Source organism: Dipteris shenzhenensis, chromosome 11 (assembly GCF_047967505.1).
Source record: "Dipteris shenzhenensis isolate YYH24624 ecotype China chromosome 11, Dip_SZ_1.0, whole genome shotgun sequence".
NCBI lineage: Eukaryota > Viridiplantae > Streptophyta > Polypodiopsida > Gleicheniales > Dipteridaceae > Dipteris > Dipteris shenzhenensis.
Genome location: NC_141606.1, coordinates 51,770,166 through 51,842,254, shown reverse-complemented (window position 1 = coordinate 51,842,254; position 72,089 = coordinate 51,770,166). Strand labels below are relative to the sequence as shown.

The 72,089-nt window shown below is 42.2% G+C and overlaps 2 protein-coding genes and 1 pseudogene across 4 annotated transcripts; 1 reads left to right on the top strand and 2 right to left on the bottom strand.

The window, feature by feature from the left end:
- The first annotated feature begins 14,211 nt into the window (after window positions 1-14,211).
- LOC147897150 (thiosulfate sulfurtransferase 16, chloroplastic-like) lies at window positions 14,212-33,714 on the top strand. Of its 2 annotated transcripts, XM_087381908.1 has the most exons (6): window positions 14,212-14,316; window positions 14,441-14,533; window positions 27,965-28,038; window positions 32,982-33,052; window positions 33,205-33,258; window positions 33,364-33,709. In XM_087381908.1, the coding sequence occupies exons 1-6, from the start codon at window positions 14,306-14,308 to the stop codon at window positions 33,442-33,444; spliced, it is 384 nt and encodes a 127-aa protein (XP_087238034.1). In that variant the 5' UTR covers window positions 14,212-14,305; the 3' UTR covers window positions 33,445-33,709. The 2 variants fall into 2 exon arrangements, with proteins under 2 accessions (XP_087238034.1, XP_087238035.1); XM_087381909.1 differs by lacking the exon at window positions 14,441-14,533 and having other exon boundaries at window positions 14,215-14,316; window positions 33,364-33,714.
- A 6,705-nt stretch (window positions 33,715-40,419) lies between these two features.
- Window positions 40,420-40,812, bottom strand: LOC147897149 (pentatricopeptide repeat-containing protein At4g02750 pseudogene; annotated as a pseudogene).
- Window positions 40,813-66,659: 25,847 nt separating this feature from the next.
- Window positions 66,660-70,620, bottom strand: LOC147897148 (protein NRT1/ PTR FAMILY 2.13-like). 2 transcript variants are annotated; one of them, XM_087382010.1, is made up of 6 exons: window positions 70,256-70,620; window positions 70,026-70,131; window positions 69,595-69,812; window positions 68,698-69,272; window positions 67,130-67,752; window positions 66,660-66,957 (listed from the first exon to the last, which is right to left on the bottom strand). In XM_087382010.1, the coding sequence occupies exons 1-6, from the start codon at window positions 70,316-70,318 to the stop codon at window positions 66,935-66,937; spliced, it is 1,608 nt and encodes a 535-aa protein (XP_087238136.1). In that variant the 5' UTR covers window positions 70,319-70,620; the 3' UTR covers window positions 66,660-66,934. The 2 variants fall into 2 exon arrangements, with proteins under 2 accessions (XP_087238136.1, XP_087238135.1); XM_087382009.1 differs by having other exon boundaries at window positions 66,660-67,752.
- Window positions 70,621-72,089: the final 1,469 nt, after the last annotated feature.

The window sequence follows — 72,089 nt, the reverse complement described above, 5'->3', positions numbered from 1 at the left end:
CTTGAAATGAAGTGGACACCAAAAGCAAGCAATACTTGCCTCTACAAGTCAATACAGAGTCTCTGTCATTGAACAGAACAGGGAAAAGCTCAAAAAATGACTTTTTCTTTGAAAACACTTAACATGCTCTCAAAACCACTTCGCAAAGCCAAAGTGACTTTTCCAAAGGTTCCTCCAAGGTCTCTACACACTCGAATGCAAGTAAAGTGACCCACAAGCTTCCCACAGAGCTTCTCCTTCCTCCCACAGAGCTACTGAGCTTCCAGGCATTCACGCACGCTCAGCTAGATCCAACCTGGGCTCTGATACCAGTTGAGAGTGCTCTAAACGGAAGTAAGAACGGAAGAGGGAGAGACAATGACAGAGAGCCACACAAGTTTTGGTGGGTGCATAACCACCCTAATCTTCTTTTTCATTCATTTATATGTGTTTGAGTATTGCACATAACCGAGGTAAAGGCACAGTGACCTTTAACCCCCACAGTCATGGCATTCTTGTTTGCCTTGATGAACAACCTCATGCAGCGCCGTGTCTCTAACCCTTTGTAAAGATGGATGTGATATCATGAGGGTTGGTCCTTTTAAGATTGTCTATGTGCTATTCTATGCTGAAGATTCTTCCCGTGTAGTATTTCACAATACACCAGTCACACCCTACCCTGCCTATGTGTGCTTTGTGGAGGTATCTTCACTCGATTTTCAGTTCAAGCTTCCTCTTTCTATTGTTTGTCCATAGATAAGCCTCGTCTTGCCTCTCTCTTTTCCATCTTCCAAGCATGGCTGACATTCTCGTGTTTTGTGGACGGGTGGAAGAAAATCCAAATGAGTATCTTGTGGCCTTTAAGCGCCGTTGTGTTTCTCTCAACTTTCTTAGTGAAGACAGATGGCTGTTGGTTCTTCCCACATTTCTAGAGGGTTTAGCTCAAGCGTGGTATGAGAAGCAGTCCAAAGACGTTCGCCAAAGCTGGCCAAGGTTGACAGCAGTGATGATTGAGTATTCCGGCAAAGAAGACGAGCCAGAGAATGTGTACTTGCAGGTGGCAATCTTGAAGTAGTCAGAAGGTGAGACGGCGCATCGATATGTGGATCGAGCGGCCATGCTCCTGAACCATTTAATTGCCACGTAGGAGGAAAATGCCGGATTTTGAGCTGGAACGACTCAGCATGTGTTGGGCTACCTTGTAGCAGGAGCAAGTGACGAATTCCGCCTCAAGCTTAAATGGGAGAATCCAGAAACTATGGTGCTAGCACATGAGATTGCTCAAAAGTTTAATAAAGTTTAGTCTGACCCCGCTTCAAAGAAGACGATTGTCCCTCCGCAACCCCCTCAATTCTTGCAACAACCTAGGGGGTCTAACTCAGGGGCATACCCCCACCCCTCATCAGGGATGTATCCACCGCCTCCACCTCAAATGTATGGTCCTCCCTTAGATGCTTACCCTCAACAAGGTGATACTCTCACCCTCCACCTCAAAGATTTCCCCAGCCTCGCCCATGAGCCCCCCTCCTTTCTACTCCCTCAGCCCCTCCAGCTAAAGAGCCCCCCCTGTAACAGAACCTGGAGTCAATGACCTAGCCAAGGCCCTGAATGATCTTCGGCTTGAGATGGTGGGCATCAGAAATCAAGCCAACCGCCCTCCAAGAGACCGTGCTAATGTTGTATGCTACGAGTGCCACCAGAAGGGTCATTATCGCATGAAATGTCCCAATATTCCAAGGGTGAATCTTCTAAGTGAATTAGGCACTGAGGATTCTGACGTAGAGATCCTTGACCTTGGGAAAAGAAGTCGTACCACCTTGGACCCCTCTCCAAACCATGGACCAGGCCGCCCCAAAAGAAGGTGTCCTTCTCAGAGCCCTCAGATGCTGAGATGGCAGACCCATCAACAGAGAAGACTAAAAGATCCCGCAGGAGTAAGTGGTCGCCCTCAGATTTTCCCATCAGCTCAGGGCAAGAGGACTATTCAGTCGTTCATGACCTTGCTCATCGGTCTTTGAGCATCATGCTCCCTCAACTAATAGCATTAAGCCCTAAGGTAAGACGTGAGCTGCAACAAGGGCTCTCAACAAGGAGGAGCAAGAAAAATGAAAAGGTATGAGAGGTATCTTCTATCTTTGAAGAAATTGATCGGCACCCACATACAGTCGATGTCATCATAGATAATTGCCATGTCAAAAATGTGTGTGTTGATGGGGGAGCTGCATGTAATATCATGGTGCCTCGAATCATGAAGAAATTGAATTTGAAATGCACAAGGCGTTCCTCCATTCGAATCAAGGTAGCAGATGGTCGATGACTCGCCACCCTAGGAGTCATTGAGGATTTGCCCATCACTGTCAATGGGTTGACCACCACCACCAATTTCTATGTAGTGGACATTGAAGATACAGGTTGGAGTTACCCAGCCATACTCGGGAGACCATGGTTGAGAAAGAGTGATGCAGTCAGCTATTGGAAGATAGGACACATGTCTTTTGGTGCTTCTAACGAGAAGATCCCGATGCAACCAGGTGGAACCAGAAGAAGAAGAGGAGCAAGACAGTGATACTCTCTCATCCTCGGTGTCTGAATCAATGGAAGGATCAAACGGGGGGGAGGAGTTCTCAAATGAGGAAGTCTACATGATGGGGGTGTCTCTGACCCCGCCACGTGCAGAAAAGGTAACAGCTAGTCCTCAACAACTTGAATCTATGCTTTCCCCAGACCTCACTCCAAGTGAGAAAGATGAGTTCCTAGAAATGTTCAGAAATTTCCCTGACCTTTTCGCAACAAGCTACCGCCACCTTCACCATGTGACTGCCATAGAACACAAGATAGAGACCAGTGGTAGTCACCCCAAAGAAAAACAACAAGTGGCGGGTCTGCATCGACTATAAGAAACTCAATGCAGCCACCAAGAGGGACCATCACCCTCTTCCCTTTCAAGACCTCATTCTTGAGAAGGTAAGTGGTCATGAGATGTATACTTTCTCTGATGGTTACTCCGGGTTTTATCAAATCAAAATTGTCGAAGAAGATGTGCTTAAAACCACATTAGCCACACCATGGGGGACATTTGCATTCAAAGTAATGCCATTTGGCCTCATCAATGCTCCTGCTACCTTTCAAAGATTTATGTAGATGGTGTTCGCTCCTTATTTGGTGGATTTCTTGGAGGTGTTTTTAGATGATTTTTGTATATTCTCCTCATGGAAGGAGCACGTCATGAAGGTTAGGTTGGCCTTCCAAAGGGTCAATGATGCGAATGGCAGTCTCAACCCTGAGAAATGCACCATTGGAGCCACTCAAGGGAGGTTACTAGGACATATTGTCTCATCTGAGGGCATCAAGCCTGACCCCGAGAAGGTAGAAGCCATCCTCAAGCTCTCCCCACCAACAACCAAATGTCAGGTACGCTTATTTGTCAATCTAGCAGGATACTATCGCCGCTTCATTGATCAATATGCTGCTTTGACACGACCCATGACTATGCTATTAAAAGATGGGGTTGATTTCTCTTGGGATGAAAATTGTGATCATGGGTTTGCACAAATCAAGAATGCTCTGGCTTCAGAACTCATTCTACGCAATCCAGATTGGTCAAAGATTTTCTATATCAATCCTGGGTTTGGTGAGCACATTCTGGTAGGTATTCTTCTCCAGCAAGGGGAGGATCAGTTCATGTATCCCATTCGATTTGCTTCTCGACAATTGCTCGACATTGAGCGACGCTATTCAGAGGCTGACAAGCATGCCTTGTCTTTGGTGTTCTGCATTGAGAAATTTAGGCATTATGTGGCTAGAAAGTCCTTCATTATACTCACTAGCATTGGTCTTGCAAAGCAGGTTCTTCAATCACCAAATCCCATGGGCCGGTTGGCCAAATGGTTGGCAGTTCTACAAGAATATGATTTTTCTTTCAAAATTGTAAAAGGGGGTTGTTCCAACTTGAATAATGATTTGATTGATTTAGAGGAGTGCCTTGATGTAACTCTTGTAGCGGCCATAGAAGTTGGGGATCCATGGGATGGTGGTATCTACAGGTTTCTAACTGCTTTCTCCTTTCCTCTAGAAAGTACTAGCTATGAGAGAAAGAAGATCCGCAGAGATAGTAGTCGCTACACCCTCTTTGATGGGGTGTTGTACCATCAAGGCATGGATGGGGTACTAAGGCGGGCCATTGATGTAGATGAAGTACCTAAGGTATTGAAGCATTATCATGATGGATTTTGTGGAGGCCACTATGCCAGTGACTATACAACTAAGAAGATTTTACATGCTGGTGGGTACTATTGGCCGACCTTGTTCAAGGATGTCACTATGCATTGCAAAACTTGTGAACCATGCCAATTCTTTGGCAGGAAGGATTTGCATCCTGGGCAACATCACCCAGTGATGTCCATCCATCCATTTCAGAAGTGGAGAATAGATTTTGTCGGGCCCTTGCCCATGATTGCCCGCAAAAAGAAGTATCTTTTGGTAGCCACTCAGTATGTCACTAAGTGGGCTGAAGCTATCGCCCTCCCTGCTGCAAATGGTAAGGTAGTTTCAAATTTCATATTTGAACATATCTGCACAAGGTTTGGGCCACCCATGGAAATAGTATCTGATCATGGGAGTCCATTCTTAAATGAAGCAGTGGAATTGCTCATGGATCGCATGGGTATTGATCATTGCACTTCTAGCATCTATTATCCAGCATCCATGGGTCAAACGGAGCAGACCAATGGCCTCCTTTGTAAAACCATGGGAAAAATGGCCGCAGGGAACAGGAGCCAATGGGATCAGAAGGTCACTGAAGCGGTGTGGGCTTACAACATCACTCATAAAATGTCTACAAGTCACACTCCTTTTGAGTTGGTGTATAGTACTGAGGCAATTTTACCACTAGAGATAGAGATTCCGGCCTTGAGATTGGCATAAGAACAGAGGATGACAGAAGATGAACATGTAGAGGCCAGATTGGTATAACTTGAGAAGTTAGATGAAACCCGACGCCTTGCACTACACCAAATAGAGATCCAAAAGAATCAACAAAAGGCCCGCTTGGATGCTAAGATTTGTAAGGGATGGGAAAGATGGTTTACTGAGGGGGATGTTGTGCTATGCTTTGATAACAGATTGGACCACCAAATGGATAAGAAGTTTCTACCACTGTGGACTGGTCCATACAAAGTCATCAAGGAATGTAGCAATGGGTCTGTACAAGTTCAGGAGCTACATGAGCCATATGGCAAGAAGGTGATCAACAAGCATTACCTCAAGCCCTTATTTGTGCGTGATGGACCCAAGCATGGAAATGCTATGCATTCCTTGCCTGGGGGGGGAACTGTTATGAATAAATTTGTCTAAGGAAAAAGGCATAAATATGAGTGTGTGTTTGTATGTGTGGCAATAGTGTAATAAAATATGGTGTGCATAGGGCCCAGGGTTGAGGTGGCAGGGCATGACCATGTGCCACCCTTCCACGTAAGAGGACCCATAAGGTGTGTTGTACATAATCCATGGTAGTAATATTATAAAATGTAAGGTGGCATGGCTCCTCCATGTGCTACCCCTCCACCTGGGCTGCATTTAGTGAGATATGGCCCAAAGTAGTCCATGGGAGAAGTAATATAAAATAGGTGGAGATGGATATTATATTGGGTTATTCCCTCCATATGGGATAGGCCCATGTGGGGGAGGTATAGAAGGTCCAAGAGTATAACTTAAATAATGGGGAAAGTAGGATGAGGTGGCAAGATTCCTTGTGCCAACCCTCCACTTGTCGTCCTAGAGGTTTGAATGTACTATAAAATTGGGGAGAGACCAAGGGAGTATCATAGACTTGAGATATGGGGCTTGGTTTATGTGGAAAAATGAGGCAAAGGGTTGTCGCACACAATTGAGAGTGCGTAACCGCCTAGCCCACATGGGAGACTTTTCCACACACACGATGCATGTGGGAGGATGCATTTATTGGGAGAGAGCCCCTCTCCTTACTATAAAAGGAGGGGGCTATTCCTTGATGGGACACGCTCATTCTTGTAAAGCCACCTAGCTAATACTTTGATATTTCGCTCTCATCCTTCCTTTCAAATAAAGCATGGTCCTCTTCCCTTGATGTCACCATCTTTACATTCCTCCTCCCCTCATGTACATGCTTCTCTTCCCCCTCTCCCTTTCCCCTTGTGCCATAGTCTCCCTCTTCATTCCCTCCCCTTATAATCCCTTTTCCCCTCCCATGATAATGTTTCACCCTCATGTTCTCCTTTCCCCTATGGCCCTTGAGCGTCGCCATGCTTAGTGTCTAGCCTCTTGTCTTGATTTCTTTTCTGGCTAATAGTACACAACTTATGATCCTGTACATAACATGGATTTTCCCCTCTTAAGTTGTGGGTCATCCTTTGCCTTTGGGAATAAAACCCTAAAGGGACAAGGAAGGAAAGCCAAAAGTAAGATGCCCACCTGGATCAAAGATTGGTCGATCAAAAGATGATTGCATGAAGAATTGTGTGTATGGTGTCAAAGATGTACATGTCATAAGTCATCATGGACTGTGCAGTTGCTCTGTAAAAGAGGCATCCAAATTTGAGGCTAGTCGATGTAGTGATGGAGATGTGATCCTATAGGTTATGACAAACAATGGTGTCACCAATCTAAAGGAACAGATAGCAATGTGTGAGGTATGATGTAGAAGTATAATCTCTATCAATTGATGTGGGGTCAAAGAAGACCACATAGTTGGTGTGAACCGAGTGATCTAAGGGCCGAATGTGAAGGTATGATATGTTGCTGTGTTGAAGAATAGGCCCATACAACTTTGCTGACAAGGTAAGGCAACCTATGCTCAACTATCATGAGTTGAAGGTCATATGATGTGTGCATAGCTAAACATCCGTTCGCATGGGATGTAACATCTGTCAAAGGTTCGTCAAGAAAGATCTAACAATGTAAAGGCCTAAACACTTGAAATATCACTAAAATAGCATATGATGTCCTTGAGGCATATGAGGTGCCATGAATGCTGACGTAGGGTCTGATTTGTAATCGTGGATCCAACCACTGATTTGCATCAAGTATGGACTAAATACAACAGCCACCATAAGTGCATGTTGAAATAGTGAGTCTCCCCAGGTTGCACTATGGATGAACTTGATGATGTCTATTGCACTGAGGTAAGACCACACTGATGCATAACTATCCTCACATTGAGGAATGATCTGTTGAGATCTAAGGTGGTGATGATAACTGGATCAAAGGGCGGTGCAATGTGGCATAACTAAGCCGATGCTGAAATGTCCTGAAGATTGATGTGTTGATCTGTATTGCTCATGGAAACTATGTCTGTGATATGCTCTGTATCGAAGGTGAAAGCATCAGTGATGGATGCTGCAATGGAATCACTTGAAGAGCTGGATGTGATGTGGCATAAATCTATGCATGCGGCTGGAGATGTGAGTGCCTCGTATTGAGGACTTACTTGCTAAAAATTGTATGATCATAAGTGAACTCTTGCTAAGTATCTGCATCTGTGGCAAAAGATGGAGTTGAATCCATGCATGAATGTGATGGTTGTACATCATTAGAATCAGTCTGCACTGATGTAGATGGAACTACCTTGTGTTGAGGGCTTACAGTTAAATTTGCCTCCTGTTGAGGGTTTATTGCTAAATGTGCCTCATGCTGAGGGCTTGCTATGTGGACTAATCCATGCTAGCATGTGAAGGATGTGCATCTAATCTCTCAATCCCAATGAGGCTCAAGTCAGCATCATACACTGGTACATACCTTGTGGCAATGAATGGTCGAATTAGGTTCTCTTTCTACTCACGGATCGCGTCTGAAGTCATGACTCAAAATCATGTAACCTAGGATAGTCATGCAGGCTCCACAATGAAATCCCCCGTAACACTAGGGCTCCTTCATCGATGGGTCGTGAGATATCATACACCTTAGTGCCATGCCACAAAGCTTGAAGCTAATCCCACAATGGTGCAAGATACAGGTTCATGTTCTTCACCTTATGCTGCACTGAAAGGATCAATGTAGGTTACAAATATTACTATAGCCATGTAGACCAAGATGTGGATTGGTGTCCAAAAGGATTAGCACATCCAAATCCACTCCAAGACCTTAAATGGTAAGGCTCATCTTTCAACTCTAGCCACTTGCTTTCCCATCAGTAGGGATTCTTAACATTCCATTTGTTGAGTGATTTGGGCATGCTAGTCCAAATGTTGGGCCAATGAAGCATAACAAACTATGTGTTTTAGCCTAAATGTAATAGGCATATATTGCAACACCTTCTTTGGTATCATATCACCTTTTTATCTTTACCTATATCGAGGTGCTCCACATTTTGAACAAACTATATCATGCTCATGTGCATCCTTGTAAAGATTGCAATCATTTGGGCAAGCATGGATGGATTTGTAGCCCATGCCCAATGCTGTGAGATCTTGATTTGCCTCTTTCTTAGACTCTAGGACCATGTTACCCTTTGGAAGCAATGTATGGAGCAACCTACTCAACAATTCAAATTTCATATTGGGTGTATTTTTAAATAAGTCTCTTATTACAACCCACAAGGTTCCTTACTAAAAAGAGAGGTAACAATTAGGTTAGACCTTGCATAGGTAGCCTGTACATTCAATATAAGAAGAATTATTACGAGACGAGAGGCATTAAATCCTATGAATAACATTGTCTTTGCCTTGTATCTTAATCAAGCCTCCCCGAGACTCATGGGATGTGGTTCTAACTACTCTCCATTGCCTAGAAAATCCTCTTCTTCACGTTCATTCCTTGGATCTATGGATCAAAATATGCATGCATCATGTCTTGCACTACATCATCTTGCTCATGATCGCTCTCTTTAGTACATATTCACATTCTTGGGCTTCCCTCGTGTGTTATCCTCTTTACTTATGCTTCTTTTAGCGAAGGTTAATAGTTTTGATTTAATTGTGATTCATGGGGTTAATAATGTAATGCAAAGTGTCACCTTTTATTTGGTTCATCTTCATCGGATTGAAATAGAATTGTGACTCATGGAGTCGATATTTTGATTCAATTGTAATTCATGGGTTTGATAATGTAATGCAGACCTTTTATCTGGTTCCTCTTCACACTGGACTATAATCGAAAATCCACATATGGAAATAAATATGAAATGTCACACAAGGCTGATGATTTAGGCAAGTGACACTACTTATGCTCATAATTATCATGCTCATACATTATCATTGTTTTACACATGTTCTTGTGGTTCAAAATGCCCGAATTCTCAAATATTCTTATTGGCTATGCTAATGTATCTAGTTATGCCACCCTTATGTTGTGCACAATCACATAACATCTTCTTAGATATGCGACAAAACAACTTGGTGTTGTCGTCAAACATTTGACGTGCTCAACAACCTCATCACCCCATATTACTTAATCATTCAAAATATGCAAAATAAACAATTGTCTATCCTTGAAAATATAGTTTTTATCCAAAAAACTTAAAATGAAATATCATAAGGCCTTCACTTTTAACTATTTTAAATCAACCATTTTAAATCGGAGAGGTTTCAAAATTAGACTTTTGTTTTCAGCAACAAACACATTTACACTTACCAATGTGTTAGCTTAGACAAAGTTATTCTTCCAAAGAACCTTTCACATTTTAATAAATTAATTTATTACAAAGGCATAAGTAATTAGAGGTAGATGATCTTTGTCAACTATGACAATGCACTTTAATTAGTTATTAATTCATTTCTAATTTGTCACAAGGGAAGGAACTCACAAAATTGGTTATGGATAAGTTGGTAATATATATGAGATATCTCATAAATGAATACTTATTTTGATTTTAATTAAGTATTTGGTATTTGCAGTTACATCAAAATTTTCCACATATTAGTAGGAAAAGGAGATGACGTATGTATTAATGTTGACACTTAATTTTTTTCACTAAGTAGTGAACTAATCATCATACAAATTCATAGTATTGTGGAAAGCAAGTTGGGACCTCTTGTAAAATATAAAATTAATCCTTACAATCAGCCTTGACCATTTGCAAGTTAAGAGATAGTTTGAAATTTCCATTTGGAGGACATTGAGATAGGATGGAGCTATCAAATCATAAATGATGTTTGAGCATTAAGGGAGTTGCCAATCCCATTAGAGGACTATATAGTCATAGTTGACAACTTCACTAGGCATCAAAATGAGTAAATATTTGTATTTCATTTGATTCAAAGACGGCTAAGTTGCATAGGCAATGGGATATCTTTCCACATTGGTGCAAGAGTTGTACATCATATAGTTTTGCTCCACCCATTGGAGCTTACTTTGCTGCTTAGTATCCAACATTTGATACAATGCTTGGTTGCACCATTTTCCAAAGGAGGAGGTTGTAGTTATAGATTAAGCACACACATCCAATTTGTAGTTGGGGAAGGATGTGACGAGTGCTTGAGTCCAATAGATTTTTTACCAGTCCACCTTTGGTTGACATTGATACTTTAGACTTTTTCAATTGTGAATTCTTTTTTCATGTTTAGATTTTTAGAAACAGATACAATCATATTTGTTACTTTAAAAAAAGTCGTGCATGATTGCATGCTAGATAAATTTGTCACACATTTTTGTGTTTGAATTCACATCTACGTATTTTAATGTTTGTAGAAAGTGAAAAGAAATCTATGTGGCTTGTGTATGTATTTCTTCAATTGTAATATGAGTATGAGAACAATTGGCAATTGACATCCAGGTAATATGTCGTTATCTTATGAATCCACAATTTTTCTATCAAGACTTCTTCAAGACTAATATATACATGATGTTCTCAAACACAACACCTAAGGAAGGGGGGTGTTCCCATGGATTATAATTCTTTGGGGAAGGAAGCAAACCGCCTCCCCACCCACATTACCTGTGGTTATATCATTATGTGCATATTATTATAAAGTTATATTTAATTTCTTGTTCTTAGGAAACTTTGTTCTCTTTCCCTCTCCAAGATATATTTACTCAATCTAAATTCCTAGAACATCTACTTTTGTCTCTTTAGGTGCTTGTACGATATCGTTTTCCAAGCATGTGCCTGTCCAACTTGCTATCGTCTACTTATGCTAACACTTTATAGCTGGGGGTTTCCTCCCTGGACTTTCTTCTTAACAATAAAAATCACATTTTTCGCCATCACTCAGTCTTCTTCCTTTTGTCTCCTCTTGATTATCTTGTAGTCTTTGACTGCTTTCACCCCAATTCCCTATGCTACCTACCCACGCTGACACATTAGTTTCACCCATGCATTATGAGCAAGCAAGCCCTTTCTATCACATGGACAAAGGTGTCCTATGCATGCATTGTGAGCAAGTGAGCCATGAACTTATTGTGGCATTGTTCTTATTTTTCACCCTGTTTGCATCGATAAAAGTGGTGGTATGTGATTGACAATGACAAATGAAGTGGGCTTGTGAAGATTAAAGGTTAAAACTTCCCAACATCTAGGACAATTGTGAGTAATGAAGTCATGATAAAGCAGGAAAAAGTTGTGAGAATGGCCAAGGATTGGAGTGATATAGAACCATTAGATTTAAATGGTAGCCTGAACAAGGGAAAAAATCAAGGAATTTGTGGTTTGATTTGATCTAATGGCCTTCTTATAAGGAAAAAATTTTGGATCATCAATTTGCAGTTTCAAAAAAAGAACAGTTTTACGTAGCCTCGACCTTCATTGCCGGAGTGACCACATCTCCCTCACATGATGGATTATGATCGGTAAGGCAGGTAAGCCCATTCAAAGAGGGGTCGCATCTAAGCCAGACTCCCAGAAGATGGCGGATTCAAGCGAGTGGAATCTCTCATTAATCATCCCTAGGGACAGTTTTATGGCCAAGGATCATGATGTTCAAATGGTGCAAGAAAGATTTAACAGTTCGACAGCAGAACAATCCCAATGTCAGGAAGTGATGTCCATGCCTTAGGATGAAGAATTGCTGGAAGCAAATCACAAAAAAGAGGCTTCATGAAGAAAAACATAGCTCCGCTCAGTCAGAGGGATCGAAGGTAAGCAGCCGAGCCTACCAAATTGTAGCCTCTCAAAGAGAATCAAAGAGGTGGCATGGAGGGCTAGTGGGGGGAAAGAGAATCATTTCAATTTCTTTAAGGGTGCTTACAAAGTGTTATCCCATTAGGTCCGATAGGAGAAGAGGGCAAGAGGGTCGATGGTTGAGTTTACGATTGTTATGTGGAATGGGAGGGGAGCCAGTGATCTGGTAAAACAAAAAAGGTATCCCTCAATTATGAGAAAGTTCCCAAGTTGATTATTAGAAAGTCCCCAAGTTGTCTTGTTACAGGATTCAAGTGTGCAAAAGGAGACACATTTTGGAGTCTTGTAGGAAATTGGAGTTTAATACCTTTGTCCATTCTTCGGAGCGTGGGAGGGGGGGTTAGTCGGTTGGTCTCTAATATGTTTAAGGATAAGAAGGGGTGGGTGCTGGCTATTAGAGTGTTGGTAGAAGGTGTCGAGTTGAGTATAGCTAGTGTCTATGCCCCTCATTCTCGCCTCAAGATAGAAGGGCATGTTGGGATAATTTATGTGGGATAACCACGAAGGTTGTAGGCACTTGATGTGGAACTGTGTAGTTACTAGGTGCGTGTGGTTCAAGGTGGAGGTGGCCATTAAGCAATCGGGCTTGATGGCGAAGTTTTATTTTGGTGCGCAGTGGAAACCCGTCTTAATGGGTGATGCTTCACGTTTTCCCTCAACTTTGGCCACATGTTGGTCTTATATTTGAGTTACTGTCTACATGGCGATGTGGGATGTCCAAAATAGGATAGTCTTTCAACGGGGAGTCTCGTGCAGTTAACTAGAGAGAATCCACTATTTTAGCATTGACTAGAGCTAACCTGAGAGACCTAAGTTGGGTTACCCAAGGGAAAGATCCGCTTGTGAGTAGGTACTTATTGGTAGTCCAGTCCTGTTTGATGGTTGGATAGCGTTGCAGAGTCTGTAAGTTGCTTGCAGTTGCTTGCAGAGTGGGCCTTGGGCAAGTAGCCCTTTTCTAGGCCAATTTTCGAATCTGGGTCTTATCTTTTTGTCTAGGTTGATCACCCTATCAATACAATTGGCGCTTTTCTTTTTTCTTTTTTTGGCCCTGCAAGGGTCCTAAGGGATGACTTGGTTATTGAGTTGCTAATCAGGGCCATAGTTTTGAAGTTAGTTCATTTGGTCAATTTGACCTTGAAAATTTAGCGTTGACTAGAGCTAACTTGAGAGACCTAAGTTGGGTTACCCAAGGGAAAGTCCCGCTTGTGAGTAGGTACTTGTTGGTAGTCCGGTCCTGTTTGATGGTTGGATAGCAGTGCAGAGTCTATAAGTTGCTTGCAGAGTGGGCCTTGGGCAAGTAGCCCTTTTCTAGGCCAATTTTCGAATCTGGGTCGTATCTTTTTGTTTGGGTTGATCACCCTGTTAATACAATTGGCGCTTTTCTTTTTTCTTTTTTTGGCCATGCAAGGGTCCTAAGGGACGACTTGGTTATTGAGTTGCTAATCAGGGCCATAGTTTTGAAGTTAATTCATTTTGTCAATTTGACGTTGAAAATTATGGTTAGTATGAGGTTTAAATGTGGATTAGTAGAAGTTTAAGGACTTCTAATGTGTTTAGGGTTTAAGGTTTTTGTTTGCTTGTGGAGGTCCTAAATGCTTTTGTCTTCTATCCTAAAGCTTTTGTCTTTTGTTAGGTACTCCTCTCTAAAGATGGAGGCTCTCTTTGTCTCTTGTATGGCACCACATTTATATTACTCTTGCCAAAATAGGCACATCCCCACTTTTATTTAATGGCCCATACACCACACACACACACTCATACACCTTTTCACCTCTTTTCTCCCCTCTCTCTCACTAATATTCCTTCACCTTCACTTGCTCTTTCTCTTTTCCTTTCCTTCCAATTTACACCTATCGTTTCTTTTCATAAGTTATTCAAAATATTTATCGAGCCACCTATACTTGGACTGATAATGACACTCCAAAAGGAAGGGCCATAGTGGCCTCCAAATCTTGTTTAAAGAGCAGTTTTAAATAATATATAGCCACTCACAAGGCAAAGTATTGTGAGGGATACTTTTATTGCATGCTAAAGAATATTACGATGCACTAATAATATATGGTGGAGGACAAGGTGATTTCAAAATTATATTAGATACATTACATTATAATAGCGTGAAATTTTATCGGAGTTGAAATGCTGCAGCACGATCATTAGCTGACCTCTCCAAGCAACGGAAGCCAAGCTGCGATCTGCTGAAATAATTGAGCTTGGATTGTGTGTGTGAAATTTTTGGCCATGGCGGATACGTGAGTATCTCCTCACCAAATGGCCTCTTTAGCATTTGATTGCTGCCTGAGACACTTCTTATCGATTGTAATAAACTCGCTTAGAGCGTCCAATTCGTTTGATGTTTCTCTGTTGCAAATTCAGCTCGGGAATTGCAGAGCCAATTGCTGTGACGACTATACCGGTCCAGGTAGCTCAAGAACTGCTGAGCGTTGAATACCGATATCTGGACGTAAGGTCCGTTACAGTGCTTGTACTTCAGTATGGACTAGATCTTTAACTGTAGAGACTGGTTGAGGAGTAGGGGGCGAAGCCTTGTAAGCTTTGACTACATCAATGACAGCTTGCTTACCAGGTCCTTCAAGGAGAAAATGAGAGCTGAGGTGATTGTTGGATTGATCCTCTAGCATGGATAGACAATTTGTTAGCTCTTTCATACTTTTTCGGAGTTGCTGGTTTTCCTGTTTGAGGTCCTCAATGCGTTGTTGCGGTCTGTTGAGTCTAGTACGAGGCAATGAGGGGGAAGCCACCGCCGGAGCGAAGGACTTCACCCTCTGCTACCCATAGTTCAGAATGAGCTAAGTGAAAAACCCAAAAAGTCAAGCATGCAAGAACCTTGAGCAACCTTTCAATGTCTGCAATGTCTGTTCGTGTTGCAGTGAAGTCTGCTCAGTGCTGTTGGGCGAGCTTCAATGTTTGCTGTTGGACGAACAGTCTGCAATGTCAAACAGTCTGTTGTTGACCGACGGTCAACTATGGCGAGCTTCAAAGTCACGGTCAGTTATGGCAAGCTATGGCGTCTCCAGAGAGAGGGAGATTATATGATATGATTGTATACATCCCTATAGCAATGACTGTGATTAACTGGTTAAATGCTCCATGGCATCTATAACTCGAACCACTCGGGTTGATATTCCGTTTGTGCACCCAATACGAGAAATAGGACTCTTTTCAAGGCACTAGTTAAGGCCCAAATCATCCTTGCTTACGAATCACCTGAAAATGGAGTTGTGTTAGAAATGAAATCTTACGAGAGGTTATCCTGCAGCGGAAGACTGTTAGGGCATCCCCAGGAATTACACGCGGAAGTGTTTCACTATAATATCAAACTTCTTTACTTGTGTGTACTTCACAACCATAGACGTGTGTGCAAGCCAGTAAATAGACAGAGATTCAAGAGAGACATAGTACCAACAAGGATGAGGGACTGCTTCTAACTGAAGTGTTGTTTGCCCCCCAAGGGGCCCTTTATAGGGCGAGAAGCCCTGTCTGATGCTCATTCAGCCAACCAGATCCCACAGACTGGCCAAGTTTGGCAGTTGGTCAGCGAACCCAGTCTATAGGCAGCTAAGTCAGCCAACCTGCTGTTCCTGTTTCCTGACCTTTTTTGTTAGAAATGAACCTATACAGAGGGCATCCCGCTGCAGCAGCGGAAGACTTGCGTCCCAGAAATTACATGTGGAAGATGGAATCCAAAACTTCTTTACTTATTTGTACTTCACAACCATGTGTGTGTGTGAGCCAGTAAATAGACTGTGATCCAAGGGAGATATAGTAACAACGAAAGATACTCAAATGGACATAATACAAAAGAGAGGCTCAGAGCCCCACCAACTGTGGTCCTCTGACCTTACCAAAAGTTGTACTACTACCCACCTACTGCTCCTGTTTCCTGGCCTATTTTGTAGAAATAGACCTATACAGAGGGTATCCCGCAGCAGCGGAAGACTCACGTCCCAGGAATTACATGCAGAAGTGTTTAACTATGGAATCCAAAACTTCTTTACTTATGTGTACTTTACAACCGTGTGTGTGTGTGTGTGAGCCAGTAAATAGACTGTGATCCAAGGGAGATAGAGTAACAACAAAAGATATATTTCCGTCCTCTAATAGACAGAATACAAAAGAGAGTGTAAGAAATCCTAGATTTACTATATTTAGAAATGTGCTAAGGAACACAAAGGAGACTGAAATAGCAGAGAACAAGGAATAATTGTATTGCTTGAGTGTCTGTAGTGTATCTGTAGTGTCTCATCCATACAATTGGGCCTCTCTTATATACACTGTAAATTCTGAAAATACTGCTGTAAAATGTCAGGGTACTGTTGTAAGTCTTCATCAGATTGCCAAGTAGCGTCGGAGTCGTCCAGATCTCGCCAAAGAACAAGGAATTTTGTGATAAGTCGATGTCGAGTTTCTCGCTGTCAATGGTCCAGAATACGCTCAGGAATAAGGAGAACATAATCGTCTTCGATTTCTGGGACATAATCACCTACAGGAGGAACTGCTTCATCGCCTGGAATGTACGTCTTCAGCCAAGAAATATGAAATGTCGGATGGATTTTACCCCATGATGGTGGTAATTCCAATTTGTAACTTAAAGGTGAATTTTTCTTGATGATCCGGAAAGGTCCATAGTATCTTGGTCGCAACTTAGGAAACACAGACTTAACTGTCTTATAGCGATGTGGGGCTACAAACAATAGCACCATGTCACCAGTGTTAAATTCCAGGTGACGTCTACGTTTGTTGGCAGACCGTTGATACCGCTCTTGCGCTTTTCGCATATGATCCCTGACTTGGAGTAGAATGTCTTGCATTTCTTGAACCAGTTGATCAGCTAGGGCCACTTGATGTTGAAGTACAAAATTTGTTGGTACGATCGGAGTGTGTCCATAAGCTGCTTGAAATGGAGTCATGCTGATGGCACTATGAAAAGAGTTATTATAAGCAAACTCAAGGAGTGGTAGATACTCTTCCCAAGCTGCTAGGCGTGACTGAATATAATGTTGAAGCATTTCTTCTTTAACTTGGTTGACTCTTTTAGTCTGGCCATCTTATTCTGGGTGGTAGGCTGAACTGAATAGTAGAGTTGTACCCAAAGATTCGAACAGTGAAATCCAAAAGTGACTGGTAAACTTAGGATCTCTATTGGATATGATATTCTTGGGCAATCCATGGTGTCGGAAGATGTGTTGTATGAAGAGTTTGGCGATGTCCGGAGCCTGTGCAGCACTGCTTTTGCAAGCAACAAAGTGTGCCATTTTCGACAATCGATCAACAATTACCATAATTTGAGTGTTACCTCTGGAGGATCGTGGTAGTGTTGTAATGAAATCCATGGAAATACTTTCCCACCTTTCAATTGGAACTGGAAGAGGCTGAAGAAGTCCTGTTGGAAGTCGTCGGCTTGCTTTCATTTGTTGACAAGATAAGCAAGATGTAACCATTTTGATGACGTCGCTTTTCATCTGAGGCCAGTAGTATGTTGCACTGAGTAACCTATAAGTCTTGTTGATGCCTGGATGGGCAGCATAAGGAACTACATGATGCTCTTCTAACAAAAGACGTCGAACATCCTTGTCATGTGGTACACAGACGCGATCTTGATAGTACAGAAGGTCGTCCGTATAAAAATAGGATGAGAAAATCTTCTGTTCAGAAGTTGAAGGTTGATCTTTGGAAAGAACTTGTACTGCTGTGCCGAAGTCTTTATCATTGAAATACTTTCCTTTGAATGAATTCGGAACATCCACAGATAATGTAGAGATTACCATAGTTGATGCTAGAGTTAACCTGCTGAGAGCATCTGCAACTACATTGCGTAGTCCTGGAATGTACTCAATGGTCATGTGAAAGTTGGCAAGAAACTCAACCCAGCGTGCTTGTCGAGCGTTCATGACTGGCTGAGTTAAGATATACTTTAAAGAGTGATGGTCTATCTTGACCACCGAGTCGGCTCCCATGAGATAATGTTTCCAAGAGCGATAAGCATTTACAACGGCAAGAAACTCCTTATCATAAACCGGGTATCGGGTTTGGATATCAGAATGTTTATGGCTGTCAAAAGCAATAACTTTGCCTTCTTGCATTAAGACTGCTCCTGTAGCGATGTCGAAAGCGTCGGTCATGACCTCAAATGGAAGGTTTGGGTCAGCAATAGCCATAACTGGTGTGGTACTGAGTGCTTGCTTGAGTTGTTGGAAACTATACTCTGTTTCGGGAAGCCACTGAAAAATTGATGTGCTTTTCAATAATTCAGACATAGGAGCTGCGATTTCGGAAAACTGATAGACCTTTGTATGGTAGAAGTTTGCCAATCCAAGAAAAGAGTGGACATCATGAACATTCTTAGGAGTAGGCCAGTTTCAGATTACCTCGACCTTCTTGGGATCCACAGAGATGCCTTGAGCTGAAATAACATGTCCCAAATATTCGAGTTGGGTCTTGAAGAACTCACTCTTCTCAATGTTGATGTAGAGAGAATTTGCGCTGAGAACTTCAAAAACTTAGTGAAGATGTTGTTTGTGCTCATGTAGGGATCTACTGAAAACGAGGATGTCATCGAGGTAAACAATGACGAACTTATCGAGGAAAGGCCTGAAGATGTCGTTCATTAGTGTCATGAATGTGGCTGGGGCATTGTTTAACCCAAAAGGCATGACCAAACATTCATAGTGTCCATACTTTGTTCGAAAAGCTGTCTTGTACTCATCGCCTTCTCGTATGCGAATTTGATGATAACCTGAACGAAGATCAATCTTTGAGAATTGTGTTGCGTGTAGAAGTTGATCGAAGAGATCATCGATGCGAGGCAATGGATACTTGTTTTTGATAGTGAGCTTGTTGAGGGCTCGGTAGTTGATGCAGAGGCGCATTGACTTATTCTTTTTTTCCATAAGTAGTACAGGAGATCCGAAAGGGCTGCGACTGGGCCGAATGTGACCTTTGTCGAGTAGTTCGGTGACCTGTCTTTGGATTTGAGTGTAAGAAACCCGATAAGGAGGTTTCGACGGTGGATTACTGCCGGGAATAAGTTCGATTGGGTGATCCACTGGTCGTCGAGATAATAACTGCTTTGGCAATTCCTGCGGAAAATATCCAGGTAGGGCTGGAAAAAAGGTTGGTTGAGGTATTCAGGAGGATCCTTTGTTGGTGTCTCCTCTACTGCTGTAACCAACAGAAGTGAAGTCTTTACTTGACGTTTACGAACCCACTTCTTTACTTGTAGGGCAGAGGCAACTGGGGTTGAAGGAGAGTCCCTAGAACTAGTTAGCTCAATAAGTTTTCCTTGGTGGACAAACTGGATAGTATGGCTGTGAAAACTAATTGATGGATCATAGTCGTAGAGCCACTGTTGTCCAAGTATGACATCGTACCGAGAAAGAGGCATGATGTCGAAGTTCAACTTGTCCGTATAATGTTGGATGCGAAAAGACAAGTTTTTGATCCTGGTGTTGCACAAGAAGGTAGTTCCATTTGCGAGTTCAATCTGATAGTCCATGAGACTAGGACTGGTGGTCAACCGAAGTTTGTCGACCATAGAACTAGCTAGGAACTTATGAGAGCAGCCACTGTCGATGAGGATAGTGACCGTTGTTCCACGAATCGATCCTTGAACACAAAGTACTTGAGTGGCTAGGGAATGTTCGGGGTTGTTGGCAAGGCTCAGTGGATCGTATTTGCCATTCGAATAGCTTTGCCTTTCTTGTCTTGTGCTGGGGTAGCATCTTCTGTTTGGGAAGTGCTAGGTTCCATATTGGAATTTTGCTTTGGTCGCTTGGGACAATCGAACCATCTATGGTCGCCTGTATAGATGGCACAAAGTCCTTTTGTGCTGGAGCTGTTATTCAGTGGCCGCACCTTTATGTTGGGGATGTCGGTAATGACATTGTGAAGAAGAAGAGGCGCGATCCTTGGAGGAGTGCTTCTGTTGGAATCCAGCATATGATTTCTGAGTCTTCGAGGGATCTTGAGACTGTCGTTGATCTTGATTACTGGAGTTTTTTCGAAACCTGGTGTTATCTTGAGGGCGAGTACCTTTGGCCATAGTAGAGTTCTGTGTGCGATTAGCACTCTGCTTCCCTGTGTTTTGGAAATATGTAATGCGCTCTTGCGTAAGCAATAGCGCCAGCTGTGGTGGTGATGTTTGCTTTAAGGACATCAATGCGTAACGAGGGATTTAGGCCTGAGATGAAAGCATGAAGGCGATCATCCTCAGTTAAATCATCAATCTCCAGCACCAATGTGGTGAACTGAGAGATATACGAAGAAAGGGAGCCTGTTTGCTCCAACTGTCGGAGTTTTGATCGTGCTTGGAAGTCCGCATTGGCAGGTATGAACTGCTTACGGAGCACGTGTTCATAACGTTCCCATGTTAACACACTTTTGCCGTCCTTTAAGCGTCTTTGCCACCATAGGAAAGCTGTATCCTTGAGGAGGGAGGCTGCCAAGGCGATCTTTTTGCCTTCAGTGAGGTCAACAGTATCAAAATACATGTGCATTTTTGCGAGCCATTGGTCAACTGTTCGGCGATTGCATTGACCAATGGAGGCTTCCGGAAGTTTGATGTCAAGTCTTTTAGTTTTGGAAGCTCGAAGTAAACGGTAGAGGGCACGGAGTTCGGTGTTTTCTACCTCTGGTGGGAATGAATCTCCATAGTCGCCTGGTTGCGTCACGTCATCCTCTGTATGTGTGGTACTGCGAGAATCTTGAAGTTGTTGAACTTTCTGGACCAAGTCGGAGATGCTGTCCTGAAGCTGGGAAATTTGAAGTTGCAGTAGTGTTTCGCCTGGTACGTTGACTTCAAGGGTCTTTTTTGGACTTGAGTCTTTGATCTCTAGAGAGGCTTCACGCGAGCGTTGCGACATATCAGAGATCCGTGTGAGAAAAGCGCGAACCTAGGCTCTAGTTTGTACCATTCCTGGAAGAAGACTCGGGCTGCTCCCTGAGGTTGCTCATGTTGGAGGGGGCAGGCGAGGCAGGATGGAACCACCCGTGGAAATCTGGTAAAGGAGGTCCTGTCTGAGGTAACACTGGTGATGCCGAAATGGGTGTTACTGCTCGTGAAAGTACAGGAGTAGGTTGCAGAGTCCAAGGATCTGAGAAGGGATAAGGAGCTGCTGTCGGAAGTGGAGGATATCCAGGAGAAGGAGTGCCTTCAGAGTGTAAATACTGTCTTGGGGAAGGTACAACCTGTAAAGGAGGATATCTGGGAGCTGAAGGAGGTGGAGAGTACCCTAGAGATGCCAAAGGTGAGGGGTAAAATTCTCTCCAAAGATGGACAGCAAACTCTTGAGGAATATCGGGTCTAGGTATCTTCGTGTCTCGTGGAACACAACCTGGACTGTGCTGAGGAAGTAATGTATTTGAGGTGCCTCACGCAGAAGGTATAGGATGTGGTCCAAATCACTAGGAGGGCACGTGACACAGAAGACCCACGATGCCAAAGCTCCGAAATGGGCTGGTTGTGCAATCTGAACACGATATTGTGTGGTAGATGATGCCTGAGGTGTCCTTGAAAGGCCGGGTGAATTACCAGGGGTTTCCATGCTTTAAGGGAGCGTCTTTCATTTGCTGTAATTTGATAATGACAAGAGAATCCTTAGAAGTAGAATGGAAAGAATCCACCCGGCAATGATTTAATCTGCCAATTTGTTGCGTAGAAAAGGCTTGCAGATTTCTGTCCGGAGGTCCATGTTGCAGTGGGTTGTGAGGAGCAGATCGGGGCCTGGCTGGTCCGGATTTGAAAACAGGAAGAGGGCACATTTAACAGGCTGTCTCATCGCGATAGGAGGGCTGAACCGCTGCTGAACTGGCAGGAAAAGGTGGTGAAACAAGGGGGGGGGCAGGCTGTCAATGGCGAAACCAGGCTGTCAATGGCAAAACCAGGCTGCAGGCTGTCACTGGCGAAACCAGGCTGTCAATGGTGAAACCAGGCTACAGGTGTCCAAGGCTGATTTGCGACCGAAATGGCAGACTGATGCTGAATCTAGTGCTGCAGGCTGGCGAGGCTATCGCTGATCTGGCGCTGCAAGCAGGGAACCAGGGCGGAAAGACTGGCGAGGCTAGGGGCTGCATATGGCGAGGGGAGCAGGGCAGCAAAATGGCGAGGCTAGGGGCTGCGCAGGTAGGCAAACCTGTTTGACGAAAAAACGCTGTATGGGCGTTTGAAAGGGATCGTCCGTTTTGTCTTTTCGTTTGGGCTGCCTACGTTGGGTGGTGCCCAAAAAGAAATTTAAAAGGTGGGTTTATTTGACCCTTGGGTAACCTAGGGTAGACCTAAAGTTTGGGGCTGTTTTTTTTTTTCTTTTTAACCCCTCTAGGTACCCTTTTTATAAGTGCTTGGTGCCAAAAGGTGTGCCTATTCAAAGGGGTGTGACCCTTGGAATAGGTGCACCTTTTCATGAAGGGGTGTGTCCCTGTTTTTAAAAGGGGTGTCCCCGCATGAATAGGTGTGTCCTTTTTGCCACGATGGGGTGTGTCCCTTGGGTGAGGAGTGAAGACTCTTCATCAAAAGGTGTGCGTGATGTGTGGGAGATGGAGAGGCCATTGATGAACTTTAGGCAGGGTTGGCGCTAAAAGTTTTTACGCTCATCCTCTCCAGCTCTTCCATGCACAATGTGCACGGATATCCTTATAGCGGAGAAAGATGTATCAGATAGGCGCTAGAAGGTGGGGGGCATTTCCTACAGGCAGGAGCGAAATTTGCTCCGATACCACTATAAGAAATCCTAGATTTACTATATTTAGAAATGTGCTAAGGAATAGAAAGGAGACTGAAATAGCAAAGAACAAGGAATAATTGTATTGCTTGAGTGTCTGTAGTGTCTCATCCATACAATTGGGCCTCTCTCATATAGAGAGTGAAGAGTCACACATGAAAAGGTGTGTACTCCAAAGTGTATGTGCATGAAGAGGTGTGTACCCCTTGTGAAGGGTGTGACCCTTGATGAGAGGGTACATTACAATAGGAATGTCTCTTCAATAGAATGTCTCTTGTGAAGGGTTGTGCCTTATAGGAAGTGTCCCGTCGAAAGGGCATACCCTTCCACAAGTCTCCATTCATCAAACCATCCATAAGTCTAAGATATAGAGAAAGGAATACGTCACAAATCGTGACAGAGAGGCTTAGAGTCCCACCAAACCGTGATCCTCGGTCCTCACCTTGGCACCTCTAGATCCCTGAGCCCGCGTGGTCGTCACTGACTTTCTATAGACTTAGTCACCGTGTGCCGATCCCCGCACCTTGCTGCCCTCAATGTCAGGCTTGGTGTGCAGCCCTACCAAGCTCTTTGTCTGCAGTCCTTGAGCCCCCAGTAGACGGCCCTACACTTGCTGATCTGCTCCAATCTGCTGGGTTGATTGCTGCTCTGGTCGGTGTGGAATGAGGCACAAGTGCCTCCCTTTTATAGGGCTGAAAGCCCCTCAATATAGCCGATTGGGTAGGGGGATTTGGGCCAACCCAAACAGTCCCCCCCACCTGACTTCTTGGTCTGTGAATACCCCTGGGGGGGGCACATATGTAGAGGGTTTGCTGGCCCTGCCTGGCCGTGTGGCAGGCTGCCACTGGCCCTAGGCAGGCCTGCCCATACCCTGCGCAAACACAGCCCTGCTGTTCCGCCTCCTGTCAGGCCTCTTTCAGCCCACGATCCTGCAGTTAACAGTTTTGTACATGCTGACATGGACACCTGGACAGTTGCTGATGTCATTGCTGCTATCATTGCTTGATCCAACCTCTATTTCCTGCGCATTCAGGCCCTCTCCAGTCGTGGACAGCCTGCCAGATCTGCCCTCTAAGAGATACTCCATCTGCCAGGTAATTCTCTCTCTGAGCTGCCCACATGGCAGCCCATGTGACAGCCTGTGTTTTTCCCTATGGTTCAACCACCCACCGCCCCCCAAATGCTCTTCTCATATGGGGGCTTAGAGATGGGGAGGTGAGCAATCCTATTCCAACACCCCCTGTCACCGACACATCTTGGCCTGATGCCAACCCACCAATGAGGATGCTCTAGTAGCTCCCATGTCGTAGCCCTCTCAATCATTGCGGTGTTGATGTCTCTTTCTGGATTTTCATCTAGTGGCTCCTCCTCCACCAGGTCCGGTTCCGCATAAGCACACCTCCCTGGTACACAGGTCCATCTTTGGTAGCACTTGATGGCACCAGCTCCTTCACTCATGTAGGTGCTTTCGAATTCGTGCATTCCAGGTACCAGCATCCTCCAACTATCCCCTCATGATGGGTGAACTGCTTGAAGTCCTCCAAGGACGACACTCTCAGGGTCTTTCAACCCATCATTTGGCAAGGTCTGCAACCAAATAACATACTCAGGAAATAAAATCCCAAGTATAATGCGAGATTACTTGGACCATAAGTATCCATGTGTACTCCTATTTTGTCCCCCTCTAAGTTACAGCATCCATATGACTCTGCGTCCACATGTCCTGTCGAAGGATCCCCCTTTGTGTCAGCAATACCAGCCAAGCATCGAGATGGCTCCAGGCACTAATCACTGTCCATCACCTTCACAAAGGTTTCTGACTCTTCCGACCATCTCTCAATGTTAGAGTTCTTCACCGTAACACCGAGGTCTACGTACTTTACCTCAGCAACACCAGGAGATGTCGCCACGAAAAGCTCCTCTTTGACCACCACATTGGCTTTGGACTCCTCTAACTTTGAGCTGGCCCCCTTCTTTCGATCAGCCTTCTTCTTTCTACAATCCTTAGCAAAATGTCCTGGCTCATCACAACAGAAGCATTTCTTCTCTTTCTTCCTCCTCTTCTTTTTTTCTGCATGTGAAGAGTTCACTCCTTCATTAGATTTGTCCTTCTTGCCAAGCTTACCCTTACCCTTGCCTTTGCTCTTGGCCTAAGCTACTAGGGCTTCATCATCGGCTCCTTTACATTTCTTTTGCCGAGCTTCTTGTTACAGAAGCAATGGTACCAGCTCCTCGAACGTCACTGCTGGCAGCACCCTCTACCCTGCAATCATCATAGTTCCCGCACCACCTTCATCTTGGTGATGTGATCCTGTACTGAATCCCCCTCATCCATGCTCATGCCCTAGAGCTCCATCTCGAGGTCCAAAATCCTCGCTTCGTTGTTGAGCTCATGTCCCTCAAGATGGTCCAAGCCTTGAAGCAAGAGTCCACCGTCTGTAGGTGAGGAAGTATGGCATCCTCCGTGGTGCCCACAATGATAGCCAATGCCTCCACATCTCGTATCTGCCAGGCTCTCTGATCTACCGGTACCATCATACTTATGTAGTCGCCGTCACTGGTGTCAATGTGGCCTGAGGTATTAACTCCTGCCTGTTGCAATCTCCCACGGCACTCTCAACATTAAATTGCTATTGACCTTCATCTTCCACAATTGGTAATTAGTCCCATCAAGCTTGCGCGTGCCACCAAAATTAAGGATAAGATATTTGTTGGCCATTGACAATGAAGTGAAAAGAGATAAAGTAAGATTGTCGTACACTTGTCTGAACCTGAGCCTCCCTCCTTCTCGCAAGGGTACAATCCTTCAGATGTCGAAGTAGATTCCCCCGAGCAATGAATGAAGGTCGTCCTTTAGCAAAGTCCTTGCCTTCAAGCTTCATTTCCCATGAACTTCCAATCAGGGCTTTGATACCATGTTAGAAATGAACTTATATAGAGGGTATCCCGCAACAGAAGACTTAAGGGCATCCCAGCAATTACAAGCATGTGTGTCTGTGTGTGTGTGCAAGCCAGTAAATAGAATGTGATCGAAGGGAGATATAGTACCAACAAAATATATGTTTCCGTCCTCAAATGGACACAATACAAAAGAGAGGCTCGGAGTCCCACCAAACCATGGTCCTCTCACCTTACCAAAAGTTGTACTACTATCACCTTGGCACCTCTAGATCCCTGAGCCCACATGATCCTCACTGACCTTTTGTAGACTTAGTCACCATGTGCCGATCCTTGCACCTTGCTGCCCTTAATGTCAGGCTAGGTGTGCAGCCCTACCAAGCTCTTTCTCTGCAGTCCTTCAGCTTCCTGTAGACCTCCAAAAGTAGACCCTACTCTTGCTGATCTACTGCTCCAATCTGCTGGGATGATTTAGAATGAGGCCCAAGTGCCTCCCTTTTATAGGGCTGAAAGCCCCTCAATATAGCTGACTGGGTAGGGGGGTTCTGGCCGACACAAACAGTCCCCCCCAACCCGACTTCTTGGTCTGTGAATACCCCCGTGGTGGGGGCACATATTTAGAGGGTTGGCTGGCCCTGCCTGACCACGTGGCAGGCTGCCACTGGCCCTAGGCAGGCCTGCCCATACCGGACCAGATCCAGGGTCTTTTGGCCCCTCAATCCTGCCCCAAACCCTGCAAAACACAGCCCTGCTGTTCTGCCTCCTGTCAGGCCTCTTCCAGCCCACGATCCTGCCGTAAACAGTTCCGTACATGTTGACATGGACTTGTGGACAGTTGCTGACATCATCGCTGCTGTCATCGCTTGATTCCACGTTCTATTCTCTGTGCAACCAGGCCCTCTCTAGTCATGGATAGCCTCGTAGCATAGCCGTGCCAGATCTGCCCTCCAGGAGATGCTCCATCTGCCAGGTACTTCTCTCTTTGAGCTGCCCACATGACAGCCCATGTGCTACCATTGTTCTGTGTTTTGCTGTATGGTTCACCCCCCCATGCTCTCCTCATATGGGGGCTTACAAATGGGAGGTGACCAACCCTATTCCAACATATTTAAGCCCTCCTCTGCAGGTACCTTGCTGGCTATTTGCCGAGCCAACAGGCTGTTCTTTGCAGGCCCTGCTCCAGCCTTTGTGCTGTGCTGTCCTTTCCTAGTCCTTTGACTCTCTCCATGAACTCTTATATGCAGCCCCAAACACTGCCCATACAATGGCCTGTATGTCAGCCCTAATGCAGGGTTATAAGACCACCACTTCAGGTGGGTTTGGTGGCCTGCCCTAAAACTAAGTGAAGAAGGATGGACTGTTGCTGCCCATGTAACAGCCTCCTTCAATCCCCGTACAGGTGCCAAGATGACACCATCTACCCTCTTACATAGAATGGTGTCAAGCCCCTTTGCACGCCTCATTTGGGGGCTAACAGGGTGACCTTATATTCCAACATTTATAGTCCCCTCCTATTTGGCACTCTCTTTCTTGAATGCTAGCTCCACTGACTTCTATATTTTCCCTTCATTACATAGGGAAATGGTGGGTGAAAAATGCGTAATAATTGCAATTGGCTAGTTTTTCTATATTTTCGCAGGCTTACACATCAAATAGGGACCTTATCCTTGGGGTTGTGGAGATATCCAGATTCAATACTATTTAATGAAAATAGCAATTAAGTCTCTTAAAGATTGCAAGGATTTATCTCACTCTGAATGACAATGAAGCTTCTATGCCAAAGATATGCCAAGTTTCCATGACAATGCAAATTGAATGTAATGCAACTCTTTCAAATCTTGCATATCAAAATATAAATATTACAGATTTGGAAGACGGCTTTCTACGACCAAGACATCCTAGACATCATCACAAGGGCAAATCTATGTTTTAGTTTGATAATTAAATTTTTAACCAGATGAAAATCTACATTCTCTTAGATATTATTCATAGTTATGTGGCTAGCATTGCTATCAAACTAGCTAGCAGTGTAGTTAGATATCTAGCAGTGAAATCTTGACTTCATTCTCAAAGAAATTTGTCTCTTTTAGTTGCCTTATTGTATTGCAAGACATGGTAATTGTGACATTTTCTTGGTTTTTCAAATGATCATGCATGGACCTTCTTAATTTATTTTTTAATCTATGGACAAAAGTTAGCTCATTCCCTTACCTTCCAAGTTTGACTCTCCCTGTTTCATTGATGGATTATGAGATCTTTCTTTCAGGACTCATGAGGAATTTGTGAAAGGGCATGTGGAAAGTGCTGTGAACATTCCTTACATGTACAAGGATGAATCTGGTATTTTTTAATCTTAATTATATTATTGTTCAGAGTTGCTTAATATGCTGCCTAATGTTAGCAACGATTTTGTTGAGTGATATGAATATAACGAAAAGCAAAAGAGTAATCTTTTATCATGAGAAATAAAAGCGCATTAGTGGGGTATAAACCTTGTTTTGTTCAGATAATTCTTGTCAATCAGTCCTTCAAGCATGATTTCCATACCTACCTCATTGTCCAGGCCTTTAGGCTTTGTCTATCAATGTTGCTTTTCTTTATGCATCTCTCAAAGGTATGAGAATTGGAAAGTTAATACTTTCTTCCGAAGGTATGAAAACTGCTTTTGTTAGAGCTGCTCATCTGCTTAGCATCGCAAGTATTGCCTTCTGAGTTAGCATCCCAAATACTGCCTTCTGAGTTAGTCTTGTACCAATCTACTGCTTATCATCACAAATTGGCGTGTTCAGCAAACATGTTCAAGTCTACAAAGGACAAAGTTTATTTGCCATAGCATTATGTGAAACCTCCTTTCACATCATGAGTGTTCATTAGTGAACAATTGTGCCACTTGTATGCCACCGCCTTCACGAAATCTGCACCTACTATCGCCACAGTCGGCACGCTCCACAGTTGGCACGCTTGGTGTCTGAGAAATCTGTTATAACCATGCTGAACGATTCGACATAATATACACATTAGATGATCCAAAAATGTTACAATTTTAAATTTACATTATTATTTTCAAGTCTATTGTGAACGGGAGAAGACTGTTACATTGATGCAATTGTTCTATTGGAGATAAATTGGGAAAGTGTACCGACCAACTTATATGGTGTGCGTGTTTATATAGACACACTTTTTTTTTGGGTACACACACACACACCACGCACGCAGTCACATATTAAATATAAAGCTTTACACACACACACTCTTTTTTTTTTGTACACACGCGCGCACACATGAATCACATATATAAATATAAAGCTTTGACCTCGTCTCTACCTCCGTTCTCTACCTCCGTGCTAGCCTACCTCACCCTATTTCCGCTCCTCTTCCTCTTCCTCGCCACTCCTTCCTTTTGCCTCCCCTCCTCTGTTCTATCCTTGATTAGGCCTTGAATGGGGTGTTTGCCTCCTCTACTACTCTTGATTCTCTTTGGGCTTTGGCCATCTTTCTGAGGCTCTTTTTGCCACCTTTGACTTACTCACGATCCCCTCCAATACCCTTGGGTCCTACTACATTGCCCTTTGGAAGCCTTGAGGTGCCTTGTGGTGCCCAAAGGCCCTAGGAACTTTCTTCTCCTTCTCTTTCCCCTTTCCCTTCTTTCGCCCTTCACTTTCCAAATTTGGTGCTGCGAGAGGACACACATGGCAGCACCCTTGACACCCACAGCAATCCAGATTTCCCTCTCCCTTGAGGAAAAACAGTAGGTACAGAAAGCTGTCCAAGACTTGCAGAATAGGGTAGTCGTGAGGCACATTGTTGGACTCCCTCCCACAAGACAAGTATGGGATTGAAATTTTGAGATTAAAAAGGAAGATAACAAAGGAGAAGAAGAAGATAACAAAGCAAAAAAGAAGAAGAAAAGAGAGAGAGAGATGATATGATATGATCCTATTAAAGGGTTCTTGGGACCCTATAGGATCTATGGGACTAGAAGCCACTATCATAATGATAATGGCTCTTTTATATCTGACTAGTACATTTTTTGGTAAATCCTATGTGGTTGCTATGTGCTTGGCCAACCTATTGGCCATATCCAAAAACGAGAGTTCTCTCAAGGTATGCACCTAGTTGCTTGGCTGGGTCATTAATAAGGATTGTTAGGATGAGGTCATTGCTGTTGTACCTTTACTTGTACTCATGCATGGCCCTGGTACATCCGCAAAACTCAAAGATAAGAATGTTTGTTGTAAAACACACAGACTTTGACGTGGCCCGACAAGCTATGAATGACTTGAGATCTGGTCGTGTTGGAGCATTGCTCCATGGGAATTGGCGTCCCCAATGAATGCACAGTCTGTAGTCCACTTGGATCCTCATCATGTGTTGTAAGGGAGGGCAGGTTTTGTAGCCTAAGTTCTCTATGGGAGCCAATGGTTTGTCCAAAGGGAGACCGTGAGTGGCACATGATTGAATGCATTTATGGCACATTGCAGTTTGAAGCTGAAGAAGAAGACATTCAATGTCCAAATGAAATAAGGGAAGACAACCACGTTGCTCTAAAATGGAGGAGATTTAAAAATGTCAAAAGGATCTGATAAAAAGAGATGGCTAATGTCATATAAGAGCACCTAGCCAAGGGAGCACCTAGCCAAGGGAGCAGGTCACATGGTTCAATCCATCCCAAAATATGTGCTATGCTTTGTAGTGGAAGAAGTGTTGTACCTATCTCTCGTGTTGGGGAGATTTTACGGATTCTTGCCTCCTTGGGGATTCTTGGTCTGGCCCATCTACCTTTTTCTACGTCTAAATCGTGGGAGTTGGTTCTCATTCTGCAGATTATGTGCCTTTTGAACATTGGGATATCCTCCTTGAGGTATTGCTGCATTTCATCTTCTCCATGGGTTTACATTTTTGTTCCCAGTTCTTGCTGTAATTTCTGTAGCATTTTCTGCATGGCTAGCTATCTGATTTCCCCTTCTTCCTTTGGGATATCTACAGCATGTAGCCACCGTCTCTCCATCCATTTGACTCCCTCTCTATGCCAACCTGAAATTTTTGTTGCCTCCATGGATCTGTACAGGAGTTTGCTTGTTTCCATCTTCGTTACCTTGCAACAAAGCTTCCCCTTCAAGTGGTATCATCCCTATCTCTGCTAACATGACGGGATAGGGGGTTTGCACTTTCCAAGAGAGAGAGAGATTTATGTCTTTGGGAGGCCTGGCGGGCCTATGAGACAAAGTACAATCCAAGGGTTACTCATAGAAGCCTTTGTGGGTGAGGCAAAGGGCTCGCTAGGGCCCTTACTGAGTACTATGCTAAGAAACTTTAGAAACTCCAAAACCCCAAAAACTCAAAACTAGTACTCATAATACTTAACTAGGAGCCGTGATGGCTCTACAGGTAAGATGCAAAGATATCTTGTATCTCTATCTGTCAAGTCATCTCTTGCTCTGGGGGGGAGTGGTCTCCTTGATCGTGTATCCGATGAGCCATACCAAGGGTGACACCTCGGCTCGGATGGTCCCCTATGAATACAGCCGAGATGGGCTGAACCTCCATTATACGTGCTGTGGTCAACCTCTGCATTGTGAATTGTATTTGTCTCTTTGACACCCTTCTCTGTGTTATCTCTTTTCATAGATCTATGTTGTCCTCATGTCAGCTATCTGCTCCTCTACTCCACTATGGCATAAGGCTGACTCAAATGCATAGAAATCTGTTGACATGTCGCTATGCTCGATTTGTCATTGTCTCCTCTTGCACTATCACCTTTTGGTGTCTAATTTGCTGCAATAGGGTCTCTCTATGTCGCCGCATCTCCATCAGATAGAGACCAACCCAGACATGGTCATGAAAGTGGATCAGCCAAGAGAGTGGCCTAAAATCATGCCCCTCCTAAAAGAGACGGTGATACTATCCTCGGATCTCATAATAGACTAGGCAAGTACATAGGAAGTGCTCCTCTGTCTCCACCTCCACTAGTATGTATAACCTACAAGTTTGCTTCTCTCTAGGTGTGCATGTGGCTCTCTTTGCCTCAATCCTCAGCTAATGGAACGAGACTTGCATCTGTCCAATGGCAATCCTCAATGAGTGTGATATTGTGGTCTGATAATCACTCCATCCTCTGCTATTCTCAGGAACTGGTCATGTACAATTGGATTTGGTGGGGAACTTAGTTCCCCTCCCCCCCCTCCTGACATTCCATGCTGTATAGAGCTGGAGTAGATCGAACCGAATGATACAGTTGATCTCATCTCAAAAGATCTTGGAGCATCCAAGCTGTATCGGAAGGTGGGGAGACGGTCCATTTGATTACCCTGACTGCAAATCATCTGGATATGTGTGCGTACTAGGCCATGCTATCCCTTCCCGGCTAGTCGTCTAGATGACTCATGCCAACCTCAGTAGCCTCCGACTAGGCAAAGCCCAAACCCTGTGAAGACATGTCACCATCTAGAAGATGACATCAATTTGGAGTGGTGCCATGGCGAACTGTGCCTGTATGATCTGATGAGGAACTGAGGGCTTACTCCGAATCATCCTGGACCCCGTAATCACACGTAGCCTCTCTAATCTCCACCAATCGGTCGCCAATAGTTCACTCCCCTAGAAGGGTGCTGCATACATGGTTGTCAGCCTCACAAGTGTTGAAGGTATAGGCCTGATCTCACCTTAGGTAATGGCCAAATAAGGTGCATTAAATGTGGACCAAAGAAAGGGCACATGGCCCTTGTAGTACAATCCTTGGATGACACTTGGAGAGGCCCCTCAAAATATTCCCATTTACAAAAAATATTCAATTGGAACCTAAGATATGACAGTTAGACCACGCTACGATATCCTGCCAGCACGTTGGGTCCCTTGCATACATATATGCCTAGGCCTTGTGGTGTGGGACCCTTGGTAGGCAGGACGACCCTTCAAAAAGTGTTTATAATGAATTATTCCTAATCTACAATCAGTGAAAAAGGCTAAATTCTTAGAAAGACTATTGTGGAATATGAGGTGTAAAGTTCAATCACGTGCTAACAAGAAATACAATGAGAAACTTGAAACCCAGCTTCTTGCAGTTTCTACTGTGCAGTCAAGTCTCCAAAAGGCATGTGGTTGTGTGCGTGAGTCTTGCATTGTTATAAATTCTGGGGATCTGGTTATACAAATTAAAGGGCCAATCATTTAACTCTGTTAGTCTTTCCAATATTCAACAATGTAAGAAATACAATTGTAATTTTTTTTGCATTCATTAAGTTTTCTGTTATTGAGGTGACAATGTTTTCTTATTTGCCTCACAGGAATGACTAAGAATAATAACTTTGTGGAAGAGGTTTGCAAGTTGTTCAGTAAGGATGACAATATTATTGTGGTATGATGGTGTTTTGCACACTTTCAAAACATCTAACTTCTCTTTGTTATGAATTTCATTGATCACTGAATTTGTTGTGAAGCCTCTTGTAATGTCAAGTAGCAAAGTTCTTGTGCTGTTTTTATGACTTCAGCTTTCTGCTTTGTATACAGGGATGCCAGAGTGGCAGGAGATCACTGATGGCAGCAAATGACCTGACTTCTGTGGTACATATTATACTCTTTTCACATGAGTGTCTAGATGTATGTTGAACTTTCAAAAAGGCAATAAAATGGATATGGTTTTCTTTGTATTGTTGAATGTGCTTTCAGGGTTTCAAAGGTTTAAAAGACATGGGAGGCGGTATAACAGCTTGGATACAAAGTGGTTTCAAAACAATCTCAGATGAGTGATGCAAAGAAGGACCTTGCTGTGAAGCAGTTAACGACGTTGTTAACCATGCTTTTTGTTTGACAGTAATGCAAACTTTCATAGAACACAAGTTCAATCTGAAAAGTTGAATAGTATTAAAGCACAAGTGATTTTCCATGTTTGTGTCGGGGCTCCGATCCCATGATCCTTGCTGGCTGTAAAATTTTGTAAGACTTTACTTTATGGATAATGTGACAGTTACAATGTTCATAAAATGTCTTCAAGAAATTCAACACTTGGATTGTTTGCAGATTCAAATAGTCTGTGTTCAGTTGCATTCATGTGCTGTTAAAAAGAGTGTAAAATTGTGTGATGTGCGTGACATTAACATGTTTTTCTGCTTTTCTAGAAGTAATCATTTTGTGGTTTGTTATGTGAAAAGAGTGGGAGAGAAGGAAGGAGTCTCACTTGCAGCTTTCTTATATACACAATGGGAGAATATATACAAAGGTGGACGCTAAAAACAGTTTTCCTTTTCTTAGTTGTGAAAGCCAAAAGAACTCTAAGTACAAAAAAATAGGTGAATTCTATATGTGGGTCTGAAATCAAACTCAACTAACTAAGGTGACATACTAATTGAGCCACTAACTAGAGTACATAAAGATAGCTGTCATCCAGCTATTATTCATGGACAGTGTACCAATCGCATTTGCAGCTAACACATCGGTGACATAAATGCACAACGGTCACCTTGGCATATCATGAGTGGAGCTCAATATCTCAACACTCTCTCTCCAGCTCAATCCCAGTTCCTGCACACCAAGCAGGTCTCTGAACTTGCGCAGTTTCTCTTTACCCAATGTCTTCGTGAATGTGTCGGCTACATGATCCTTTGTGCTGACATAAGCTAGATCAATAAAACCTACTAGAACCTTCTCCCGCACATAGTGATAATGCACCTCAATGTGCTTTGTTCTAACATGATAGACTCGGTTATTTGTCAAGTGTATATTGCTCATGTTATCACAATAAATGATAACTGGTCCATCTGTAGATTAATGCATAATATAAAGTAGCTTATGCAACCATGTTACCTCACATACAACCATTGTTGCACCCCTGTACTCAGCCTCTGTGCTCGACAAGGCAACTATAGGTTGTTTCTTGTTGCTCCAAGTGACTACAACACTCTCAAAAGAGAACATATATCCACTTGTAGATCGTCTATTAGAAATACTACTAGTCCAATCAGCATCAGTGTATCCATGCAACTGTATCTGAATTTCAATCTCATAAAATAGTCCATACTCCAATGTGGACTTCACATACCTCAGTATGCGTCTACTCGCATCCAAATGCGGTTTCCTTGGAGCTTGCATAAATTGACTTATCAATCTAATATTATAGCTCAAATCTGGCCTAGTAATAGTCATATAAATTAAACTTCCTACTATGCGTCTGTACATAGTAGGATCTTCGAGAAGCTTACCTGCATCTGCGCTCAATTCACATTCTCCTCTAAAGGAACTGAAATAGGCTTACATCTTATCATCCCATATTTAGACAGCATGTGCAATCCATACTACCTCTGCAAGAGCCATATCTCACTTGTGGATCTAATCACCTCAATGCCCAAGAAGTAACGCAGCTCTCTCAAATCTTTCATCTCAAACTTCTGCTTCAATAGCATTTTCACATGAAGGATATCTTTATCACTATCACCTATGATGATCAAATCATCAATATAAATGACAAGTAGCGTAATGCTTTTCTTTGTTTTTCTCACATAAAGTGAGAAATTTGCCTTGGAAATCTGAAAGCTAATAGTGACAAGATATTGTCCTATCTTATCAGACCTGCTTTGGGTACTTACTTCAAGCCATACAAGGCTTTCTTCAACTTGCAAATAAACTCATGATGAACAGCATGAACATAATTTGGTGGTTGCTTCATATAGACCTCTTCTTGTAAATCACCATGCAAGAAAGCATTCTTTACATTTATCTGATGTAAAGACCATCCCTTTGATGCAACCATAGCAATGACTGCTCTTACGGTTGTCATTCTTGTAACCGGACTGAATTTTTTTCATAATCAATGTCATATGTCTGTGCATACCCCTTGATAACTAATCTTACCTTGTGAATATTTCTTCATAATCAATGCCATATGTCTGTGCATATTCCTTGATAACTAACCTTGCCTTGTATCTATTCACAGAACCATCTGCATTGTGCTTCACCTTATAAACCCACTTGCAGCCAATTGTATTCTTGTCTTTAGGCAAGGGCACTAATTCCCATGCAGCATTTGCTTCCAAGGCATCCATTTCTTCATCCATGGCTTTCTCTCATTTTTCTTTTCCCATGGCTTGCTCAAAAGAAGTGGGTTTTGGTTCATGTATCACTTTGACCATATAGGCATAGTTAATGGCTGTAAATCCATCATATTTCAACCTATCCACAGGATACCTAGCTCTAGTAGACCTGCGCAAAATAGGCTCACTACCAGGTGCTCTCAAAACATCCCTTGTCTTCCTTACTCCAAGTGTAACAACAGAAGGAATACCCATCTGATCATTAAGGCTTTGTTGTTCTGAGCCAATGGATTCATCATCCACATAAGAGTGACCTGCATTCATATCAACCATGGGTTGATCTACTTTCTTTTTTCCTTTTCGTGATACTTGCATACCACTATCTATATTGCTTTGAGGAGATCCCTCTGATCTCAATCTATCTGTCCATGGCGAAGTATGTGAACCACTGTTAGAGGATACACTACAAGATACACTACAAGTCCACTAATATTTTGTGATTGCTACTGTGAATTCTGTGCAGCATTATCATTTTGTGCATCTATATCATCAATCACATTTACTGGTTTATACCAGCTACTCATCTCATCAAAAACATCTCTGCTCACTGTAAACTTATGAATAGAAGGGTTATAGCATCTATACCCTTTCTGCTAGAGAGAATAACCAATAAAGATGCACTTCTCAGCTTTTGGATTCAACTTGGATCTCAATTCATCTGGCACATGAACATAGGCAATGCAACAAAAAACTTTCAAATAAGAAATATCTGGTTTCCTATCAATATATCTCTCCTCTAGCCTTATGCCATGTATTGTTGCAATGGGAGTCCTGTTCATTATGTAGACTACTATAGTAACTGCTTCAATCCAATAATAATCTAGCAGGTCTTTTTCGTTGAGCATGGCACAAGATACCTCTGTAATATGCCTGTTTTTCCTTTCTGCAAGTCCATTTTGCTGTGGGGTATGACTACATGAATATTGCTACTTTATGCCATGTTCTTGTAGGAAACTTGTAAACTCATTTGAGAGATACTTTCTCCCTCCATCTGACCTTAGGCATTTTATTTGCAGACCTATTTCTTTTTCAACCATAGCTTTAAAAGCTTTGAAATGCCCAAATACTTCACTTTTCTTTTTCATAAAATACACCCAAACTTTTCTACTGTAGTCATCAATAAAAGTGACAAAATAATGACAATTTCTAATAGATGCAGCTTTAGTAGTCCACACATGAGTGGATTAATTCCAATGGCCTCTTAGTCTCTTGAACATGTCTAAGAAATGGTTTCCTTGCCTGTTTTTAAAATTAACAGGCTTCACATACTTATGCATTTCTGCAACCTTGAACTTAGGCAATCTTGCAATAATATTTTGGGCCTGCATTAATTTAAGTTACTGTACATTAACATGACCAATGCATTTATTCTAGATATCAATATCTGCAACTATACCGGTCCCATGTGCAAACATTGCTGCACTTAATTCAGGCATGTCCGCATCCAACGTAAATATCATGTCCTTCTTTCAATTTTCTATCAAGCGACCTTTATTTTTCATATCCTCAATAAAGCATCCATGAGGACCTGCAAGCCCTGCTCAACCATTTGACCAACAGAAACTAGATTCTTGGTGATATTCGGGACATGAAATACATTAAACAGGTATTTCTTTTTTAGTAGAACTGGACACCATGGACTTGTATCCATTCCTGAAGTGACTAATGGGTCGGTAGAGTCTGTGGTCTTCTTTCTTCACTGCGATAACTACAGATAGGAAATTCTTATCTCATGTTATAACATCAATAGGTCCTAGTTATAGCATTACCACAGGATGGGCTTCTCTCACCACTAGTAGGTCATTCAAATAAAATGACCCCAGTCACATCTCAGATGGCCTTACTATGCGGAATACTCAAGTAAGTAGCTCAAGCTCTTGTGTCTTATCACTATCCTGACAGCCTCGCCGCTCTATTTTAATTTTTGTACCTTAGAGGAGCATCTTGTAGGTTCACCCATGAATTTGTTCATTATGGCAAAGACCCAGATTGCCTCATTTGGTTAGAGGTCTTATAAATTATGCTATCCAGCTCTTTTTTATTAGTTGCTCTATTTTTTATCATTTTGCTCCTGGAACTTTCCTATAGTAGGGAACTTTATTTTGGGAGCTGGTCATCTCATTCTGGGATGATTTTGGAGCTAGTTTCTAGATGTTTTTGCTGGTTTTGCGAGGCATGACCTATACAACCCTTTTGGTTAGTTACATTTGAAGTAAAGATCACTGATTCAGTTTAGTTTTTTTATTGATATGAGTTGTTACTTCTGTTATGAACTAGCCACTCTCAATAAATGCATTAAAATTTCTTGTGAAAGTTGGTTTTGTTGTTGATTGACTATTTTGGACCTGGTCGCCTCAGTTTTACCTTCGTTGGTCATGTTTTAGGGACGAGTTTGGCTTTGTTAGTGCTTGCCCTATCGACTAGTCTTGGAAAGGGTGGTACTAGCTCCACCAAAGCATATTTCTTCTCTTGCCTACTAGTGAACTCACATAATATATTATGTATATCTGACCCCGCCATACCAAGTCCAAACACATCTTCATATGACCTGACATGTAAAGTAATGATGCATCTAGACTGGTAGGCTAAAGTTCTCTAGTTTTGGAGGGCTTGCTGCCCTATAAAGAGCTCCCATTGGTATATGTAGATACAAACATTGAGGAGGCTCCTATAGTATGGATGGCTGTATGAAAATAGAGCAGCAGATTTAAGGTTGCACAAGTTGTAGAATAGGCGCAGATGGGGCTTGGGTTGGTAGGCAATGGAAAAGGACAAAGATTGGGCCATCAAATTGGACCTAGAAGATGTCAAAGTTATGACAAGAGAGCTAAGGCCTGTGGCAGTCTTCCACATGGCCAAGTAGGGCTTGCAAAGCCCAAAGAAGATAGACAACTAGGTGGCTCAGCGAGCCTGCTTGGATCAGCAGCCTATTTTCCATACTACTAAGTCGGTCCATATGGACGGGACAAGGCATTTGGACCTATAAAAAGAGCCTCTCAAGGGAGCATAACTCACTACCTACAGATACACTAGAATAGCATTTGAGGAGCAGATTGGAGCAGCATGCATGTACATTAACAACAAATTTTGGTATAGGTTGAGGGCTGCATAAAGACCTTGGCTTGGACTTTTATTGGCCTAGGAAATAGCAGACCAGTTTGCCATTATTGGACAACTACTACAACAGGTAGGTCTGATCAAATTGATCAAATTGGCCCTACTTCTATTGGTTGGATTAAGGTTTCGATTGGCATGAACCTTGCCCTCCCTATCCCTATATAAATGGCCATTTCTGGCTCCTTGGTTGAGAACCTTATACTTATCTTTTGTAAGTTTAGAAATAACAAAAATCTTGCTTATGATAGGTGCTTGGATGCCTAAATTTGTAAAACTGGATGACACATGAAGAGTTCAAAGGGAGGCAACCTCCGTTATTCAGGGTAGCAAGGTGATCAAGGTTACAGCAAGCACTGGCTTACAGTTGGCTATCCACAATGAGTAGTCTGGAGGTGAGATTGCGAGCACCACGATGCCTACTAACACTTTATGAGAGCACTTACGCTGAGGGATTTAGGAGTGCCACGAAGGTAGGAGGACAGCAAATTTTTGAGAGTACAAGGATCCACATCTTGATGGAGGTATTCAGAACCTTTCCCCACAATCCGGACAACACACTAGGGGGAATAGTTCGAAGACTAATGGAAGCGAGCCCACCTAGTGGGTGGACCAGTAGGAGGGGCCACTTGGCTCCAAATGGGCTCATTACTCATCCACTGAGGGGATCAGATTTGACCTCTTTTGCAGTAGGAAGAGCACGCATCTTGTGCCTTGGACTTGGCATATTGCAGTAGGAGAAGCACACAAGGTGGAGCTTGAACTTGAGCAGATTTTGCAGCAAGGGAAGCGCACGGAATCATGAGTAGATTGAAGTTGCTTGAGCAGCACACGAAGAGTTCAAAGGAAGGTGATCACAGTTACAACAAGCACTACCTCACAGTAGGCTGTCCATGGCGAGCTGTTTGGAGGTGTGATTGAGGGCAAACCATGAGACCTACTGATGCTCTACGGGAGCACGTAGGCTGAGGGATTTAGGAGGAGGAGGAGAGCAAGTTTTTGAGAGTACAGAGGTCCCCATTCTGGTGGTACACTGGACTCATCTTTTGTATTGTGTCTATATTCATTGGATGGAAATATATTGCTGGTCCTACATCTCACTAGCTGGCATTGTCTATTTACATGCTTGCACATCTATCTGTTGTTTAAGTACACATGACGGAAGAAGTTTGATTGAAATTAACACCACCATGTGAGTGGCTAGACTACTTTTGTGTTCTCCTAGTGTGAGAAAGCTCTGTTGTATGGTAATTCTATTTTTGAACATGGAATAAGGGCCACTTTTGGAGATTTACAGGTGGTGAAGCTTGCTGAGCAGGGACCACCTTGCTTGGATGCTCCATTTGCATCATATTCAAGGCCTCTACATCTTGGCATCTTAGACAGGTGTTCCTCAGGTTTGTTGATCTCCTGAAGCAATGCATGAATCTGCTCTGCTCCAGCAATTACCTAGCATCTTTAAATGGCATGCTCATGATCAAGTCCTCTACATCTTTTAGCAGTCTTCGTCGGCCAAGAAGATCAATCATGCACCCATAGTACTCTGCTGAGTGTCCTTGTTCATATAGAGACAATGTTGTGTTGCATCAACAACCAGACCTATATGACTACATTCACTTAGAACATAGACAAAGGTTACCTCATCTGGCTTCACACCTTCAGCCTGCATTTGATCAAATAGTTGTAGGGCTTCCTTGCTGAACTCCTTCTGAGTAGATGCTGAAATTATGGTATTCCATGAGACCACATTCCGTACAGGCATCTCTGTAAACACAGCCCTTGAATCATCTAGACTCCCACATTTACCATACATATTGACAAGGGTTGTCCCTACAACAACATCAGACTCCCATTTACAGCTAACAATTCTAGCATGTAGGTGTTGGCCTTCTTCCAAGGCTGTTTCATTGGCACACATCCAAAATGCAAATGAAAGTGACCTTGTTATGGTCAGTGCTTTCAGTTTGCATTTGTCCAAATAGTTATAAAGCCTCCTCGTTGTGCCCTTCCTAGAGACAAGCTGTTATCATGGCATTCCACAGGATCGCATCCCGTAGTGCAATCTTTGCAAACACAACCCTTGAATCATGTAGGGTCCCACACTTCCTATACATATAAATGAGGGATGTTCCCACAATTGCATTCGTCTGTTGCCAACAATAATAGCATGGATCTCTCGATCCACTTCTAAGACTTCCATTATAGCACATGCATTCAAAATGTAGAGGAATGTGACCTTGTTTGGGTTAATGCCTTTGGCATGCATTGCATCAAACAGTTGCAGGGCCTCCTTACCATACCCATTTTGGGCACACACTACAATCATGGCATTCTAGGAGACTGCATTCCGAAGTATCTATGCAAACACAGCCCTTGAATCTCATCCAGACTACTGCACTTACCATACATATTGATGAGGGGTGTCCCCACCACCACATCAAACTCCCATGTGTTGCCAATAATAAGAGCATGGATCTCTCAACCTTTCTCTAAGGCTGCTACACTAGCACATGTATCTCAGTATGTATGGCGAGTGTGGTAGCTCAGATGATGCACTGCAAATGTTCAAAAAAATGCCAAAGCAAGATGTAGTTTCATGGAATGTTATGATGGTAGTGCATGCTCAAAATGGCAAATTCAAGTAGGCTCTTGAATTTGTGGATGAGATTCAGCAAAATAGTGTAATGCCAAGCAGGGTTACTTTTATTTGCATTATCAATGCATGTAGTAGCCAGGCAACTTTAGCTTAAGGAAGGTGGGTCCATGAATGCATTCTAAAGAGCATATTTGACACCAAATATTGTGGTGGGAAATGCTTTGATCCATATGTATGGGAAATGTGGTCCCTGAGGATGCGCAAAGGACCTTTGAGAGAATGAACAAACTAGATGTGGTATCCTACATTGCTATGATTTCAACTTATGCCTTCCATGAGAAGGGCCGAGAGGCCGTCCAAATGTATTTTTAGATGCAAATTAAAGGGGTAAATCTAGAGAAAGTGACTATTACTGTAGTTTTGGAGGCATGTGCAAGCAAGGCTAGATGAGAAATTAGTGATGACAAAACTAAAGGTCTTCTTAACTTTTACATAGAAATGATGATAAGATGTCAATATAGTTTTTTATCTTGAGGAATCTTATAAAGGACTTGAAGTGGAAATTTGCTATTTTTATTTTGCAATATGCTAAATTTATTTTTTTGAAAACAAAACATGTGGTTATTTAAAAAATGCAAAGTACTAATTAATTATATAATACAATAATTAATTATCTAATTTCGAGAGATTACATTTTTTGAATTCCAATCTTTGTTAAATTCTTTAACTTTAGCATATCTCATTTCTAAAATTTAAAGAAAAAATCTCAAATTTAAAATTCTTATCTTTGCAAAATATCTTGAAATTTATTTTGCAACTCTATTCAATTTGTAATCTGCAAGCTGTTCATTGGACTATGATCTGGGACAACAAAATTACAACAGGTACTTCTACGGTAGCATTTAACTAATTTCACAAACATGAAAACATCAATTAGTAGAAAAAAAAGAGCAACTTCTTATATTAGCATTCAAATAACAAAAACTCCTCATGGTAATTAATCAAAAAAGTTCTTGAACATTATAAAATCTCTTAATTCATTATATAGATCCTATTTTGTGTCTTTAATAATAAAATATATTTTAACATTATGACCTAAATGAAAAGTGCTATGTACTAAATGTAAAGTTCTGTATCCCAAACTCAAATAACTACTTGCTATATGCAAAATACTACGTGCAAAATGCAAAATGATATGAACCCAAGGAAGGGCACATTCCTTGGTCTTATAATTTTTGGAGAGGAAGTGTGCCAACTCTCCCTGCACACTATATGTGTGGTTATGTACTAAATGTGAAGTACCATGTGCAAAATACAAAGTACTATATGCAAAATTGAAATTGCTAAGTGTCAAATTCAAACTGCTTTGTGCTAATTGCAAGTTCAAAGTACTATGTGCTAAATGAAAAGTCTTGTATGCCAAAATACTATGTGCTAAATGTAAAATGATATGAACCCAAGGAAGGTCACATTCCTTGGTCTTATAATTTTTGGAGAGAAAGTGTACCAACTCTCCCCCCACACTATACATGTGGTTATGTGCAAAATGCAAAGTACCATGTGCAAAATGCAAAGTGCTATGTGCAAAATTCAAATTGCTAAGTGCCAAATTGAAACTTCCTTATGCTAATTGCAAGTTTAAAGTACTATGTGCTAAATGAAAAGTCTTATATGCTAAAATACTATGTGCTAAATACAAAATGATATGAACCTAAGGAAGGGCACGTTCCTTGGTCTTATAATTTTTGGAGACGAATGTGCCAACTCTCCCCCCACACTCGATGTGTGCTTATCTACTAAATGTGAAGTACCATGTGCAAAATGCAAAATGCTATGTATAAAATTCAAATTGCTAAGTGCTAAATTGAAACTGCTTTGTGCTAAGTGCAAGTTGAAAGTAATATGTGCTAAATGAAAATTGATATATCCCAAATTTGAAATTGCTACCAAATATATACAAAGTGCTATATCCCAAATTCAAATTGCTATGAAATATATGCAAAATGATATCTACTAAATAAAAACTCCTATGTGCAAAATGCAAAGAGCTATTTACCATGTGCTATATTCGAAATGCTATATGCTACATTCAAATTGCTATATGCTATATTCAAATTGCTATCAACATAAACTAGAGATGTTATAGATTATGTGTGTGAAATTTAAAGTGTTAAATTCGTATTGCTACATGCTATATGAAAAATGTTGTTTACTAAATACACACTGATATGAGCCCAAAGAAAAGGACATTCCTTGGTCTTATAATTTGATAGGAAGTGTCCTACTTCCTCCCACACAAACATATAATTTTATGTTAACACCTATTTTATTAATACAATCAAAGTTAGATATTGAATAATCCTCTGTTGATCTCATCCTTGTTTTTAACATACTCTTAGGACGTTTGATTGAAATTAACACCACTGTGTGAGTGGCTAGACTACTTTTGTGTTCTCCTAGTGTGAGAAATCTTTGTTGTATGATAATTCTGTTTTTGAACATGGAATAAGGGCCACTTTTGGAGATTTACAGGTGGTGAAGCTTGCTGAGTAGAGACCACCTTGCTTGGATGCTCCATCTGCATCATCCTCAAGGCCTCTACATCTTGGCAGCTTAGACAGGTGTTCCTCAGGTTTGTTGATCTCCTGAAGCAATGCATGGATCTGCTCCAACAATTACCTAGCATCTTTAAATGGCATGCTCATGATCAAGTCCTCATCTTTTAGTAGTCCTTGTCAGCCAAGAAGATCAATCATGCACCCATAATACTCTACTGAGGGTCCTTGTTCATATAGAGACAATATTGTGTTGCATCAACAACCAGACCTGTATGACTACATTCACTTAGAACATAGACAAAGGTTACCTCATCTGGCTTCACACCTTCAGCCTGCATTTGATGAAATGGTTGTAGGGCTTCCTTGCTCAACTCATTCTGAGTAGATGCTGAAATTATGGTATTCCATGAGACCACATTCCGTACAGGCATCTCTGCAAACACAGCCCTTGAATTATCTAGACTCCCACATTTACCATACATATTGACAAGGGTTGTCCCTACAACAACATCAGACTCCCATTTACAGCTAACAATTCTAGCGTGTAGGTGTTGGCCTTCTTCCAAGGCTGTTTCGTTGGCACACATCCAAAATGCAAATGAAAGTGACCTTGTTATGGTCAGTGCTTTCAGTTTTCATTTGTCCAAATAGTTATAAAGCCTCCTCGTTGTGCCCTTTCTGGAGACAAGCTGTTATCATGGCATTCCACAGAATCGCATCCCGTAGTGCAATCTTCGCAAACACAACCCTTGAATCATGTAGGGTCCCACACTTCCACCTTGCATGGGAATGTGCATATCCACTTTGTACGCAAGTATCTTTCAACTAAATTGAGGTGTGTGAAAAGTATTGTGACCATCGGATATGCTTTGCATGGCCGATCATGCATTATATATCGTTTTTCCCCTAGTGATATGCACATCCGAAAAAAACACGACCATAGGTGTGTTATCTGACAAAGTACTTATCGGATGGGTGTGCCTCTTTGAGAACATTTCAATACCACCTAGGTTGAGGCGTAGGAAAAGTGTTGTGCCCATCGAATATCCTTTGCATGGTTGATCGAGCATTAAATACTATTTTTGCTCTAGTGTCATGCACATCCAGAAAAAAACACGCTGCTAGGTATGTTATCCGATCAAGCACTTATGGGATGGGCATGCCACTTTGCATGTAAGTCCATTCCACCTAGTTGAAGGTGTGTGCAAAGTATTGTGCCCATCGGATATGCTTTGCATTGTCGATCAAGCATAAAACACCGTTTTTACCTTAGTGTCATGCACAACCATGAAAAAACACGGTCCTAGGTGTGTTAATCAAATAAGTACTTATAGGATGGGGGCTCACTTTGCATGAAAGTCCTTTTCAAGTAGATTAATGTGCGTGCAAAGTATTGTTACCATCAGATATGCTTTTCATGGCCGATCATGCATTATACAACATTTTTCCCCTAGTCATATGCACATCCGCAAAAAAGCATGCCCTTAGGTGTGTTATCTGACCAAGTACTTACCGGATGGATGTGCCTCTTTTAGAACATTTCAATACCACCTAGGTTGAGGTGTAGGAAAAGTGTTGTGCCCATCGGATATGCTTTGCATGGTCTATCGAGCATTAAATACCATTTTTGCCTTAGTGTCATGCACATCCGTAAAATAACACGCTGCTAGGTGTGATATCCGATCAAGTACTTATGCGATGGGAATGCCACTTTGCATGTAAGTCAATTCCACCTAGTTGAAGGTGTGTGCAAAGTATTGTGCCCATTGGATATGCTTTTCATTGTGGATCGGGCATAAAACTCCATTTTTACCTTAGTGTCATGCACAACCATATAAAAACATAGCCCTAGGTGCATTATTCAAACAAGTACTTATCGGATGGGGGCTCCACTTTGCACACAAGTTCGTTTCAACTACGTTGAGGTGCGTGCAAAGTATTATCACCATTGGATATGATTTGCATGGTCGATCACGAATTATACACCGTTTCTTCCCTAGTAATATGCACATTCGTAAAAAAACACGCCCCTAGGTGTGTTATCTGACCAAGTACTTATTGGATGGGTGTGCCTATTTGAGAACATTTCAATACCACCTAGGTTGAGGTGTAGGAAAAGTGTTGTGCCCATCGGATATCCTTTGCATAGTTGATTGAGCATTAAATACTATTTTTGCTCTAGTGTCATGCACATCCTTAAAAAAACACGCTGCTAGGTATGTTATCCGATCAAGCACTTATGGGATGGGAGTGCCACTTTGCATGTAAGTCAATTCCACCTAGTTGAAGGTGTGTACAAATTATTGTGCCCATCGGATATGCTTTGCATTGTCGATCAAGCATAAAACACCGTTTTCGCCTTAGTGTCATGCACAACCATGAAAAAACATGGTCCACCATCGGATATGCTCTACATGGTCGATTACACATTATACAACGGTTTTCCCGTAGTGATATGCACATCCGCAAAAAAACACGCCCTTAGGTATGTTATCTGACCAAGTACTTATCGGATAGGTGTGCCTCTTTGAGAACATTTCAATACCACCTAGGTTAAGGTGTAGGAAAAGTATTGTGCCCATCAGATATGCTTTACATGGTCGATCGAGCATTAAATACCATTTTTGCCTTAGTGTCATGCACATCTGTAAAAAAACATGCTGCTAGGTATGTTATCCAATCAAGTACTTATGCGATGGGAATGCCACTTTGCATGTAAGTCAATTCCACCTAGTTGAAGGTGTGTGCAAAGTATTTTTCCCATCGGATATGCATTGCATTGTGGATCAAGCATAAAACACCGTTTTTGCCTTAGTGTCATGCACAACCATATAAAAACATAGCCCTAGGTGTGTTATTCAAACAAGTACTTATTGGATGGGGGCGCCACTTTGCACGCAAGTCTCTTTACACTACGTTGAGGTGCATGCAAACTATTGTCACCATCGGATATTCTTTGCATGGTCGATCACGCATTATACACCGTTTTTTCCCTAGTGATATGCACATCCGCAAAAAAACATGCCCTTAGCTGTGTTATCTGACCAAGTACTTATCGGATGGGTGTGCCTCTTTGAGAACATTTCAATATCACCTAGCTTGAGGCGTAGGAAAGGTGTTGTGCCCATCGGATATCCTTTGCATGGTCGATCGAGCATTAAATAGTATTTTTGCTCTAGTGTCATGCACATCTGTAAAAAAAAACGCTGCTAGGTATGTTATCCGATTAGGCACTTATGGGAGGGCATGCCACTTTGCATGTAAGTCAATTACACCTAGTTGAAGGTGTGTGCAAAGTATTGTGCCCATTGGATATGCTTTGCATTGTCGATCAAGGATAAAACACCTTTTTTGCCTTAGTGTCATGCACAACCATGAAAAAACACGGTCCTAGGTGTGCTAATCAAACAAGTACTTATCGGATGGGGGCTCCACTTTGTATGCAATTACTTTTCAAGTAGATTGAGGTGTGTGCAAAGTATTGTCACCATCAGATATGCTTTGCATGGCTGATCACGCATTATACACCGTTTTTCCCCTAGTCATATGCACATCCACAAAAAAACACGCCCTTAGGTGTGTTATCTGAGCAAGTACTTATCGGATAGGTGTGCCTCTTTTAGAACATTTCAATACCACCTAGGTTGAGGCATAGGAAAAGTGTTGTGCCCATCGGATATCCTTTGCATGGTCGATCGAGCATTGAATACTATTTTTGCTCTAGCATCATGCACATCCGAAAAAAACACACTACTAGGTGTATTATCTGATTAAGCACTTATGGGATGGGCATGCCACTTTGCATGTAAGTCAATTACACCTAGTTGAAGGTGTGTGCAAAGTCTTGTGCCCATCGGATATGCTTTGCATTGTCGATCAAGCATAAAACGCCGTTTTTGGCTTAGTGTCATGCACAACCATAAAAAAACACAGTCCTAGGTGTGTTAATCAATTAAGTACTTATCGGATGGGGGCTTCGCTTTGCACGCAAGTGCATTTCAACTATGTTGAGATGTGTGCAAAGTGTTGTCACCATCGGATATGCTCTACATGGACAATTTCACATTATACAATGTTTTTCCGGTAGTGATATGCACATCCATAAAAAAACACGCCCTTAGTATGTTATCTGATCAAGTACTTATCGGATGGGTGTGTCTCTTTGAGAAAATTTCAATACCACCTAGTTTAAGGAATAAGAAAAGTATTGTGCCCATCGGATATGCTATTCATGGTCAATCGAGCATTAAATACCATTTTTGGCTTAATGTCATGCACATCCGTAAAAAAACACACTGCTAGGTGTATTATCCGATCAAGTACTTGTGCGATGGGAATGCCACTTTGCATGTAATTCAAATCCACCTAGTTGAAGGTGTGTGCAAAGTATTGTGCCCATCAAATATGCTTTGCATTGTGGATCAAGCATAAAACACCATTTTTGCCTTAGTGTCATGCACAACCATATAAAAACACGATCCGAGGTGTGTTATTCAAACAAGTACTTATCAGATGGGGGCTCCACGTTGCACACGAGTCCTTTTCAACTAGATTGAGGTGCATACAAAGTATTGTCACCATCGGATATGCTTTGCATGGCTGATCACGCATTATACACCGTTTTTTCCCTAGTGATATGCACATCCGCAAAAAAACACGCCCTTAGGTGTGTTATCCGACCAAGTACTTATCGGATGGGTGTGCCTCTTTGAGAAAATTTCAATACCACCTAGGTTGAGGTGTAGGAAAAGTGTTGTGCCCATCGGATATTCTTTTCAAGGTCGATCGAGCATTAAATACTATTTTAGCTCTAGTGTCATGCACATCCGTAAAAAAACACGCTGCTAGGTATGTTATCCGATCAAGCACTTATGGGATGGGCATGCCACTTTTCATGTAAGTCCATTCCACCTAGTTGAAGGTGTATGCAAAGTATTGTGCCCATCGGATATGCTTTGCATTGTCGATCAAGCATAAAACACCATTTTTGCCTTAGTGTCATGCACAACCATGAAAAAACACTGTCTAGGTGTGTTAATCAAACAAGTACTTATCGAATGGGGGCTCCAATTTGCACACAAGTTTGTTTCAACTAGGTTGAGATGTGTGCAAAGTATTGTCACCATCAAATATGCTCTACATGGTTGATTACGCATTATACAATGTTTTTCCCATAGTGATATGCACATCTACAAAAAAACACGCCCTTAGGTGTGTTATCTGACCAAGTACTTATCGGATGGGTGTGCCTCTTTGAGAACATTTCAACCCCACCTAGGTTAAGGTGTAGGAAGAGTATTGTGCCTATCGGATATGATTTGCATGGTCGATCGAGCATTAAATACCATTTTTGCCTTAGTGTCATGGACATCCGTTAAAAAACACACTGCTAGGTGTGTTATCCGATCAAGTACTTATGCGATAAGAATGCCACTTTGCATGTAAGTCAATTCCACCTAGTTGAAGGTGTGAAAATTATTGTGCCCATCGGATATCCTTTGCACTATCGATCAAGCATAAAACACCATTTTTGCCTTAGTGTCATGCACAACCATATAAAAACATGGCCCTAGGTGTGTTATTCAAACAAGTACTTATCAGATGGGGGATCCACTTTGCATGCAAGTCCCTTTCAACTACGTTGAGGTGCGTGCAAAGTATTGTCACCATCGGATATGCTTCGCATGGTCGATCACGCATTATACACCATTTTTTCCCTAGTGATATGCACATCTACAAAAAAACATGCCCTTAGGTGTGTTATCTGGCCAAGTACTTATCGGATGGGTGTGCCTCTTTGAGAACATTTCAATACCACCTAGGTTGAGGCATCGGAAAAGTGTTGTGCACATCTGTAAAAAAACACGCTGCAAGGTTTGTTATCTGATCAAGTACTTATGCGATGGAAATGCCACTTTGCATGTAAGTCAATTCCACCTATTTGAAGCTGTGTGCAAAGTATTGTGCCCATCGGATATGCTTTGCATTGTCGATCAAGCATAAAACACCGTTTTTGCCTTAGTGTCATGCACAACCATATAAAAGCACAGCCCTAGGTGTGTTATTCAAACAAGTACTTATCGGATGGGGGATCGACTTTGCATGCAAGTCCGTTTCAACTATGTTGAGGTGCTGCAAAGTATTGTCACCATCGGATATGCTTTGCATGGTCGATCATGCATTATACACCATTTTTTCCCTAGTGATATGCACATCCGTAAAAAAACACGCCCTTAGGTGTGTTATATGACCAAGTGCTTTTTGAATGGGTATGCCTCTTTGAGAACATTTCAATACCACCTAGGTTGAGGCATAGGAAAAGTGTTGTGCCCATCGGATATCCTTTGCATGGTCGATCGAGCATTAAATACTATTTTTGCTCTAGTGTCATGCACATCCGTAAAAAAACACGTTCCTAGGTATGTTATCCGATCAAGCACTTATGGGATAGGAGTGCCACTTTGCATGTAAGTCCATTCCACCTAGTTGAAGGTGTGTGCAAAGTATTATGCCCATCGGATATGCTTTGCATTGTCGATCAAGCATAAAACACAGTTTTTGCCTTAGTGTCATGCACAACCATGAAAAAACACGGTCCTAGGTGTGTTAATCAAACAAGTACTTATCAGATGGGGGCTCCACTTTGCATGCAAGTCCATTTCAACTACTTTGAGGTGCATGCAAAGTATTGTCACCATCGGATATGCTTTGCATGGTTGATCACCCATTATACACCGTTTTTTCCCTAGTGATATGCACAATCGCAAAAAAATACGCCCTTAGCTGTGTTATCTGACCAAGTACTTATTGGATGGGTGGGCCTCTTTGAGAACATTTCAATACCACCTAGGCTACAGTGTAGGAAAAGTGTTGTGCCCATCGGATATCCTTTGCATGGTCGATCGAGTATTAAATACTATTTTTGCACTAGTGTCATGCACATCCATAAAAAAACACGTTGCTAGGTATGTTATCTGATCAAGCACTTATGGGATGGGCATGCCACTTTGCATGTAAGTTAATTCCACCTAGTTGAAGGTGTGTGCAAAGTATTGTGCCCATCGGATATGCTTTGCATTGTCGATCAAGCATAAAACACCGTTTTTGCCTTAGTGTCAAGCTCATTTGTAAAAAAACACGGTCCTAGTTGTGTTATCGGATCAAGTACTTATGTAACTGACATGCCACTTTTCATACTCAATAACACCTAGGTTGAGGTGGGTGCAAAGTATTGTGCCCATCGGATGTACTTTGCATGGTATATCATAAATAAAACTCCGTTTGTGCCTCAATGTCATGCACAACCATAAAAAAACACGCTTTTAGGTGTGTTATCCGACCAACTGCTTTTCAGATGGGTGTACCACTTTGCATGCAATGCAATACCATAATTGTTGAGACTCATGCAAAGTATTGTGCCCATCGGATATGCTTTGCATTGTCGAACAAGCATTAAACACTGTTTTGGCCTTAGTGTCATGCACAACCGTTAAAAAACGCAGTCCTAGATGTGTTATTCGATTAAGTACTTATGGGATGGGAACGCCACTTTGCATGTAAGTCAATAATACCTAGGTTGAGATGTGTGCAAAGTATTGTGACGATCGGATATGTGTTGCATTGTCGATTAAGCATAAAACAACGTTTTTGCCTTAGTATCATGGACAACCAATAAAAAACATGGTTCTAGGTGTGATATTCTAAAAAGTACTTGTCAGATGGGGAAGCCATTTGCAAGAAAGTAAATTTCAACTAGGTTGATGTGCCTGCATAGTATTGTGTCTATTGGTTATGCTTTGCATGGGGGATCACACATTATACACCATTTTCCCCTAGTGTTATGCACATCCGTCAAAGAACACGCTCTTAGGTGTATTATCATACCAAGTACTTATTGAATGGGTGTTCCACTTTGCATGGAACACCATACCACCACTTTTGAGGCACGTGCAAAGTATTGTGCCCATCGAATATGCTTTACATGGTAGATTGAGTATTAAATACCGTTTTTGCCTTGGTGTCATGTACAACCGTCAAAAAACACGATCCTAGGTGTATTTTTCAAACAAGTACTTATCGAATGGGGATGGCACTTTGCACACAAGTCAATACTGCCTAGGTTACGGAACGTGCAAAGTCTTGTGTCCATTGGATATGCTTTGCATAGTCGATCACACATTATACACCATTTTGTTCCTAGTGTTATGCACAATCGTTATAAAATACGTTTGGAGGTGTGTTATCCGAACAAGTACTTATGGGATGGGTGCAACACTTTGTATACAAGTCAATACGACCTAGGTTGAGGCATGTACAAAGTTTTGTGCCCATCAGAGAAATGTAGATGCGATAATATTAGAAAATTCTCAGTATGTGTATATGTGTGTGTGTGTGGCAAACAATTTTGATACAACAAAGTAAACACCTAGTGCACAAATTATGCACTTCATACCTTGAGTATTGTGTCAAAATAAAAGCTGAAATAAGCTTGTTGATGAGGATAAATATGCCCTTGTAAATACACCCTTGAATAAAAGCACAGTTGTTGTATGACCACAATAGGATCGCTTTGACACCTGTGATTTTGCCCACATGTAAGCTTGCAAATAGTATAAAAAATCATATAATAATATATTCATAGTTTGCAAATGTGTATAGCAAGTGAGTAATGGGAAGTGGAAGTGGGAGTGAGGAGGGAGGAGTGGAATGGGAGAGGAAAGTAATAGGGATGTATGATAATAAGTATAAAAAATAGTATAATAATATATTAATAGTTTTCAAATGGCAAGTGAGTAATGGGAAGTGGAAGTGAGAGTGGGGAGGGAAGAATGGAATGGAAGAGGGGGAGGTAATAGGGGAGTAGGATAATAAGGGAGTGAAATGAGTGAGGGGAGTTAATAGGGGATGAAAAAGTGGAGGGTGAGATGGGGAAATATGGGATTTTGGGAAATGGGAGGAGTATGGGACGTGGTGGAAATGTGGGATGGGAGTGGTGGCAATGGGGGAGGAAGAAGAAATGGATGGGGGGAGGGCCAATGGAAGATTGGGATGAGGGATGGGGGTCCAATGGGAGAGGGGGAGTAATGGGATCCAATGGGAGAGGGGAGAAATGAAAAGCCAATAGGAGAGAGGGGAGGAATGGAAAGCCAATAGGAGAGGAGGAGGAAAACCTAAATTTTCTTATATATAGTCTTCCTTCTTCATTCATTCTCCCCTCATTTCATTCATTGAAGCAAGAAAGCAAGAAAGCAAGGAAGGAAGAGCAAGAAAGCAAGAAAGAGCAAACTTACAAACTTTTTCCAGGTACTTGTAAATTTTTTTGATTAATTCTTTATCTAGATTTTTTTTTAAAATTTGAAGAGAGAGAAAGAAAGAAAGAGAGAGAGGAACTAGAGAGAGAGAGAGAAAGTTTAGAGAGAAGGAGAGAAGCCTTGGAGGCTGCGGCCTCTAGGAGGAAGAGGGAAGTGGAGGGGGATGAGAGGGAGGAGCCAAGGAGGGAGGAAGGAGCGACGGAAGAGGGGAGGGAGGAAGAGGGAGAGAGGGAGGGAGGAGCAGAGGTAGGGGGAGAGAGGGAGGGAGGTAGGAGGAGGGAGGAAGAGGGAGGGAGGAAGGGGGGACTGAAGGGAGGGGGGGCAGCATCGAGAGGGGGGGCGGCGTCGAGAGGGGGGGCGGTGTCGAGAGGAGAGGGGGGTGACCAGGTTGAGAGGAGGGAGGGGCGACAAGGGGGGCAGCGTCCAGAGGAGGGGGGCGGGGTTGAGAGGAGGGGGCGGGGAGGGGGGTTGAGGGAGGGAGGGGAGGGAGGGGCGAGGGTGGGGGGTCGAGGGAGGGAGGGGATGGAGGGGGGGGTCCTGGCAGCCGCGATCGCCAGGATGGGAGGGAGGGGAGGGAGGGGGGGTCGAGGGAGGGAGGAGATGGAGGGGGGGAGGGGGGGCGGGGTCGAGAGGAGGGGGCGGGGAGAAGGGGTCGAGGGAGGGAGGGGATGGAGGGGGGGGTCCTAGCGGCCACGGTCGCCAGGACGGGAGGGAGGGGCAGGGGGGGTCGAGGGAGGGAGGGAATGGAGGGGGGGTCCTGGCGGCCGCCAGAACGGGAGGGAGGGGAGGGAGGGGGGGTCGAGGGAGGGAGGGGATGGAGGGGGGGTCCTGGAGGCCGCAGTCGCCAGGACGGGAGGGAGGGGAGGGAGGGGGGGGGGTCGAGGGAGGGAGGGGATGGAGGGGGGGGAGGGGGGGTGGGGTCGAGAGGAGGGGGCGGGGGGGGGTCGAGGGAGGGAGGGGATGGAGGGGGGGTCCTAGCGGCCGTGGCCACCAGGACGGGAGGGAGGGGTGGGGGGGTCGAGGGAGGGAGGGGATGGAGGGGGGGGTCCTGGCAGCCATAGCCACCAGGACAGGAGGGAGGGGAGGGGAGGGAGAGAGAGGGGAGGGGAGGGGGAGAGAAAGTGAGAGGAGGGAGGGGAGGGGGGGTCCTGGCGGCCGCGGCCGCCAAGGTGAGAGGAAGGGGAGAGGAGGGAGCGGAAGGAGAGAGAGGGGAGAGGAGGGAGGGGAGGGAGAGAGAGAGAGAGGGAGGGGAGAGGAGGGAGCGAAAGGAGAGAGAGGGGAGAGGAGGGAGGGGAGGGAGAGAGAGAGAGGGGGGGAGGAAGAGAGAGAGTGAGGGGAGGGAGAGAGAAAGCGAGAGAGAGAGAGTGAGGGGGGGAAGGTATGGGAGCGAGAGAGAGAGTGAGGGAGAGAGAAAGCGAGAGAGAGAGAGAGAGAGTGAGAGATTGGGAAGGTATGGGACTAGAGAGAGAGAGATATGTGACTAGAGAGGGAGCTCCATTGCATAGAGAGGGAGCTCCATTAGAGAGAGAGAGAGAGAGCCCACTACATAGAGAAGAGGAGTAGAGGGAGAGAGGTCGAATTCTTACAAGAGCGACAAATAAGATTTAACTTAGGAAAAGAATGAAAGGGACTTACGAGAAGAAAGTATCAAGAAGAATGTTGAACACAAATTTGAATTCTTACAACTAAGGGTAGAACTATCATGAGCTCTTCAACACAAATTGAATCTTATAACTAAAAGTAGAACTATCACGAGCAAGAGCGACAAATAAGATTTGACTTATTATCACGAGCAAGAGCGACAAATAAGATTTGACTTACGAGAAGAATGAAAGGGACTTACGAGAAGAAAGTATCAAGAAGAATGTTGAACACAAATTTGAATTCAAAAGGAACGTACAAGAAGAAAGTATCAAGAAGAATGTTGAACACAAATTTGAATTCAAATTTATAATGAATTCAAATTTCCCTCTCTTTTTTAAAACTTCAAATTTATGCATGGAAGGAGTGGGCTAGTTTTTCTTATATATACTCTTCTTTCCATTCATTCATTCTCATTCTCTCCTCATTTCATTGAAGCAACCAAGAGTGGAAGAGAAAGGATAAGCGGAGCCTTACTTTTTTCACTTTTTCCAGGTACTTGCATTCTTTTTCATTCGTCTTGTAATTCTTTTTCTTTACTTACAATTCTTTTTCAATTAGTTTCTTGTTAAAGTTTTTGAGTTCTATTTGAATTAATTTCTTATTGAAATTTGTGTTCTAAATTTGAAAAGAGAGATAGAGAGAAAGAGAGAGCTAGAGAGAGAGAGGAGAGAGAGAGAGTGTGAGAGAGATAGCAATAGATTAAGAGAGAAAAGAAAGGAGGGAGAGAAAGTAGGAGAGAGAGAGAGAGAGAGAGAGAGAGAGAGAGAGAGAGAGAGAGAGAAAGAGAGAGAGAGAGAGTGAGAGAGAGAGAGAGAGAGAGAGAGAGAGAGAAAGAGAAAAAGAGAGAGAGATTAAGAGAGAGAAGAGGGGCGGAGGGAGAGAGAGAGAGAGAACTCTTGGCGGCCGTGGCAGCTAGAGGAGGGGGTTTTTTAGAAGGCATTACAATTCTTTTTAAATTAGTTTCTTATTTGAGTTTTTGAGTTCTATTTTAATTAGTTTCTTATTTATATTTGAGTTTGTAAATTTGAGAAATGAGAGAGAATAGGGAGGGAGAGAAAGAGAGAGGAGAGAGGGAAAGAGAAATTAAGAGAGAGAAGAGGGGCTCTTGGCAGCCGTGGCCGCCAAAGGGAGAGAGAGAATAGAAATGAGAGAGAGAATGAGAAATGAGAGAGGAGTAGGGGGGAGAGAAAGAGAGACAGGAGAGAGGGAGAGAGAGAGAGAGAGATTCAGAGAGAGAAGAGGGGCTCCTTAAATGAGAGAGAAGAGTAGGGAGGGAAAGAAAGAGAGAGAGGAGAGAGGGGGAGAGAGATTAAGAGAGAGAAGAGGGTCTCCTGGCAACCGTGGTTGCTAGAGGGAGGGAAAGAGTAGGGAGAGAGAGGGAGAGAGAGAGAAAGAGAGAGAGGGAGAGAGAGGGAGAGAGAGAGAGAAAGAGAGAGAAAGAGAGAGAGGGAGAGAGAGGGATAGAGAGAGAAGTTTAAGAGAATGAAACGTGGCGAGAGGAGAGAGGGAAACAGAGAAATTAAGAGAGAGAAGAGGGACTCTTCACAGCCGTGGCCGCCAAAGTGAGAGAGAAAATGAGAAATGAGAGAGAAGAGTAGGGAGGGAGAGAAAGAGAGAGAGGGAGAGAGACAAGAGATTAAGAGAGAGAAGAGGGGCTCCTTAAATGAGAGAGAAGAGTAGGGAGGGAAAGAAAGAGAGAGTTGAGAGAGGGAGAGAGAGAAGAGAGTCTCCTGGCAGCAATGAGAGAGAAGAGTAGGGAGGGAAAGAAAGAGAGAGCTGAGAGAGGGAGAGAGAGATTAAGAGAGAGAAGAGAGTCTCCTGACGGCCGTGGCTGCTAGAGGGAGGGAGAGAGTAGGGAGGGAGAGGGAGAGAGAGAGAGAGAAGAGAGGAGGGAGACATAGGGAGAGAGAAAGAGAGAGAGGGAGAGAGAGAGAAAGAGAAAGAGAGAGAGAGGGAGGGAGAGGGAATAAAACTTTTGTGCTAGAGGGAGGGAGAGGGAGAGAGAGAGAGAGAAGAGAGGAGGGAGACTTAGGGAGAGAGAAAGAGAGAGAGGAGAGAGAGAGAGAGAGAGAGAGAGAGAGAGAGAGAGAGAGAGAGAGAGAAGAGAGGAGGGAGACTTAGGGAGAGAGAGATAAAGAGAGAGGGAGAGAGAATGAAACTTCTAGCGACTGTGGCCACCGAGAGAGGGAGGTAGAGAGAGAGAGAGAGAGAGAGAGAGAGAGAGAGAGAGAGAGAGAGAGAGAGAGAGAGTTCTCGCAGCTGTGGCCACCAAGGGAGGGAGGGAGAGAGAGAGAGAGAGAGAGAGAGAGAGAGAGAGAGAGAGAGAATGACAAATGAGAGAGAAGAGGGGAGGGAGAGAAAGAGAGATTAAGAGTGAGAAAAGGGACAGAGGAGAGAGAGAAAGGGAGAGAAGGAGGGAGGGAGGGAGGGAGGGAGGAAGGCTGGGAGAGATTAAGAGAGAGAATTCAGAGAGAGAGAGAGAGAGACATAGAGAGGGAAAGAATGACAAATCCTAGCAGCCAAGAGGATAGAGGTAGGGAGGTAGAGAGGCTAAGAGAGAGAGAGAGGGAGAGAGAGAGGGAGAGAGAGAGAAGAGGAGAGAGAGAGAGGAGAGAGGTGGAGAGAAATAATTACAAATCCTAGGGAGAGAGAGAGAGAGATAAAGAGAGAGAATGATAAATCTTAGCCGCCATGGGAGGGAGAGAAAGAGAGACTTGAGATAACTCTTGCTAGCAAACCACGAGGTGAAATGCAAAATGCTAGTACTATAAGAGCCACGGTTCCAAGCAGTAAAAAAAGGCATCGTCCCACTATAGAGAGAGATAATGTGGATGAAAAACGGTGAAAAGAAGAGAAAGATGAAGAAGACTCAGAACCTGAGGCTGAAGATGATCAGGATGAACTCACATCAATCAAAAATCTTAATCTGCATCTTAATGAAGCAGTAACAAATGATGATGTGGGATATATATGGGGTCAAAGGATGTGGTTTGTGAATGCCAAAGATGTGGAAGCTGCAGTTGTCTTTACTAATAGCCGAAGCCTTGATATATCCTATGCACCGCAAATATACGAGGCTTTGAGAGATGTTAAGAAACCTGTGGCAAGCAATGTGGTCGTGCACCCAATAATGTTTTGTCCAATCAAAAATAGTTTTCTGGATCAAATAACATTTACAGGGCCTACACATTTTGAGGAAACCTTCAGTCGATTCTTTAAAGACACTCTTAAAAATATTCCACATGAACAAGGCGAAGAGGCACAAGGTGAGAATATGCTAAAGGAAGCAAAGAAGAAATTCCTCCTTCATTGTAGATTCCAGCCCATTGATGGTCAACATTGGGCTTATGCTTGTAATCAGATTGCAAAAGAAGTAAAGGAGTCAAAAGACTCACTTTAGAACAATTTGCAAAGATAAGTTCATTCCATTATTATCCTACAACAATCTGTATATTCAAGCATGAGATCAAGTATTTGATTGAGTCCGAAAGACTTAATCATTATGTCCATGGAAAGCGTAAGATATCCTCAACATCAGAGGTCTTATAGAAGGCAAGGGTTATATGGACAACATTTGGTTTTCCAAATTCTGATTTGAAGTGAAAGGTCACAAAAGCAGATGCCGACACACTCACAAACTTCTATACTTCTTTGAGTACAGTTGTGCCTAGGGGAACTCAAGAGCGAGAAGAAAATATGACAAGCCTCAAGGTGGTGAGGGACAGATTTGATGACTACACTTCTATCATATTTCATCCTGTTGAAGTGTTCAATGAGATGCTTGAAACATGCATTGCTTGTGAGCGTGGACAGTTGACCTATGAAGCTCCTTTGTTTATCTCCAGAAAGTCAAAGGTAATGGATAAGAAGGAGTTAGCGGCAAGGATGTGGAGGCCTATAAAGTACTTACCTGACAAGTATGCATCCATGGCAGCACAAAAAATTTTAAAGAAAGAATGGTTTTTTGGAAAGAAAGACAAAGACCACTGCATGGAAGAATGCATCAATGTATAGGTGAGGCGTGATGCAGTGCATAGTGCCATTAAGTATTTGCTATTAGAGAAACAAATTCCACTTACTCATTGTAACATTGACTATAATGTGGTCAAGCATATAGCTTCTTTGTGAACACCCAAGGTAAAGCTATGGGCAAACAGGTGGATTAAAAAGGATGAAGATGGGTCAGAAATAGTAACCTCTTACATGAGAAAAGAAATCCCACAACAGGTGGTTGCATATGTGGAAAGATTAATCAGCGAGATAAGGATGCCAACAGATATGCACCAAAGCTTTTAATTCAATGTAGAGGTTACGACAGAGTCTGGAAAGCTTGTGAACTTCAGTGGAGTTTCAGAAGATGACTTCATCAAGAATGAGTCAGCATGGGATAAGCCACAACTATTCTTTATCAATGAAGTTTCTAGCAATGATATCCATAACTTCATTGATAGAATAGTATATACCACCATTAGCAAATTGGCAATTTGCAACATTGTCATTTTTGTTGATAAAAAAGACAAAGCAGCCATGCAGATTACTCTAGAACGAGCATATTCATCAGATTTGAAGATCTATAATGGTGTTTATGCAACAAAGAGAGGCAAGAGAGAATGTGGCATAGCGATTCAATCTCTTGAATCATTCTTTTTGTGTATGCAGAGTCCCAACCCTAATCACTCCCCTTACAAAAGAACATAAGAGGGAATTCAAATAATTTGAGATTGATGTTGGAAGAGCAAGATATTCCTAGGTCCATACATTATCAAAAAAACAACTATGGAAGTCCTATAAAAAGTGGGAGTCTCTTGCTTACCATGATGGAGAATTTGCTACTGGCAGGTTGGGAGGTCACCTTGTGCAGGATGGGATATTTATTTGAGGATCTCCTCAGAAAAGGCAACCCCACAAATATTATTGAAAACAAGCATTTCATGGCTTATTTTTAGCTTCAAGCAGATCTAACCACAGGCTATGAAAAAGAGATACAGCACAAGGACACTGATGACATGGATGATTACCTTGAAGATCATAATGTCCCAGTTGATGATGATGAAAAGATGGACTTACATGACCCGTTCAGAGAGAGGTTGGTGGATGAAGACAAACATGATGATGCCTTCTTTGATAATTATGGCTCGCAGGGTTATGTAAAAAGGCCACTACGACAATATTTAGTGGTATGAACTCTCTATTTCTCAACTAAATATAATTTTTTAAATAAGATTTGAATTTAAAGATAATGAATCTAATCTCTCATATTTGTTTACAGGCAATAGAGGGAGAAGAAATGGATGAAGTCAATATGGAGGCACTCCCTTCTACTTCAGTAATGCAACCACCTCTAACTTTGATTGAAGAATCCCATGAGCACAAGAGCTTTAAAGACACCATGGAAAAGTAGAATGACTGCAAACATAGAATACAAGCTATGACAGAGACCCATTCTGTAAATTTAGCTGCATTGGATAAAAAGGAGTGCTCATTTGAAGTTAGCATCGTTTTGAAATGAGAACCTCAGTATTTGAGCGTTGGTACAGAGGAGGTATCAATCCTCTCCAATCCTTTAAAAGAGATTAATGACAATGTTATCCTGACCATTCTCAGATAACGTTTGTTTATTTGTTGCTACTTCAATGAGCTAACATTTGTTTATTTGTTTATAGTGTAGTTATATATCAATTTCCTAGTGCAGAATGCAAATCAATTCTATGAGCTAACGTTTGTTTATTTCTTGGTGCAGTGTAGTTATTTCTCAGCTTCCTAGTGTAGTGCAGCATCGTGTCTACATGCTCAATGCTCTCCTTTCTTCTATTCTTAGCTCTCCTCAAAAGACTATAGAAGATGTTTGTACCTGGTTAAGCCCTTTGAATTTAGATGGGGTGCAAGTCATCTTTATGCCTTATCATGAGGAGTAAGTATCAACTCTAACCTTATTTTTACTATTTCTTTGGCAAGTTTTTGTAAAACAATAATCATTTTTATTCTGGTCGTGTAGCTCACATTGGAGTCTGATTGCTTGGGACCTTGAAGTCAACCATTTATGGTTTGTCAATTCAATGGAAGGCTATCATGCCAACTCCCCAAGGTAATTATTCTCTTAATATTTTTGTTACTTTCTTATTTTGTATCTTATGATCATGACATATTAATATATTTAATATGTCATGATGGACAGTGCTGCATATCGGCTAGTATCTGCTGTCAAAACAACCACAGAGCAACAAGACCAAGTAGAATTCAAAAGACATCTACTAGTGGAGCAAAAAGATGGGCACAGCTATGGGTGGAGAGTTGCCTACAACTGCATGTTGTTTCTTAGAGCGATTTTTTATTTGGAGTTACCAGTCAAAATGGAATCATATACAGAAGCCGATCTGCTAGCGTTTCAGGCTGAGAGTATTCAGCATCTAATTGCTACCATTGGGAAACAACCTGAAAATATGATTACATTGCAGCATGTATAAAACCTTATCTTTATACTTATATGCTTATTCAAGCCTTTAATTGGGATGTGTAAATCTCATAACTTTTTTATATTTTCCTCCAAGAGGAGAAGAGACTGAGTCTAATGAAAGCATGCTATCTTTATACTTCTATGATTATTTAAACCTTTACTTTTATTTGGGATGTGTAAATCTCATAACTTTTTAAAATTTTCCTCCAAGAGGAGGAGAGACTCACTCTAATGAAAGCATGTATGAAACCTTACTTTTTAAATTTTTGCTCCAAGAGGAGGAGAGACTCACTCTAATGAAAGCATGTATGAAACCTTATTTGCTTGTTTAAGCCTTTATTTGGGATGTCTACATCGCATAACTTTTTTATAATTTTATAGCAGAAGGAGGATGTAGAAGACATAGCAAGTGAAGAAGAATACGATGTAGACTACTCTCTCAATAAGATGAGTCATGAAAATATGAATCTATTGGAGCAGATTGGAAGTTCATTCACCGCTATGTTGTTAATTCGACAACAACCTCATTTTTTTGAATGTGGTGAAGAAGAGATTTTAATCCACTTGAATCCTAAGAAAGAGGTTAATGTCAAAGTCATTACAACCATCCTCAGGTTTGATGCAGCCTTTTCCTTGGCTTTTTACTTTGCTTATTTTGATTAAACCTAAGAAGCTAATACTTTTTTTTAAATATAGTAATGTTATAATAAATTTTCCGCAAAATATACAAAGCATTTCATATATGCTCGATCCTCGTATTTCGGAAGTGCTTAGCAACAAAGAAGAAACCATAGAGGATGTTTGCAAGTGGTTGAAGCACATTCCTATGAATGAGGCACGAGTTATTTTTACAGCATATTATGAGAAGTAAGCATCAAACCCTACTTGTTTTTCTATTGCATTGCTAGAATTGTCTCAAACACAGTAATTATTCTTTATTGATAATGTAGCTCACATTGGAGTCTGGTAGTTGTGGACATCTTTGCTAAGAAGTGCTTCTTTGCTAACTCAATGACATCCGTCCATGGCACTGTGTTAGAGTAAGTATAGACTACACTTGTTGTCACTTCTTAACATGTAGATTGATATGCAATGCACATATTCACTATTGTTATATATTTTAATGTGCAGATCATCTCGAAAGTTAGTAGGTGCTATCGACACAGTAATGCCATAATGTGACTTGGCACAACAAATAGAGTATATAACATGTCAGGTATCACATCAAGAGGATAGCCACATCTATAATTGTGGATGGAGGGTAGGCTACAATTGCTTTTTGGTACTTGGTCAAATTTTTGAGATACAAAATGACACCACACTATCAACATATACGGATTTACATCTCTATGCATTTATAACATGTACCATTCGAGCAATCATTAAGGGCGACATTATGGACCCTCCCATAAGGCAAATAGATAATGGCTCAGAGGAGTGCGAAATGAATGCCATCAAAGAGTCAAAGGGGATAGAAGACCTCAACTCTACAAACATGGCTTCATTGGAAGAATTGGGAAGCTCTTTTAATGTTAGGGTTATGATTCAACATAGACCTCAGTATCTTGAATTTTGGGGAAAGGGGATTTCAATTCTCTCTAGAGCTTCAAATGAGGTCAATAACAACGTTATGATGGCCATTCTAAGGTTTGATACAAACTTTTTCTCTGCTTGATAATTCAATATTTTGATTAAATCTAATAAGCTAATATTCATTTATTTGTTGGTGTAGTATAGTTATCTCACGATTTTATAGGGCCATACAAAACCGTGTGTATATGTTGGATTCCCTCCTTTCTCCTATACTTAGTGATAGCAGAAAGACGATAGCCGATGTTTGTAAATGGTTACAGCCTTCACATTTACATGGCGTGCGAGTCCTATTTATGGCATATCACGAGATGTAAGTATCATGGCAACCTTTATTTTCATCTCATACTGGCAACATTGTGTTAAATAATAATGGTTCTTAATTATTCGTGTAGGGAACATTGGAGTTTGGTGGTTTGGGACCTTAAAGACAACTATTGTTGGTTTGTTAACTCGATTGCAGGCTTTCATGGCTCAGTGCAAATGTAAGTATTCTATTAATCTGTTATTGCTTCTATATTATGTACCTTATGTAATAGACACACTAAGTTTTTTTAATATGTCATGATAAACAGGTCGATTGAGAAGTTGGTATCTGCTATCAAAGAAACAGGACAGTACATGAAAGACTCGCTAGACTTCCAAAAGCGTTTAGTAGTAGAGCAAGAAGATGGGCATAGTTGTGGGTGAGGAGTTGCCTACAACTGCATGTTGATTTTCAAAGAAATTTTCTCACTTAAGCCACAGATCTCATCGGAAGACTCTTTGGAGCTCAAATATTCAGAGGAGGATATACAATTGTTTAGGGCTGAAATCATTCGAGACCTAATTGCTGCCATTAGAATACAACGTGCAACTGAAGCAATATCAGAGCTTTTATTTAAGGAAGAGGAGACTGAGTCTACTGTGAAAGCACTACACACTATAGAAGAAGTAGAGACTCAGTGTACACCTACAGCACCACAGCCTCCACTGGAAGCATCAGAAGAGTTGCCACAGCCTCCGCTTGCATTTAAGGAAGAGGATACTGAGTCTACTCCGAAAGCACTACATACTACAGAAGAAGTAGAGACTGAACGTACATCTAGAGCACCACAGCCTCCATTGGAAGCATCAGAAGAGTTGCCACAGTCTCCACTAGAAGCATCACAAGAGTTGTGATGCATGTATGATGTTGTGTTTGTATATATGCATGAGGAGCATATTCTCATGATATTGTTTACTTCATGAATATTATGGTTGACATTTATTTGTTGCAATGTATGAATCATGATGTAGTTTTTTTTTAGATTATACACCAATTTTTTACTTATTACTTAAGTGGCATTTAGTCATGATATTTATATATTTATTTCATGCACACAATTTTATGATATGAATGTGTGATGATGTGATTATTAGGAAATATAACCTTCTGTGATGAGAATTTTGATATGAATATGTGATGATGTAATATTTGTAATATATTTCATGGCAAAGTATCAATTCCCAATGCTCCACTCACTTAAAGTATAGCATTCCCAATACTCTGCAAAATTTTATTCAGTTGGACAGTCTCCACTCACTTAAAGTAGAGCATTTCCAATGCTTCTCTCACTTTATTCCAACCCTTATCCTTATCATACCAAACACATTGTGCCTTAGTGCACTTGTATTCTTCCATCGTAGTCCTTCCACAAACACTCTCTTATTTCTTACATCCTAGTCCTTCTAATTAACTTATATTCGTCTTTCACTTTACGTCTTTCCTCACTTTTTATCACTCTTGAAGGAGGGGCAACTCACTGTGCATCCCTCGCTATCACTCCCTCACTCTCCTTCTCCCACTTTTCCTCTAAGACAATGACTAGTTACTACCTGACTTCATTTACTGAACTCAAATTCTATCTTAGATCTCTTTTGTATGGACCAATGAAGGGAAAATCATTCGAGGAAAATATGTTACACACATGGCTACTTGATTTGAACTCAGCAGAAGAGGTGAATATCCTTAGCTTTCTTTTTCGCTTCTTTTAATTACATACTTCTTATGTGAATGAGTTAAATTTTTGTACAGGATATGGCGGTGGCTAGAAGCTGTATTTAAAAAAATGGTGAAGATGAGGAAAGCCAAGAGAGAAAAGAAGAGTTGTTGAATGCTTATAAGTCGGCGGAAGATTTAAAACAAGTTGTGAGGAGAGTCTGTGAGGAGATTTGTGATGCCAGCCCTGGTTACGCGTGGCCTGCAAGTTTAAAGTCTGCTTGTTTTCATGAAGCCAATGCCATAGTAGGCACTTTCGAGGACATATGCTCTCTCTAATGACTTAATAGTCAAGTGATGGAAATTTAATTCCATAGAAATTTAAAGTAACTGTGAAATTTAATTCCATAGACTTATGTGTTTTCTAAAGTAACTGTAATAGACAAGAAATAAAACTACAGTTCCACAAAGACTTTTTAGTTCTCTAATGTAAAGTTATAATAGACAAGAGAGACAAAGTGACATCTTCTAGGCTGAGCTAATGGAAGGTGTTTTTTAACACCATATGGCTTTGAGTTATATGATCTACTTCTTGTACAAGTGTATCATGCTTTTTTTTAAATGTACTCTAGTGTTTTTTTCTAATTTGATTTTTTAAAATCTTACTTTTTGTCTCTTTTAACAACATGAAGTCCTCTTTTTTTAATGTACTCTAGTTTTAATAACATGTCACGTCATTTTTTCTAATTTGATTTTTTAAAATCTGACTTTTTGACTCAAAGTTTTGTTTTATAAGAGCCTCTTTTTTTTAAATGCTTTATCCAAAATTATCTCACAAAATGAATTTGGACAGTGCACTAGTCCAAAATTAATGAAATAGGTGTTTGTTAAATGAAACATTATATGTGCCAGATGAAAACTCTTATGTGCTAAATTTAAATTCCTATGTACTAAATTTAAATTCATATGTCTTGAATGCGATTTAAATGAACCTTAGAAATTGCACCTTCCTTGGTCTTATAGGTTTAAGAAAGAAATTGTGCAAACTCTGTCATCAAAAAAACGTGTAGTTATGTAATAAATACAAAATGCTATATGATCTTATAAAATTAGGAGAGAAAGCATGTGAACTCTCCTTCCACACTAATGTGTGATTATGTGTAAAATACAAATTGCATATTTGCAAAATACTGTATGCTAAAATGGAAGTTGATATAAATCCAAGGGGACGTTCGTTGGTGTTATAATTTTAAGATAGGAAGTATGCTAGTTAAACCCTCATCCATTAAACCAAAAAAGGTACTTCTATTGTTACATTCTGGTCACTTCATTTTATAAATTCAATAAGAATCAAATTATATAGTAAAACATATAAACTTAATAAAATTCTAAATTTATGGGAAATCACAACAAATTCATTGAACTAGTTTTATTATTATCAATATATACCATAGAGCATGATTTCATCATAAGACAAGACATGATTTGATCATAAGAAAAGAGTGCAAAAAACACTTGCCTAAAACATAATGGAGACTGCGTCATGGCTTCGGTCGGACTCTCGACTTGCTAGCTAATGAGCCACTGAATTGCGTGAGGTAAATCGAGATATTGAATTCGTTGAGAGAGCATCGAGGCCAGCATCTCTGAGCAAGATGAGTAAAGCATATTGATTATATGTTCATGCGCGCTGGAATGGACGCGCGCTAAAATGAACGCAGAAGACAAATTCCGACGTGACCACCGTGAATATGATGACAGAAGGAAAATAACCAAACACGGGAAAGCGAGGGAGATACAAGTGGGTTGACAATGCATTCCACTACAAAAATCATACAATGTAAATAGATATGAGTCAGCCGACGATATCAAACAGCGGGCATCGCCAGTCCCTTGGGTGAGTCGCTTGCATTGTTGCTATAGTCGCTTACAAGCTTGTTGTATTTGTACCTGCGCGCACAGACCCAAAAGTAAACGCAATTCAAGCCCATAAGCAAGGCAAGAAAGCAATAGAAGTAATCGAGGTGGCCATCGTTGAGATTCTCGGCAATCCACTTGTGATGGCCGAGCCTTCCTGTGACCCCCTGCACCATCCCCACCAGGATAGAACTAAGGAACCCACCCAGTGCTAAGGTGCAGGAAAACATGGAGCCGGCGACGCTGCGGACGGAGAGGGGCATCTGATCGAGGTAGAGGTCGATTTGGCCGATGGCGTTGAAGGACTCGGCGATGCCAAGGAGGACGAGGGGGGGGGAGAGCAAGAGGACGGAGAGAGGGGAGGGGGAGGAGCGACGGCGGGATTCGATGAGGGCAGCGAGGAGGCAGACGAAGGGGAGGAGGAGGTAACCGAGGGAGATACGTTGGAGGAGGGAGAAGCCACGGGCACGGTCGAAGGAGAGGCGGAGGCGACGAGCGAGGGGGACGAGGAGGCGATCGTAGAAGGGGAGGAAGAGGACGAGGGAGAGGAAGGAGAAGAGAGGCATGGAGGAAGCTGGGATTTGGAAGCGTGAGGAGAAGAGATGGCGATTCATGGTTTGTGCTTGTAACGGCAAGAAGATCCCCTGCGTGATGAGTAGCGTCGCCGGGAGTATTCCTGCTGCCCATATTGGTGCTACCTTCGCTACTATCTTGAGCTCTTCCACCTCTTCCACACTGCTCAACCTCCATTTCTTCTCCAGCTCCAATATCGTCGTCATTCCTCTTCTCTTATCGTCTTCCCTCATCACCGCTGCCTTGTCCATCGACCTGTTTCACTCGCTCCATTAGCTTCCTATCGCATCTTTGCATCATCATTCCCTTATGCACAGTACACCATCAGCACCTCCTCTTCTTCTACGTGGCTTTTGCACTTCACGATTTCATAGCATGAAGTCTCTACTTTACGATGGATGACAGCCCCTAGAACTTTTTCTTCCTTTTCACGATTTCTTGAGGTGACCCGAGTGTTTCTCCAATGGGCTAATGTATCCAACTAGTCAAACATGGGATTCTCATATGACTTTTACCATCTTCTCAGCTGTGAGGAGGTTTGAGACGTGTTCAAGAGGCCCGGTGGCGGAGCTGCACCCTGACGTAGACGAGTTCTTGGCGGACGAGGAGGTGAGCACTGACTTAGACGACGTCTTGGACGCGATAGCAATACTGCTAGTATTCACCTCTGCAACTAGGCCTCGTGAACACGTCCCAAACCCGCAAAAAAATCTGGCTGTCAGCGGCAAAAGGTAGTACAAGTCATACGCTGATCCCATCTTTGCTAGTTGGATAAATCACACCGCATCCTTTTTTTGAGAAACTATGCGATCACCTCACGAAAAAGGAAAACTCTCATCAATCTTGAATAATATCACAGTAAAGCGCAAGACAGACCAAGTCTCATCACGCAAACGCAACCTTAGCTACAAGCACGCAACCTCCACTGTGAGGTTATACATAAGACAATGCACCTACAATACATTGTGGCAACACCGAAGTGTTCATACAATGCATAAAATACAAGCAGCACTGAAGTGTTCACACATTCGATGCGGCGTAAACTTCAGTAAATTCAGCAGCCAACGTCATACCCGGCCCCGCAAGTACAAGAAAGTATAAAAATAATGCACTCATTGCAGTGCCTTTTGCAGTGACCACTGACCACTACGGCAAGCGAAACTTTCTGTGATTGCATGCAGAAGCTGACAGCAAACTCACCTGAATGTATCTGTGTGAGCTAGTCGTCCGTTCGAAACATTGCAGCTGATTTGTTCGTGGCCGTGGTAAAGTGATGTTGCATCAGCAGGCAGCGGCAGCTTTCTGTTCCTGTAGGCAGCCACGATCACTTTTGCCAATGTTGCAAAAGGGCTCCCTTTAGGAGAGAGGTATCTATACTTGGAGGCTCCGCACAGGAAAACCACTATGGACATGGCCATGAGTGCTGCTGATACGCCGAAACCCCATGCCCAGCTGACTTCCAGCTGGATGTATGTGAGAACCGTAACAGCTAGCAACAAAGACACGCTCATGGCTGCGTAGTACCAATTGAAGAAGCTCTGCAGTTGCTTTTTCTCTTCGATTGTTGTTTGGCCGAACTGATCCGCTCCAAAGGCGTAGGAGCAAGGGCGTATTCCACCTGAGCCTACGGCCATGAAGATGAAGGCCATGAAAAGGAAGCCAAGTTGATTTGTGGATGCAGAGGGGCAAACTTTAGCCCTATTTGATGCTGCTTCGACGCAAGGGGCTGGCGCTAACATTGGCACTGTGGCTGTCAGCAATAAGGTAACCATTCCCTGATCGATGTAAAAGGAGAACTTTCATTAACAACATTAAGAGTTCAACCATTTCATCTCTTCATGAATGCACAAAAATTATACGAACTACAGCGACCACCACATTACTGCCAATGGAGCATGTATATATGAGAGATATCCTCTCTTGGTTGCAATAAAGTTGGCCATGAGTCGATCCGATCCACTCAGGCACGGGTGCAAGCCGTCTACCTCGAAACCGAAAATTCTGATTTTCGACTGTCAAAAAATCCCTATACTGACCTAGCTCGAAGTACAAGCAGCGGAATGAATAATTGATGCAGTAGCAAGTATTATAGTATACCAGCAAATTGGCGAGAGAGGCGAACACAATTGTGCGAAATCGGCCGAGGTATGCGTCTGCAATGAAGCCTCCGAACAAAGGAGCGAAGGCTGTGATCCCCGTGGTGATCGTCAAGCAATAGGATGCAGTCTCCTTTCTCATATGGTATTGCTCAGTTAAGTACAGAATCATGCTCCATGTTAGGCCAAAACTGGCAATCCTCTCGCTCACTTCGTTGCCTGGGTATCGACAATATTCACAACGACCGGTCCGTAAGCAATGGCAGGTTATGGCAACAGCTTCTCTTGCTTTTGATAGCAGACCAATGTTAGCTATGCGATCGAGTTAAGCTGGTACCTATAATGCGGTAGATCATATTTCACACATTTGCATAATCTATTGGTAATCTCTTTATCATCTTTCGAAATTCGATCAGTCTATGATAAGCCTACCTAGAATGTATGGCATGGTTTTCCAGGCTGGGGGCGACTTGCTCAAGTCCGGCCGCAAGTTGAAGTTGGAAGACGACGTTCCCAATTCAGGAGCTTTCTCTGTGTCCTGAATCGCAATAGCAGAAACATCATAAGTTCAGTGCAGTGACATCTTCTGTACACAGGATCGCAGTTCGTAAACGTGTAGTCCTTCACCTAGAAATAAATTCAGCAATCAATCTTATACTGACCAGAGCGGAAACGGGGGAGCCATTAACAGCTGTTTTTTCGTTCATGTTCAAGGCATGGGCCATCGTGCAGTCCAGGCTCCGGGGGTGATTTATATGCAGGACTCCATGAGATATGTTTCTGATTGGAAATTGCTGGCTTTTGGGTGGATTGGACTCCAGCACCTCTTGATGACACTCATCCCTTGCCCTTGATCACTAGGGACGGTCCGCATGCAAGCATCTCATCGATTGTTCATTGTAATTCATCATCTTCGGAAGGCGCTAGGCTTCTATCTATGTATGGACGAGCAAAAATGTTCTAGCAACCTCACTGTGCGGCAACATTTGAGCTTCGAATATTAAGTCACGCCTTTACCATTCTGAGGAGTGACTCTTAGCGGAAAGTAGACATGAAATTCTGCCTGTCGCCCCCACAGCTTTTAAACCGTGATGAAAACGCCTTGGAGGTGGATTAGAATCGCTCAGTGACCACACCCCTGGCGTCCGTTTGCTACCTGCCAAGCCTCCATGCAAAAAGTGTGAATATCACCATCTCACAATACCTGTAACGCCCGTATACCCAGCGTTCCGGAATCCGCGAGCATGCCTGTACGGTGCAACGAAAGTGACAGCATTTTGGCGGCTTACCTCAAATGCAACGGCGCTTTGACTCTCCTTGTTTCGTAAAAACTCGATCACAGAACGCGATCAGCGAGAAAACCCAACTCCCATCGTACCTGCAGCTCGTGGAATTCATGCTGTGTTGCGACCGATTTATGAAATTAGAAACGCAGAGAATTAAGTGATGGAATTACAATCCCAATGCAGGTGCGGAAACAACAATGAATTTGATGAGTTGCATCGTGAAGACAAGAAGCTCGTCGTCGAAAGGCGACAATTCAAATGACTCCCCTAATTGAAGTAAGGTAGTTTCCCTATTTCAAATTGAAGTAAGTTTGTTTTTTTAAACGACTCCCTAATTCAAGTAAGGTACTTTCCCTAATTGAAGTAAGGTACCTTCCCCTAATTTATGTAAGGTGTTTTTTTTAAACGACTCCCCTATTTGAAGTAAGGTAGTTTTTTAAATTTTAAGACTCTTGCAAGTTTTTGGGAGATTATTGTTTTCATAAATTTTTGTCTTATTCCCAGCTTTATGGTTATTGTGCCAAAAATCTATACTCCTTGTTAGGTAGTATCATGTTTCTTCATTTCATGTTTTGGACCCTTTTACTACTCTTTTCTTCTTTACAAGTATAGTTGCACTACAATTTCTTATTTGAGATTGAATTACTTCATTTTCATAGTGCAACAAACAATATGTGCTTGCAATCTAGTTTTAAATTCATTAGATGATCTCCTATGTGTTGTCCATTCTAATTTAATTATTAGTGCTACGTTTCCTTACTTATTCAACGTCGTTTTATGCAATTTCATTACAAAATTTTCATTATACATGATGTCCTTGGGCTTCATAGAAACATTCATTCTACTCAAAATAACAAATGGATTGTCTCCATTTGCCTTTATAGTATGTTTCAATTGAATTGCTTCCTTTTCATAGTACAACCAAGAATGTGTGTTTGCAGTTTACTTTTAAATTCAGTAGACCTTAATTGATTGTGCCTCATCGACTGACCATTTTATTCTTGTTACTAAGTTTGCTTACTATTCAGAATAGTTTTTTCATTTGCACATCATTGCATCGTGCTTCATGGAAACAATCATTCTACAAAAGATAACACAATGGAATTGCAAAATGAATTGTCGCCATTGTCCTTCATAGTGTGTTGCAATTGAATCGCTTCCAAGTTTTCATAATGTAATAAAGAATACATGGTTGAAACTTTCTTTTAAA

What these genes read in the sequence shown, in the direction of transcription:
- LOC147897150 (XM_087381908.1), top strand. An exon ending in CATGTACAAGGATGAATCTG is followed by an intron (nt 28,039 to 32,981) that starts GTATTTTTTAAT and finishes TTTGCCTCACAG; the next exon opens with GAATGACTAAGAATAATAAC. An exon ending in CAAATGACCTGACTTCTGTG is followed by an intron (nt 33,259 to 33,363) that starts GTACATATTATA and finishes ATGTGCTTTCAG; the next exon opens with GGTTTCAAAGGTTTAAAAGA.
- LOC147897148 (XM_087382009.1), bottom strand. Translation starts at nt 70,318, where the DNA reads ATGGCCCATGCCTTGAACATGAACGAAAAAACAGCTGTTAATGGCTCC. An exon ending in CCTCTCTCGCCAATTTGCTG is followed by an intron (nt 69,273 to 69,594) that starts GTATACTATAAT and finishes TACATCGATCAG; the next exon opens with GGAATGGTTACCTTATTGCT. An exon ending in GCTCACACAGATACATTCAG is followed by an intron (nt 67,753 to 68,697) that starts GTGAGTTTGCTG and finishes CGAGTGAAACAG; the next exon opens with GTCGATGGACAAGGCAGCGG.